The 72089-nt window shown below is 33.8% G+C and overlaps 1 protein-coding gene across 1 annotated transcript; it reads right to left on the bottom strand.

The window, feature by feature from the left end:
- Nucleotides 1–5476: 5476 nt before the first annotated feature.
- Nucleotides 5477–41411, bottom strand: LOC134857188 (uncharacterized). Its single transcript, XM_063873564.1, has 3 exons — nt 41150–41411; nt 31380–31546; nt 5477–6084 (listed from the first exon to the last, which is right to left on the bottom strand). The coding sequence occupies exons 1-3, from the start codon at nt 41355–41357 to the stop codon at nt 5530–5532; spliced, it is 930 nt and encodes a 309-aa protein (XP_063729634.1). The 5' UTR covers nt 41358–41411; the 3' UTR covers nt 5477–5529.
- Nucleotides 41412–72089: the final 30678 nt, after the last annotated feature.

The raw sequence follows: 72089 nt of genomic DNA on the forward strand, positions 1-72089 counted from the left end.
AACATAGGCTATAGATTTCCCAATGTATTAAGATAGGGAATAGGTTTCCCAATGTATTATGATACCAGGTTTCAGATGGTAAGTTTCAGATGGTAAGTTTTTTTCGGCGCCCGAATTTCCCATGTATAGTGTATAGATTTCCCTATGTATAAGAAATTCATTGTAGGGAATTAAGAACCCAATAGGGAATAGGATTCCTAATGTATTACGATGGTAAGGTTTCAGATGGTAAGTTTTTTTTCGGCGCCCGAATTTCCCATGTATAGTGTATAGATTTCCCTATGTATAAGAAACTCATTGAAGGGAAGTAAGAACTCAATAGGGAATAGGATTCCTAATGTATTACGATGGTAAGGTTTCAGATGGTAAGATGGTAAAGTTTCAGATGGGAAGATGGTAAGTTTCAAAAAACTTTTGGCACCCGAGTTTTTTGGAGCTCGATTTTTCCAATTTTCCAGATTGTAAATGTTTTCTTAATCAAAAAACAATATACAGTTACCTCAAATGTAGTCTTTAAAAATAGTTTTTTCAAAAAAAAGGTTAATTACAGAGAAAATACAATAATTCACAGCATCGTATACAATTTTACTACATAATCTCTTACAAATTTAGAGGTTTAGTATGTATTCCATCACATTCAACTTCCCGTTTAGGGTAAAAATAGCTCAGTCCTTTTTTAGTTTGTCCATAAGTTGCGACTGCATGGTTAATCGTTTTAAATCCTCTATTCGTTGACTTAAATTCACTGCCTCATCCAGTACTTGTCGATACTTCGCCATCGGTCCATCTCCAGAGTCTTCTAATGCACGTTTTTTCAGACCTTTACTGCTAAACTTATATTTTTGACTTTTACTATCGTAACAACAGTAGGTTTTACTACTCAGGCATAACATTTAGGTGCTTCTGAACTCCTCTTTGAACAATCCTGGTTCTCTCTTGTCATGTTTCTTATGTTTAGAACAGCAAGTACGGGGAAAAATTTGTTTTTTGCATCTGCTCTGAAGTCGTCTCGACAGTCCTTGCTTCGCCTTTCGGTCCATTCTGCTCGCCTGCTGGGAAGGATACAATCATCTTAATCTTCTTCTGCCAAAGCCAAATAGATGGAATCTGTATCCATTTCGAGTTCTTCGATTTTGTTGACATCGCAAAATTTATCGAAAAAGTTATAATACAGCTCCAACATTCTCAACTTGGCATACTGTAGTATAAAGAATCCTAGTATAATTGGTTCACAATGCTCTATTTTAGATTTAACAAGTTCCACTTCATACAAATCTTTAGCTACGATATTGAGTCTCTTGAAGAATTGGTTATTGATAGCCTTGTAGGTTTTTTCGTCTACAAGATATTTTGTCATTGTATGTTTTGATCTGTTTTATTATTTGATAGCCATAGGAACTGTTTCCTAGAAGTTTCATTGTTTCGGCTACTACGCCAGATAATGGATTCTAATCGCTGGCTCGCCTAGCATCAACAACAGACTGAACAAAACTGTTGAATACTTTACGCGGTGTGTATTGTACAAATCGATGAATTTTTGTACACTGTAGTCCAAGATCCAAGTAAAAGTTGCAAAATGGTGTGATAAGTTTTCCGTTGGTTAACTTGAAGCTCGTTATCAACATTCGTTGCGGTTGTTTTAACAAATGGTTTTCTTCCGCATATGTCTTCATATATTCACCAATATCGTTTCTGGAAACATCAATACTTTTGAAAATAGGTGGGAAATTGAAAAGTTTTTAAAGCTCATCTGGAACAATCAGATCGCATTGCACATAGCCGAAAATTGTTTCATTTCTAATGTTTGGCACTAGTGAATTGGCAGAAAGAGGTCTTTTGAAGGGAAAGTGAATTCTAACGTGATTTTTTACGTCTACATCGTTTTTAAATTAATCCCACCAACTACACTCCCACATTTCTTCTATAGAGTATCTTTTTTCTCGAATGTAATATTTTCGAAGCTCATCCATTTCTCTTTTCTTGGTTCCTCGTTTGATATCATCATCAGTTAGGCTCGGTCTAGTTTCTTGACAAGGACAAAAATGGAAATAACAACCCATTGCTTCAAAGACAGTCTTACAATGGTCGCAATAACCATCAACACTAAAGCAATCAATTTTTTTCTGTTTTCCTGTAGTGTAGTAACTCTCAATTTTACATTCAGGTCTGGTTGCTTGAAAAAATGACATGAACATATTTTCAAATGTTCAAACTCGATTTTGCCTTGCCTTGAATTTTTGTGTTTCTTCATCGTAGTCCCATCTCGTATACAAACCTGTGGGCATATCCTGACGCATAGAATAAGGATAGAGTTGACTAGCATCAAACCCAACGATTGATTTACACAAATTTTTTGATTTTCGAATAAAGGTTTCATTTGCTTCTGCTTTCCTTGTGAAAACAATTGAGGGACCACCGGTCATATCACCGGGCAAGTCACTATCACTCGAAAAGAATGGGTAAAACTTATAGTCGGTTGATTAGTGTAGACAGATATTGGCTAGATTCGGTAGTGTGCAGCCGAGCTTTAACATGTCTATCCCTTTGTCATGATAAAATTCAATCATTTTCTGCATAGTATCAAGCGTAGGAACAACATCCTTGTTGTTATACCACCGTAGAAAATCGCGAAATGTTGTCATCTTTTCCTGTTCCCAGATAGATTTAAGGTAGTTGTAGTTTTCCAATCCCGTAGGTGGTTTGGTTTTGAGGCCGAGTTTTTTCAAGGCTTGCTCTTCAGTTATCCCAGTATTGAGAAGCTTCTGAAAATCGTCATACTCTTTATCGAGAGGGTTACTATTCTTCAGTTTGCCGTAGAAGTCATCATACGAGGGTATTTGTTGTTCATCAAGCTTGTTGGGAGAATCAAACCACTCGTATGGAAAGTATCCTTTCATCTCACTGGCTTTGTGAGCTTTTAGAAACGAGTCTGAAGTAGTAGCTCCACCCAAATTTTCATAATGTCCTGAAGCTGAACATAACCAAATTTGAAGAAAACAAAGTCGTTTGCTTTCTTGATAACTGAAAATTCAATTCCGTTTTCGTTGATAAGATAGGGAATGAGGTATGATTTAATGAGGTTTATATCATGCCGACCACTGTTGAATCCAAATACTGGCAGAGTATTGGTCTATCTCTCTAGATGTTGCATCCAATCAATCAATTTTTTGAATCCAAAGAAAGTGAGTGGATGCGTCTGTTTTTTCCTCATTACGAAATATGCTGAAAGTTGTGTGTAGTCGCTTCTCGATGTTATTTTCAATTTCCAGAAACTTTGTTCTCATTTCGATTTTATTTTTTTTCCGCTAACAACAATGAGGGATTGTGGATCTTTGTCACACAAAAATATGGGTTTTTCAAGCAAATGGGATGAAATTGACACTGATATGGATTCATGCTTCCCGATCCAAGTTATTGTTTTGGTTGGTTTTAGTTCTTCGGATGGCACGCAAATTGATTCAAAGTCAAAAATAGCGATATTTTTGAATAAAGTTTGTTCTATTGTGTACTCAATATTGAACCCATCCAGTTTTTCAAACAACGTCTCTCGTAGAGTTTAAACATTTTTGGGGTAAATGTTTTTGATTCGGTCCTTGCAACAGAGAAGATGGCGGTTGAAGTGGTCTGCTTTGTGGAAAAATGTATCGCAAGATGGGCATCGGAAGTATTTGAAGAAGTTGTCGATGTTATTGACGTAAATAATGTGGTTGTTGTATCGTAGAAGTTTCACTGTATTCTCGTATTTACCGAATCTTCTCCGAGCTAGTTCTCCCACGAAGTCGCCGTCTTCAATGTCGATATCGTGGATAAAGATGTTTTTCACTACATCTTCAACTATTGGTAGATTATCCATCGAAACTCCACGAAATTGTTTCGGTTCACAACCCGATTTTTCCAGAAAATCATTAAAGATCTTGGAAGTGGATGTTTCAAGACTAGATGTTCCATGTAAATGAACTGCAAGCGCTGAAACAAACACAAATTGTCGTTGTATGGTTGTTTTGTGTCTTGATCCGAAACCAAACAATTAACATGGTTATTCCTCAGAAGTGGTTCGGGAATCACTGAATCTGGACATCCCATGGGTACGTTTTTCTGCACGTTTGCAATAAATGTTTCGTACTAGGGGCAAAATCTGTCTCTATTTACATTATATGGCGTGTGGGGAGATGATTTTTGTCAAAAAACTCAAATTTAATTTTTTTTTTTCATTTTTTTTACATTTAATTTTTTTTCAGGTTATTACTGCTCCATGCACCTTAAAAAGCAGTCGGAATTTCTGAGGCTTCGCCCTGATACGAGCAGTCTTGTTATCATGTGTAGAATCAAAAGTCAAATTTTCTACCGCCAAATTGAACCAAATGACTTTTTGATAGAACACAACCAAGAAAAGCACAAAGTTTATTATAGCGACCTTTGTGTTTCATATGAAAAGAAATGTTATAAGGCCACTGTGTTTTTTTACACTTTGTATGTAAAGATACTCCTGCTATTTGCGGAAATAATTAAGTCTAAAAGCTAGGCTTGCATTTTTTGAAAAAGAAAAAAAATTACAAAATTTTAAGTTTTTTTAAATCATCCACCTCACCCCATATAAAGCAACAAAGTGATAGATTTCGCTCCTAGTAAAGTAAAAATTATGACAAATAGCTTGTTTCAATCAATTTGGGAACGATTTATACGAGTCATTAAATTTCCGCTTACGCGTTAATAGCACGAAATACATCGCGCGTTAATTGTTCCAAATTGGCCAAAATGGCAATCTTTAAACCCCCAGAACTTTATAAAAAATGATCACAAGTAAAACATTGATTCAAATTTGAGCTCAATACATCAATTCTTTTCGGATTATGAAAAAAAATCTGTCAAAATTTGCTAGTTAAAAGTCGAAATTTGTCTGCAGTTACTTCGTTACTTTCGTTACGAACGTCGAATCAAAAACTTGAAAGGCGGCAGAGAGTGCAAAAGAGTCCTAATTTCAGACAAGACTGCTCGTATATCAGGGCAAAGCCTTGAATGTTCCGATTATGTCCCTTCATCTCTATCGAATAGTTTTTGGGAAAAAATACTGAAAATCTATAAATTTTGGACAGCATATCAAAGATCAAGTGTAAAAATTTGAGTCACACGAAACTAATACGATCGATTAGCTATAGCCTCAATTCAAATTGGAACGGTTTTGTGTTGCGAGATAATTCTCCACGCATAAATAATTTGCGTTACGCTTTTAACATTATGAATAAAATGTTCCAATCGCTCATAAGTCCAGAGCATGGCCAAATTGGCAATTTTCAAACTCCCAGAACTTTGCAAAAAATGATCGGAGGTAAAAATATCTTTTTACATTTGATTTAAGGGAGTCGATATCTTTAACGGGATATAAAAGTTTCTTGTCAAGAACTGTTATTTCGATCGACCAAAATTGACTGAATAAAAAATACCACACCGAGCCTAAATATTCCGTTTTCTTCGAAAGTCGGAACAACAATAAATTTTATCCAAGATTGTATCTCGTAATACAAATTATTTTTACACAAACTTTTTTAGTTCACTTTTTAATGGTAATCTTCTGCGTCTAGCAGTATTCATTGAACTAGAACCTCCTTGCTGCTGTGACATGCATATCCAAGGCTGACCTCGGCAAATAACATTCCTTCGGAACCATCTGAAGGTCAAAAAGTCAGCCGGGTTTCCATAGGGAATCGAGTGGGTCAAGTTGCGTTTATTGTGACCCAAAACATAAGGAACTCCAGGCATGTATGGCGAGTAAATATAAGGATGGTCTTCTCGTAATAACTCGCCAGACCCGAAACCTACTTTGGTCACGACATTGGCTCGGCATCTCGGAAGATAAAATGCTCGGATGTAATTGAGTCGTTTGTTATTCTCGTCGAGCGTGTAGTTCACCATTTTAGACAAGTATTCGACGGGCGGCATTATCATTTTGGTGAACCCGTATCTGCGGTATAAATCACACTGAGCTTTGCAACAGCCTCCATCGCGGTAGAATATGTTGTGACGCCGGTGCATCTCAAGCATGGTTTGCTCGCAACTATCGATTACCGAAAACACCAATGTCTGTACCTAAGCATATCAAACGGTAATTTCAGAAAGACCCACCTCAAAGTATCTAGATTGTATTATCTTCAATTAAAAAAGCAGCAGCAACTAAAAAAATGATTTTCAATCGATGAACTGTCATTTTTTAAACAATTCAAAGAAAAATTTGTGCAATTCAAAGATATTAAATACAGCACTGATATGAAAAGACCGGATAAATTGGAAAAAATAAAGTAAAAAGGCCTTTCTTAATTTTGGCTGACACTGGACAAGAGGTGATAGCAAAAAAGTTTCTAATACCGCCAGAATTAATATGGCTCAATTCTGCTTTTTTTTTGGATAACTTCAGCCCAAAATTACCCCAAAAAGGTTCAGATTTGGCTTTTTTCAGTGAATCATCAATTACGCATTAACCACAAAATATCGGGCCAACTACTGAGCTCACTAGTTCTAAGGGAGCCTCTTATACAATCCAAAATTTTTTAAAAAGGGTGTAATTATACCTGAATTCACAAAACATGCTTTGTTTTTGAATTTTAAATTGTTTGTGAAGTTCAAATTTTGCAAATTCGTTATTCTTTTAGTAATAAGTTTTTTCTAATGTGTTATAGATCTAATACTATTTGAATTTTGATTTTTCTGCTTATTTGGTAATCGGTTAGTTTCAGTTTTGGTGACCTGAAATTATGTGTTATAATTGAAACTTTGGTAATTTAATCTGAGAATTTTGAGTTCTCAATTTTGATTGGCTACAAATAACTGAAATTAAATGTAAAACAGTCAGTCCCTCCATCAAGAGAGAGGTCACTGCCAGTTTTGAGCTACTCTCAATTGAGAACTGTCTTGTTTACTTTGATACTGTCTTGTTTACCTTGGTACTGTCTTGTTTACCTTGGTACTGTCTTGTTTACCTTGGGTACCTCAAATCTTTTACTATTCTTTTATTTCAATTTAAATGGTCCGGAGTGGCAGTTTCTATGGTAAATGGTGTTCACGAACAAAGAAGACTTTTTAAAATCACTGTATTTGAGTTCTACCTTACTGGGGGGGGATTGATCTATGCATCCGATAAAATTTTTAAAAAGTCTTTTTTGTTTATTGAAAACATTTCAAAATTCGGCTAATGTAATTTACGGATTTCAAGAAGAATTGATTATGATTGATTAAAAATGGATTATAATGCTACTATTTTTCGAAACAAAAAAAACATTATAATTGATTATAATCGATTATAATCGATTATTTAAAGAAAAAAATTTCAAGTTTCGTTGAATTATAATCCATTTTAATTGATTATAATACATTTTAATCGATTATAATCCAATATTTTTCAACAAACGTCAACGTTTCATTTTGTTTTGAATTGATGTGGGCTAAATGATTTTCATTGGTATCTATTTATTTTTTCATTTTTTTTTTTCAATTCGATTTTTTTAAACAATTTTTCGAAAATAAGACCTTCAATTAGTGCGACCTCTGAAAAAAGTTTAAATTTGCAGAAACATGATAATAAACGTCTTCTCATTAGTATTAACTACGTTGAGTTAACGTCTGTCCAGGGTAGCGGCAATTTAGCCGATAGAATTTAGGCCAAAAATAAATATAATAAGTGATGCCGAAAATAATAATAATAATAAATTCTTTCTTTACAGTACCTTTACTGTCTTTTTTACCTTGGTACTGTCTTGATTACCATGGTACTGTCTTGTTTACCTTGGTTACCTCGGGTCTTTTACTATGATTTTTATTTCAATTTAAATGGTCCGGAGTGGCAGTTTCTATAGTAAATGGTGTTCACGAACAAAGAAGACTTTTAAAATCATTGTATTTGAGTTTGACTTTACTGGGGGGATTGAACTAAGCATCCGATAAAATTTTCAAAAAGACTTTTTTGTTTATTGAAACCATTTACCCTTTTTACTGCCACTCCCGACCATAGTGTTTTTTGATTTATTATAAGAGATTTTCGGATTTTCGGAAAAATTATAATCAATTATAATTGATTATAATTTATTATATGTCACAAAAAATGTTATCAACATAATGGATTATAAATATCGTTTAAACACCTAAATTTGGCTCGTATAATTATTTTTAATGTTGATAAAAGTACAATTATAATTGTAATATAATCGATTATTTTCTCTTTTTACTGAGTGCGGGTGGGACCTCGTGATTGATTGGCGCAAATAACGCCCCATTGAGTTTATAAACAGGTCCAGCAAGATGGTATTTTATTTCGTGGATGTGTTGCTTCAAAGCAGTAGTGGGTAATTTAGATCTAAATTCCGTTGGACTAAATAAGCGGCGTCTTTTGAGGTAAGTTGCTCAGTAATTGATCAGATATTTTGTTGTGATTTCTGATCTAAATAAAGGAGCAAAAATCAGCCCAAATTATGCAAACTAAATCTTCTTAAATTAGTTTTGGCGATTTTTGGCAATTTTTTTGGTGTCCTACAATTTAATGACATACAATTTAACACCGTACATTTTAAAACTTAGTCATTTCACTACTAAACAATTTAAATCGACAACAATATAACTCCTATTTTCCAGTTTAACACAGTACATTTTAACACCTAGTCATTTCACTATTAAAATTAATGCTTTATGAATTCCTTATCTTAACTCTTATCACACCAAAGTTAATCCTGCAATTAACTTACGCACCATAATGAAAAACTTGGTTTATCTTAGTTATACATGCTAAAAGGAGGCTTCCCAATTTATATAAGACTCTTATCTACAGGTTTGTAATTTATTTTCAATTAGACTTTTCGCTAAACTTTTATGATTACTAAAAAAGCTGCTTGTGCTAATTCAAAACAATTTGCCGTAAAAATTCTGACAAAAATTAAATTCTGACAGTCACTTTATACTTTACTCAAGTGATAAGCAAACGCAAACAAAATAAACACATTATGATTGAGTCTTCTTTCGAGTTCACAGTTTCATCTAAAAACAAGCCAATTCTTATAGCGTCCGGCCATGAATTTTATTTCAAGCGAAAAAATAAGTTTACAGAAAACTGGATTTGCTCAAAATATCAAACACATAAATGTCGAGCAACTGCCATTACTGAAAATAACGAATTAATCGAGACGCGTGGAGAGCATAACCACGACATTTCAGCGGGAAAATCGGAGGCCCGAAATGTCATAAAGCATATAAAAGATCTCAGCGAGAGATTTACCCCGACTGTTGCAGTTGCCAGTGCGGTTTTGCCAATTACCAACGATTTGGCTACTCAGTTTGCTCTCCCAAGTAAAGACAAACTGATCCGAACTCTCCCAAGTAAAGACAAACATTTTTGTTTATTCTTTCGTATTATTGAAATTCAAATTTTAATCCTACTGAAATTTATGTCAGCTTTTTTTGAAAAGACGTTTCCTTGCAGACTCCCGGAAACGTAACTAAACGCAAGAACATGATTCGTGCCTTAGCAATTTATTCCCAGGACAATCGCCCTTATTTTCGGGATGCTAGGTTGGGACTAGGGGCTGGCAAACCCTTTAGCTTTGCGTTTATGTGCCAACAGTTCAAAAAAAGCTGACAAAGCGATCAGGTCATAAGTTTAAGTTCGAGAATGATTCTAAAAATAATGACTTTAAGGCTTTTGGCATTGGTTAAACCTTTTTTTAATTTCTATACCGGCTGAAAATGTCTAGAAAATCAGGCCATATTAGTCAAAGGACGTCTAATTATTTGCGGGCTTTTGAAGTTCATTGAACTATTGCTTGTTTTTGGTTCATTTTGGAATGATTCATTGAAAATATTGGCAAGGCCATTTCATTTTGGTTTGAAACGTTTCATTGAAATCATTTGCAAGGTCATTTCTATTCAAAACTTACGCGAATTAAGTAGCGCAAATTTGTCTGGCTTTAAATGGCAAAAATTTCTCTCGTTTAATTCTTTGATGGTTACCGAAATCCCCTTTGAAGTAAGTTTTCTTTTCATTTGGATTAAAACGGTGTTAAGTCATAGAAATTGTTTTAAAATGTAGCGATGTTATATTGCTAAGGCAACAAAAAGTAGGGAGTGAAATTGTAGGGTGTTAAGTTGTTTAGAGTTAAAAAGGGGGGAACAATTTTTTTGACATGCTTTTTGCTTCAAGTCGACTCAGTTTGAAGTGAACTCAGTTAGCAACCATTCTTTGTGAATATGGGTATAAAAAACAAAACTGCGCGAATCCTGAATGTTCCAACTGCGCTTTAAGACCATTTACAAAAATTTTGGTCGAATAATTGACGAAATAATTAACAAAAAGGGTTTTTCCCTTTTCCCCAACGCTATGTACATTACAGAGAGTGTACTTAGCGTCTCCCAAGACTTACTTGGAAGACTAAATTGATTTTGGAACGCCCTAATCCGCCGCTTACGCGTGTTATAAAAACGCAATATTTCGCACAATAATCTCGCACATCGGTCAAATTAGCTCTTTTCAAGCCCACGCAACTTTACTAAAAAACACAGGTAAACAATTGAAAAAAGTCTTTTCGATGGTTTAAAAAATTCCATAAAAGTTGTTTTGTTAAAAAGCCAAAAGTTGACGGAATAAAATAAACCACCTCAAACATAAACATTCCACTCCGTTTGTTCGAAAGTCTGAACAACTATGGGATAATTGGTTTTCCAATTTCGACCAATTTTCTGCAAAAGGGGGAAAGATTTGAAAATACAAATTCAATTAGTTCTACGTTTTTTTTGCATTTCAGTTTGATAATATGTGTAGAATAATGCGCGTGCGTCTCTAGTGACTATTTTTGTTGAATTTCATTTTCTGTTACGAACCTATAACCAATTCTGCTGGTTTTTTCACGCGCACTGAAAATGAGACAAGACTTCTCGTATCAAGGCGAAGGTTCCGACTGTCTTTTAAGTTCTATGGAATAGTTTTCTCTTTCAAAAAAAAAGAAAAAAATTTCCAAAAAAACTTCAAAAATGTTTAAAACAAAGTGATTGATTTTGTATAAAGCAGAGCATTTAATAGACTAATTTTGATGCCTCAATTCAATTTAGAATAACTTCTAAGACGGATCAAATCTCCGCTGACGCGTTAATAAGACGAAATATACTGTACTGATTTAAAGGGGACCGACCTATTACCAGACCGACCTTTTAGCAGAAAAGTTAGGCTCTTTTTCCTTCCCCCCCACCTCATTCAAACATGAACTTTATGGTCTAACGAGTAGTTTTACAAGTTTGATTATGAAGACCAAATATGTTTGTCATGGCCTAATCAGTCTGCATGTCAATTTTCATGACAATCGGACAAAGTGAACAGTAACTTCAAATATAAAATTTTGCAGGTGGGGGGAAAAGGAAAAAGAGCCAAAAGTTATAACATGGACCTTTTACCAGACTCGATAAACAAATTTGATTGACAGATGTAATGGCGCCATTTGGTCTGGTTAAAGACAATGTTTTCACGGTTTCTCAGCGAAATTTTGTTTGTTCGAACCGCTTCCTTTTCGAATCGTCCAAAAATTTTAGTTTATCCTAATTGAATGATTGCATTGTGGTCTGGTAAAAGGTCGGTCTGGTAAAAGGTCGGTCGGGTAAAAGATCTAACCCCGATTTAAAATATCCGGACAAATTGAATAAGATTTGAAGCATTTTTAAATGCGTTTTTCTCAATTTGGGTTGATTTTAAACAAAAACTGATGAAACTAAATTTTGCCTAGAATTGGCTTTTTTCCGTTTTCCCTCCACTTTTCAAATTTTTTGTTTTCATAGTTGTTGCACGTGTAATTACGGCTAAACTGCTTTTTCCTTTATCATGGCAAATGGCAATGTTAAAGTAGTTTTTCCAAACAGAAGATCAGAGCCTTAGAATCAGAGCCTTAGAAGATCAGAAGTGGAAAAAAGTTAATATGGTGCAACTTGTTTTGCAAAAATTTAGCCAACAGTTACCTAAAAACGAAGAATCAAATCTTTCTTACTCAATAAAAAGACATTTTTTGGCAATCAAACGAAAATAAACTCTTTTTTACAATATAAAAAATCATTTTGTAGAACTTTTTAAAACGTTTTGCGCCATAGTCGGAGTGAGTTATGTCTGGAGTGTATAACTCATAGAGTAATTTCGGATAGGGTACACCGTCTGCTCGTCACGCTATCTTATTTTCGGCCGGATAGATTCGTGCAACTTCTTAGTCTAATACCGATCCTAATCTTACTCTTATACTATCTAGTCTCAGGTTGTTTAACTAGTCTCTGCTAGGCTCAATAGATCTAGGGTATACTGGTTTATTGCGGCTGCTGAAGTGCTCGGGAGAGTCCAACTAATTTCTAAGTTAAATTCAAATCTCTCTGGTGCTGAAATTACAAGTAACTTCAGCACTTACAAATAAGTGGGTTGTTAGTTAGATGGATCATGATTGGTTAATATTAAATACTTTACATTGGTAAAACATTTAATTTATCCAATCATAAAATGTAGTTTAGATCAGGTTCCACCCATCCGGGTTTTACAGAGTTTTTTAGAACAGTTCTTCTGTAATTCAAGGATGGATGATGGACGTTGGTATTTGGCGAATCATCATATTTCTTTGTTTCCTTTTTGTTTAGGAAGTTCCAGGAAACTGGAGTTAGAGACATAAGACGTTGTGTTCTTCTTGTGACAACGACTGAGTCTCTGCAACAAAACCAATTCTGATTTCAGAATGGTTGGCTATGTCAGGTTTTTCTGTTCTTCGGGGAGAACTTCTTTTGTGTCTGATCTAGCTTGGGAATGGCGTGGAGATTGTGCGTGGAGGGGATGCCTGGTTACTCGGATCTGTACGTACACTTGGGTCATCGAGGTGGTCATTGGTCTAGTTCAATGAAGTCCTTTTCTGCGAGGTCAAGTCGTACTCTAAATCCTTTGAGTTGTGATTGTGAGCGGCATATCGATTGTAGTTGGTCATTCTCTCTCGAGTGTAGTGAGGTCGTCTTATCTTTTGATGTTCGTCCTTGGTGTTGTATTCTGATCTATATATTGCATCATGTGATTTTACATTTTATAAAACTTTTATTAGTTTAATATTTTTTAATAATGATTTTAGTTAGTTGTTTTCACAAAAGCTTTTTGTTTTAGTTCGGTTATTTTGAAGAGTTACTCACCCTTGAGTAGCTCTTATTAAAAATAAAGGTGTGGTCACAAAGCGTGGATGTAGCGCGGTGGGTTAGGCCGGCTATAGAGCATGCTCAGGACGTCCTTCCTGGTGGGTTAGGCCAGGTGTGGGAGTATGATTTCATGCGGTTTTTGTGAGGGGTCCTGTTATGTGACAACGTTTTATGTTGGGTTTGTTGTGGTTTTTCTTATGTTTCGTTGGTTGTGTCCTTTTTTCAAAAATCAAATTGTTTGTGGTATGGGTTTGTCTTTCGACTTTTTTGTGTTTTATTATTTCTTTCTAAGACTTTGTAATAGTCTTCAAAAGAATAATTTATCCAGTTTTAAACTGGGTTAATCCGGTTTGGGTACCGTTGGTTTCCTTTTCTTAGTCATGCTGTTATTCTATGATTTGTGGTATTTAGTAAGCTGCGTTGGTTAGTTTTGTTTAGTATATGATTCCTTTCCAACCGGGTTAAAGGAAAGTTTGAAACATGTTATTATATGTTAGAGTTGTTGAGTGTGAAAACTTGAAACTGAAATTCATTATTTTAAACAATTCTTCGTGGGCGAGCTGTGCGAGTTTGGATAGAATTTCTGTGCGAATGAATGAAAATATCAAAAGGTTAGTACTGCAATTGCATTTTATTAATTTACTGCATAGAATTTGGAAATTTACTGCTAGTTATGGGGGAATTTTAAGATACAAATTTTCATCATAATTAGATTTACTGCTTTTGGGGGAAAATTTTATAAATTAATTTATTGCATTGGTATTATATTTATTTAATTGTTGGTGCACAAGTTTAATAGGGTTTTAAATAGTTTTGAAGAAGTTTGCTATTTTTTATTTTTCTTTTGTGAATTTTTCAGATGATCTAGGATGAAGGCTAAAAATCTAAAGAAAACATGAATAAAGAATGGTGAGTTTTTTAATATTTTAATTAGTTAGTAATATTCATTGAATTCATACTTACCTGTTAGTCGTCGGGGAAAAAACCGTGGGGGAAGATATCGTGAATTAGTTCTGAAGTTGTTATTAATTTAGCTAAGATGCGGATGATATTTTTAGTTTGAAGCAGTGGCCAAAGCAATTGAAGTGCCTTAATAGTGGTTAGTTCTTCAGTGCCTACTGCAAACTCATAAGGTGTGTTTTGGATTAAGTTATATAATTTGTGGTTAAATTTAGTGTTGTGGATGAATTCTAAAATTGGGATTTCTATAGGTTGTACAAACTCGTGCGGGATAAGGAAGGGTCGGGATTCTTCGGCGTTGAAGGTCTTGGTGATGGGGCAGAAAATGTACATTTGGGTTATGGGGTCATAATTACGAAGAATACCATGGAGGTTAGTGTCTTTAATACAATATGTGAAATTTAGGAAATACGGTGAAGTGTATTTTGAATTGATGAATTGAAAACGATGGTGTGGTTGTCTAGAGGGTGTGTGGAGGTCAAAGTGATTTTGGATGAAACGATAGTAACTGTATGTATGTGTTTGTTTAGTGCGCAACATAATATCGTGTGAGCAGTGTAAATCTCTTTCGTGTGGTGCAAGGAAATGAAAGGTTAGTGAAAAGATTTGGAAGCGTTCTTTAAAACTTTCGTATGCCTGTGTGTTTGTTAGTGCTTCTGAAATAATGTGATCAAACTTTCGGTCGAAGATGTTTAGTGTAAATACATATGGTGTCTTGATGAAAAATTTCTCGGTGATTTGTGGATTAGTGAAGCGATCGTCATCTAAGAATTGATCTTGGTTAGCTCTGATGATGTTGTGATCGTAGTATTCTAGCGTATATTCATTAGCTCTAGGTGCAGTGTGTATTTTTAGTGATTTTTTATATCCAACGTAAGTAAACTGTCTAGCGGTTAGTGGTGTAGTTAGTCGACATAGCATGTCTTTGTTTCGGTCTATATCGATGGAAGTGCTGGATAAAGGTAAGCAAAGAGGGTTAGTGAAATGATAGTATGAGGTCCAAGAGAGAGTGGGCATTAAAACGTATTCATCTACAAAGTTGCGTGTTTCGTTAGCGTCGTGAGGGGTGTTTAAGGTGTATTGTGGAAATGAGGGTAAAGTGATAGCTAAAAATTCTTTAGTGTTAGTATGCTGGGGGTGGTTGATGTATTCACGGGCTGTTCCTGGTTTTGCTGGGAAAGGATGGTTGGGGAATTTTCTTTTAAAAGTGCGGTAAGCTCTATTAGTGTTTAGTGAAGATATAGTGGATGTGGATGATGGTGTTAATGATTCAGTATAATTTGAAGAGGGTGTAGGGGGATTGGATGAATTTGTAGTGGAGGAGATTTGGTTTATGGTCGGGGTGTTAAGGTGGTAGGGTTGTTGTTGGAGGGTAATAAAATTATCTAGTTCTGGGGAGATTCGGGGGGTGTCTGGAGAATGAGATGATTGGTCAGAATGGTATGAGGAGTAGGTTGGGGTAACTTGGGAAGCATAAGAGGGTGTCGGAGTGATTGGGTCAGGGTTATTTGACAATATGGGTTGAAAAGGAGGTTGAGAAAAATTAGAAGGGTTATGAAAATTATTGGATGGAGATGGTTCTGAGTCGGCAAATTCATCGGGGGTTTCAATATTCGGGTTATTTAGCTGTGAGATGGAGTATAAAACTGAAATATGTGAGTTAGTGTCGGAATTCATGCCTGATGTTACATTGCTAGATGGAAAATCGGGTGGCGGAAAAGCAAAAAGTGGTATGATTGGGATTGAAGAGGTAAGATTGGTTTGATGGGAATTTGATCGGTGTAGTGATCCAAGTTGGCGGCTCATCGTGGGCTAAAAAAATTATTATTTTGAGATTGAAAAGCGGTGGTATGGGGCTGTTCAATAATTTGTTCATAAGTATTATCATCTTGTGATTGATGTGTCATTATATGTTGGACGGGACTTTGCGATGTATTGAGTCGAAAATTTGGATTATGTGTGATTGCTAAATTTCGAAAATTTCGTGGGACTAGGGATAGTGGATGATTATTTGGTAGGGGTGGTAGTTGTGGTGCCGTTGGCTGTGTGTCGACATTGTTATGTTCTTCGTCGTATGTATTTTGTCGTGTTGTTATTTTTGTGTTATATTCTTTTATTTGTGCGTCTAAAAGAATTTTGTTTATAGATGTGGAAAAAATTCCAAAAAATCCTGCAAAGAGTATGCGTGCTACGCTTGCTTGTCTGTTTACTTGTGTGTGTATAGCACATGTATTGTAGATTCCTTTTAAGAGTGAGAAAAGAAATCCAATAAAGTTAAACATTGCGTATAAAATAGTCAATTTTTCTAAGATGTAGTAGGGCCATCCTAGAAAATCGAGGATCTCATTTTTGAGTGTAACAAAGCTAAAAATGTTAATTGGTGATATATCTTGGGGACGGTATTTTTCACCGTTGAGATATATATAATCTTTAATGTCTTTAAAATATCCGCTATAGTCTTGTGTGTAGATATCGGCAAAACCTGCGGTTTCTGCAAGTTTGCGTAAGTTTTGGTCAATTGATTGTCTTTGTATTGTGTCCATTTGTGTTAATAATTCCTGGAATTGTTGTGTTCTAATGTGATGTTGAATATCTGATTTTGAGTATATTCCTATTGATTGTAAGTCTATATTTGGGTTTCGAGCGATAGCGCGAATGCTTTCTGGTGAAAATTTTTTGAGTGATTGCATTAATGTGGGATATGGAGTGAGAAGGTAATATTTATTTTCATCAGGGTTTAGTTGTACTACATTGTGGCTATTTTCTGATCCACATGGGACTGCGGTATCCCAGAAATAGGTTCTTCGTGAAAGTGTATCCACGAAATGTACTTTATTCTTATAAAAGATAGGGATTCTTTTATAACATCGTTTATCTTCAAAAACGTAGAGTGGTGATACTTTTTTGGTACAAGTATAAAACCATAAGATGTTTCCTTCGTAGTCTAAAAAATTTGATCTATTTCCTGATAATAAGTATCCTGCATAGGGTATTTTTAATACTGCTAGTGAAAGTGATTGTAATATTTGTGTCCGTTCTAATTCGCATAGTTGGTGTAGTGTTTCTAATTCGGAGAGTGACATTTCTTGAAAAATGCGGCTAATTGTATAGTCTAGTTTCATATCTAAATGAATATCATAATGGATATTACCGAAATATGTAGTATTCATTAGTGACAATTCTTGTAAGCGTGTGCTTCTGGTGTCATAAGGTTTTAGATGTCCACCAGGTTGTCCGTTGCTTTTTTCAAAATTAACTGGTATATAGGATGTTCCTTCGTTTAGAGGATGACCTGTGGCATATGGGTCGATTTTTACTTTTCCAGTGGTCATGTCGAATCCTTTTTCGTATTCAACTAATATTTCAGAGTATTGTGTTCTATGAAGTGGATTCCTGTATTTACATGCAAGTTCTGTTTCTTGATATATTTGAAAACGTGTCAATTTATTTTCTATATTGTCTATGTTTCTAAAATCGGAACTTAGTTTGCGTGATGGATGGACTTGTTCATAAGGAATTGATTGTATGAAATATTTTTCGTGAAATTTTATCATACGAGCGTGTATTTTTGCTACTTGAAATGTTGTACATGTATCTTCGGGGAACCAAACAATTGTTGCTTGTGTTCTCGTTGTAGGGTCGCAATATCCTTGATCATTTTTACAAGGTAGTCGGATTCCTTGATAGATCATTGTATTATCAGATAAATCTCGTGTTAGTTGTATTTTTTCGAGTTGTATTTTCCAATCGAAAAACATTATTTCTTGGTATCCTTTATTTTTCGTGTCTGCTTTGCAGTTTGATGGGTTATTTATACCAATGTGTGGTATCCAATGTTTATCGTGTAGGTCATAGGTTAATCGTCCGTGTGCGCCGTTATACGGGTATTTTTCGTCTAGTTTTATATGTCCTTGGTGTCTTTCAAGTTGTGATTGGTGTACAGAGTCTGAAAAAACTTGAAAATTAACTAATTTTCTTTGGGAGTTTTTATTTTGTGTGATGTTTAGTCTAAGTAATTCATTTTTACAATCGTCGGGATTGAGATGTAAAAGGCGTTCTATATTACTTTGATAGAATGATTCATGGTCAAGTCGGTTTTTGTTTCCGTTGGAGACTTGTGAACAATGTACTTTCTTTTCGGAAAATGTCGCTGTGAATTTATAACCTGTAACTGTTGTTGCTCGGGCTTTTGAATAGAGTGTTGCTATGATATCTGTGGTTTCTATAGCTTGTGGTTCTGTTTCACATTGTGATACTTGATTTATTGCATATTTATGTAGTGTTTTTTGTTCATTTTCTTCGCAATCGTAATGTGTTACTAATAAATCTTGTGGTCCTGTACGAGGGGAAGGGTTTATGTTTTGATTTGAGGTTACTAGAAAAAAGAGTTGGAGAAAAATTAATAATTTTAGAATATACATGTGTATGATAATCCTGAGTATGGGTTATAAAATGTAATGTAACCAATTGTGTTTTTGGTGTATCTGTCGTATTTATATATTACTTCAGTAGTTATAAACGGTGGTGGTAATGATTGAGCTGTTATGTTAGGTGGTTTTAATGGGTAGGGATGTTGTGTAATATTGTTTAATTTAACTGTGATTTCAAACTTTAATTGTAAACTGTTTTGTTGGAGTATTTGAATATTGTGATCACGGATATCGTTGTGAATATCTTGGCGATATTGTAATCTATTAAGTGCCCAGTTATGAAGGCGGTTACTTTCTTGATGTTGTCCAAATAATGGTGGAGGTGCTGTGAATGTATTCCAGTCTAATCTTAAAGGAATATTTATTGATGATTGTTCTCGATATCTGGCGTCGAGATTATTTGGAAAATTTAAGTTAAAGGGTAGTGGTGAAAATTGGCTTATTGATGGTGTTGATGGTAGTGATAATGTTTCTGGTAGTGATGAGGATGTTGTTGTATCCGTAGAAATATCTATGGGGTCATTGACTAAATTTGGTTCACCTTGTGTAAATGAATGTGTAGTCCAATATGGAAATCGTGATGTTTGGTTTGGGGGGTTAAAAGGATTTTCACGTATTTGTTCAGATGTTGGTGTTGAACCTAAGTAATCTGATGGTAAGCTTGAGGTGCTACGTTGTGAAAGAAGTGTAGGGGTTTCTGGTAATATACCAGTGGTGTTTTCTGGAGTGGTTTGTGATGGGGATTGAGGTATATCAAAATGAACTCGGGGAGTTTGAAAATTTCTATTTCGTCGAGGATGTATAATTTGTCTATTTATTTCTGTTGTGTTTTGGTTTTGACTAAGGTTTCGTATTCTGCTTAGTTCTTGTGGTAGTGTTGGGTAAAGATTATATGTTGGTTCACTTAGAGATGCTTGTCGTTCAACTGGTTCTAGTGGTTCAGATAAACGAGCGTGCCGTTCTTCAAAAGTGTATGGATTGTCTTGAAAAGAAATTCGTGTGGATGTTTGAGGATTTTGAGTAGTTGAAGGTGGTGTTGGATTATCTTGGGATGATGTCGGTGAAGACTGATTCTGTGACTGTTGGGTAGCAATTTTTGATGGATTTTTGAATTGTTACTTTAGTGGGAAGGTTTATGTTTATTATAATATTCTTCCAAAAAAATAATTAAAAAAATTGTTGCTAGGGCAAATGTGATGATTGCTTTCTTTATACATTTACATATGGTCAAAATGAGGGATGATAAAAATGTTATGAAAATTACAAACAATAAAAAAATATCAGTTCTACTGAAAATTGTTCGTATCATTTAGACAAGTTGTGAAAATCGTACCTGTGGATATATTCAAGGGTTTTGGAAAGTTGGAGGAATAGTTCGAGTATAGTGTAGAAAATTAAAAAAATGTTACAAAAAATGATTAAGATTATTAGAAAAGATTCAAGTATATCAAAAAGAAATATTATAAAGGCTTCAAGTATTGAAAAAAAATGTTTAAAATTTATAAGTATTTGAGCAACTGTTTGAGAGAAAAGCATTTAAGAAATGATCTCTTGGTCGAATATTTTTTGCTGTTTGAGGCGATTTTCTAGTGTGGTCGAATTATTTATTAGTTTTTTGACAAGTGGGTTGAGTTTTGTAAAAAATTGTTGGGGGCAATTTTCATGGTGACTGGGAGGTCGTCTTTTTCTTTATTTTTGTTTGTCAAATGATCCGGGGTATGGTGAGATTTTTATACTTTAGGCTAATTAAAATCTTCATTTTGTTACTTTAGGCTAAGTTATCAAATTTGTTTTGGGGGTATTCGTGGTCTGAGTTGGGGAAATATTGTTGATCTTTGGGTTATTAGATAAGGGAGGGGTACGGTATTATGGTGATATTTATTTTAGCTGTCAAGTTGGAGTGGTTTGCTTATTTTTGACCTGGAGGTTGTAAAGTTATAGTTAGAGATGTGCCTGGAGTTCTAGATTATTCGTCTAATTGATCTTAGTTTGAGTTAGAGAAAGTGGCGGATTGGATGAATCCTATTGGTCTATTTTGAACTAGAATTATTGCGTACTTGTGAGCATGTTATTTTGAAAAATTAAAATGAAAAATGTTACGGAGGTTTCAAGATTGTGAAGTATAAAATCTTAAAATTACTTTTTAAATTCTACTTTCTTTAATATTTTAGATTGGGGGATGAACATTTTGTAGTTTTTACGTGGTTGATTTCGGAGTCTTGTTGTTTTTCTATGTTCTGATTTGTCTATTTCTTCTTGGGGTATTATTTGTTCTGTCATTTTTCTATTTTTTCTTGGTTTTGGAGATTCTTTATGGTTTTGTGTATTGTTTTTGGTAGCGGTTGGTTTTGTGTTTTGATTTTCGGTGGGGTTATCATTTTGTTCTGTGTTTTTCAGATGTGGTTCATTTTGAATGATTTTTAATCCTGTGAAAGAATATAATTGAGTTAATTCGCGGAGTGCGTATTCTTTTGGGTAATAAGGTAATAGGTTGTTTCGGTGCTGAACGATTTCTTTTTTGTTTGAGTCGGTAATTTTATATGTGACATCAGTGGGTTTTGCAATTATTTGGTAGGGTCCTTTTCGGAGGGGTTGTAATTTTTTAGAAATTCCTTTTTGAGTATTAAAATTAGGTATTAAAACAAATGTTCCAATTTTTAAATCGGAAGCTGGTGTAAAACGTGAATTGATTTGTTCATTTATGTTTTGTCTTTGTAATAACTTTTTCGTTATTTTTTGGTAAATTTCATTGTGTTTCTTATCTCTATTTAAAATCCATTCGGTGTGTGTACCGGAGGCTAGTTTAAGAATTTGTGGGTGATGAAAATGATCTTCATCGTGCGTATGTAATGGGAGGTTATAACAAATTGAGTCTTTATTTGGTTGACAATAACCTTGTGCGTTTTTATGGGAATTTGCTGTAAACATTATTGGTTTGCGTGGCTTTTGGTTAAAAACCATTTCGTATGGTGACATTCCTAAAGTTGTCGTGATTTGTGAATTATATGCTAAGGGAAATAATTTTACATCTGCTGACCATTCGGTATATTTTGTATCATTTCCGTTGATGATACATCTAAGATATTCTTGTAGTGAACGGTTCATACCTTCGACTAAGCCGTTTGTCCAAGGTGCATGAGATGTACGTGGTTTGTGTTTAATGTTGTATAAATGACATAGTGTTATTATTTCATTATTTATGAATTCTGTACCATTGTCTGTGACTAAAATTTCTGGTAGTCCAAATTTTGCTATCCAGTGTTCATAAAGTGTTGTATATGCGTAATAAGCATTAGAATGTGGTACTGGGTTAAGTGCTACATAGTGTGTGAATGCGTCAACAATTACCATAATGTAGGAGTTTCCTTCTGATGAGGGTGAAATTGGTCCTTTAGTATCAAATGAGATACGGTGATTAAAGTACAAACTTTGTCCTTTAAAATCTTGTTTTTGTGCTATTTGTTTTTGATTTGGGTAAGGTTTATTCAGTTGACATACTATACAATCATTGCATAGTACTTTTATCCAAATTGGTGCATTTGGAAAGTAAAAATTTTGCATAAAATTTGAATATGTTTTTTCTGATCCAGAGTGTCCTTTAATATTTTGTGTATGTGAAATATTAAAAGCGATGAGAATCATACTTATAGGGAGACATGGAACTGTAGATTCATTCAGGTTATACTCTAAAAGGTCTGTATTTTCGTTAATTGTTGTGTTGTTAAATTTGCGAAAGTATCGGAGGAGTGTTTTGTTTCCTAGAATGGTTGAATCTGCTTTGATAGGTTTAGTTTTATATTTGTGCCATGATTTCAGTTGTCGAATTACTGGGTCAAGGTTTTGATATTGTTTCAGTGTTGAAATTGTAATTGTTTCTGTTGGGGGGAGAAAAATGTTTTCGATTTCTAATTTAGATAAGGGTATTGTATCAAGTGGGTCGTGAAGGTCAAAAACTTGATTTATTGTGTATTTTGAATCATTTGTTTGTGGTCCTGATAAATTTATTTTATCAGTTAAATCTTCTTTTTCAATTAGTGGAAAATGGTCTTTCTTAGGCGGGTGTTGTTTTGTTCGTTTTTGTTGGGTGTTATTTTTTATCCATTGAGAATATGGGATTGGTTTGAAAGTTGATGTTCCAAGTAGGTCAACTTCATAATGATTATTTTGACAATCTAAATAAAGTGGGAAATGTTGTAAATTATTTATTTGTGATTGTTCAATATCAGTTTTTACTGCATATTTGCATTCCAATCGGGGTGATGTTTCGTTTTCTGCAAGGTAGAATTTTATGTTTTTGGGTATTTCAACTGTTGTTTTTCGTGTAAGTAATTCAGGTGGTGTATTTCGACTTAAGGTGTCTGGTAATGCAAGATTTTTTCCTGCAGTCCAAACTATATGTAAGTTTGGAAATTTCATTAGAATTAGTTGAAATCTGTAAACTCGGTGGTTTGGGTTAGATTTCTGTGTGAAAAGAAAAATGATGGGTTTGTGGTCTGTGAATAAAACTGTTGGATGCTTTGATCCAAGTATCAGAAATTCATATTCTGTCAATGTATATATTATGGCTGTACATTCTCTCATTAGAGTTGAGAGTCGTAGCTCTGCTTGAGTGAATAATCGAGAATTTGCTGATATGAGGTTCATTTTATTTGTACCATTATGTGATTGTAATAGTGCTGCGCCGATGCCAAAGTTCGAAGCATCGCACATTGCATAAAATGGTTGATCAGGGTCTGGAATTGTGTTTGAAATTTGTTCAGTTAAAAGTTTCTTTATTTCTTCGAATCGTGCTTGATGTTCTGTATTCCATTCAAAATTATTTTGTTGTCTAAGGATGTTGTAAAATGGTCGTAGATATAATTGCATTTTATAAACATATTTACTTAAAAAGTTTAACATTCCAAGGAATTCTTGGATTTTCTTTTTATTTGTTGGTGGTTGAAGTTTTTGAATAGCGTCAATGCGTGATTTCAATGGAGTGATTGTTTTTCTTTCTATGTTATGTCCTAAGAATTTAACTCTTGTCAAAAAGAAGTGTGATTTATCGGGGGCGGCCTTCAGATTTTCGTTCTGAAGTATTTGGTGATATTTTTCTAAAACATTGAACATTTCGTCTTTTGTTTGTGATTGCATAAAAACATCGTCTAGATAGGTGATTGCGTTTTTCTTGAGTATTAGTGGTCTAAAAATTTTGCTCATAAAAGCTGAAAATGCTGCTGGTCCTATGGATATTCCATAGAATAAGCGGTTAAATTCATATTGTTGGTTTCCGATAACAAATTGTGTTAAACGTCGTGATTGTTCATCTAGTGGCATTTGATTGTATGCACTATTCATATCGGCGGTTGTAAAGTATTTGCCGTTTATTTTTGTTAAAATAACTTGTATTGGTTCAATGGGCCAATTACATTTTGATTCATCTATGAGTGAATTGAGGTATCTAGCGTCGAGAACGATTTTTAATGATTCTCCTTTAGCTAGAATGATAACGGGGTTGATGAATGTGTTGCCTTTTGGTTGTTCTTCTTTATTAACTGGTGATATAATATTGTACTGTTCTAAAATATCGAGTAATCTGTTTACTTTATCATGTAAGTGAATTGGTACTTTACTTGCTCTCTGTTTTTTGAAAACTGCGTCTGGTTTTAATGGGAGATGTAGTGATGAACTGATTTTGCCAACATCGAATTTTGATGTTGCATAGACTGATGAATATTTAATTAGCTGTTTGGCTAATTTTTCGAATTCGTCTTGTGTTATTTGTGAATGTTGGAAATTAAACATTGTTAAAAATTTTTGTTGGTCCTCTGTGTAGTTACTTATGTTGAATGTAGGTTTGAAATATGGAGTTTTTGTGAAATAATCCGTATTTCTGTTTTCGTTACTTATTATATTATTTATAGATAATTCTTCATTAAGAATTGTAGATTGGCAAATATCTAATAATTGGAGTATATTATTTACGCGATAGGCTTTTTCGTGTATTGGTGATATTGTAGCGTTAGTTTCACAATATCCTAAAAGTCCTAAAGGTAATGTTACTTGGTAAGGTGTGTTGTTATAGACATGTAAGGAGATGATATCTGAATTCGAATTTTTCAAATATTTTATTGAAGAGATTGTGATTTTGAAAAATTTATGAATGGGTTTGAATTCAAAATTTGACATATAAAATTTTTGTTTGTTTTGTTCTTTATCATATTGGTGAACTTGTTTGATTGAAAAATTATAGATGTTTCCTGATAGTGGTTTCAGGTGTTTTCTTTGTTGGTTATATATTGGATAAAATTTTGAAAAGAATGGTGGTTGTTTGTTTAATCTTTGAAAAAATGTTAGGGATGTTTCTTTTGTTTTTGTATATTTATCTTTGATTAATATTTTACTGTTTAGGATGTTAATTGTTGGTATATACTTCGAAATAAATGGTATTCCAATGATATTATATTTAATATCAGTGATATGGAATATTTGTTTAAATGGCTTGTTTAGAATTTTACTTTGCTCCATTGTTCTGGTAGGGAGGAGAAATAATTGGATTTTTCCGTAGTTTATCAATGTTGATCCTTGTGCTGTTGCTAACTTACTGGAGGTTTCAAGAGGTGTTAGCTTTGGATGTAAAGTTTTTATTTCATTCCATGTGGGAATGTTTATTATGTTTGATTCTGCTCCTGAATCAATTAAAAAATCTATTTCAAGGTCTGGTGGTTGAAATTCTTTATTTCTTGGGCTTTCTAAGAGAAATGGTATTGTCCAAATTTTTTCTTTGGGTTGTTCTTTTTGTATATTTTGATAAATATGGTTTGTATTCAAGCATTTTGTTTTGGTATTTTTATTGGTTTGATCTGTAGTGTTAATCTCGTTTGTTTCTTGCGTCGTTGGTGTGGAATTTATGGGTGTAGTGTAATAATTTTGAAGAAATTCTGATTGATTTTCATATATATGTGATGGAAAGGGTTGTTCATATATGACAGATTCATAGTCATTTTCGACTTTTATCATATTGATAGAAAGAGTGTTTTCAGTATCACTTTCTGAATCTGATGATGTACAGTTTATTTGATTGAGTTGTAACGTATCAGTAACTGTGTCATCAATACCTGGGGGGTCTGATGTTGTTTCTGGGTTAGCTTGTACTTGATTGATTTGTCTTTGATGTTTAGGTGTACTGCTTCTATGACGATTATTAGAGTTATTATAGTGATTATTATTCCGGTGTGGTGATTGGGAATAATTTCTATAACGATTATTATAACTTGGGTGTCGATTTTGTGAATTATTTCGCGATCTGTTTTGATAATTGCTGTTTGGTCTGTTATAGTTTGATCTATTATATGAGTTATTCCTTGATCGACTGTTCGGGTAATTCTGATTTCGATTGTTTGAATAACTTCTATTTCGATTATAGGAGTAGTTTCTATTCCTATTGTATGATGAATTTCGTGATTGGTTGTTTGGATAGTAGTTATTTCTTGATTGGGAATTAGATCTAGAAACAAATCGTTGTGTATTTGAATTTGATCTGGAGTAGTTATTTCTACTATTTGGTCTATTGTAGTGATTTTGCGATGAATTTTGTGTATTTCTTCGTTCTGGTGATCTTCCTCTATGACTTGAGTTATATGGGGATTGGTTTCTTGTATAACTTGTATTGTTCGGAAGTGGCTTTCCTGAACTGTTGTTGCTGTATACATTTTTGTTTGGTAGATTTTGATCTTTTTTCATGTATTGATAGAATGATTTATTTGGTTCTTTGTATTTTTGAGGTTTATTTTGATTGTCTTGCTGTTTTTGTCTACATTCGGAAATACTATGTCCGTATCGTCGGCAATAATTACACCATTTTTTGAAAGATGGTTTGCCTTTAAAGTTCGGGTTCTTTTCGTAAATATTGAGTATTTCAGTGATTTTTTCAACGAGGTCTGTTTCTGATTCCTGTATATTATTAATATTAGTGGGAGTCGTTTCAATTCTGTTAACGTATTGTAATTTTAGATTTTCCGTTTCTTCTAGTTTCATCGTGATTTCTGCTTGTTCTAATTTGTCTACTAGTTTTCGAAAATCTAAATCGGGTTCTCGAATTGAAGAAGGATGGGATGCTCTCTTTTTTATTGCTATTTTCCTTAATTGTGGTGTTAAGGTCATCATTAAGATTTCTGTCATCTTTGTGTTTTTATAGTCATGTGTATTTAGTGAATTTGCTTTTCGAACTAGTGTTTCGATTCGTACTGCTATTTGCTTGATGGTTTCGTTTGGTAATCTGCGAATTTCATTACATAAAACTCTTTGTTGTTGTTTGTTTCTTTCGGAGTCAAACATTTTTGAAAATTCTTGTGTAAATCTTTTCCAGTTTGATTTTATTTCTAGAGGTAGTACTGAAAACCATTTTTGGGCTGCGCCATCTAAGGTTGTTTGTATCAACGCTGTGCGTCGATGTATCCAGTTTTGATGTAGTGGCGTATTAATTGGTTCAGGTCCTATGTTTAAAATCAAATTTGCTGTTACTGCATTTAAGTAATCTTCTACAGAGTATTCAGGGTCTGTTCCTGTGAAAACCATTAAAGGTTTGTTTGATGTTATTGATGATCCACCCATTAGGTATGGATTCATTGTCATTTGTAATGATTCTGCTGCATTTGGCATTTGGGAAAAATTTGAAAGTTGGTTTCTTGTTATTTCATGTTGTTGAAGATAATATGGGAGTGGTATTTCATTTTGCATTTGTGATGGTTGATACGAGTGTGCAGTCATTGGATTTTGTTGTTGAATTGGTTGAAAAGATTGTGTATTAAGTGGATTTTGTTGTTGAATTGGTTGCTGATGTTGTGCATCTATTGATTGTGGAGAAAAATTCCTATGATTTGTACGTGTTTTCTGTATTCCTTGTCTACGATATTCTTGAGTATTTGGTGCAAATATATCTGGTTGTAAGAAATCGTCATATGAGGATAAATAATCCATTTGATAAGATGTTTGTTTTTTATTTTTATTTTGTTGAAAAAATGGGTAATTTTCACTGCGATCCTGTGGAGGATTTGGTTGAAAATTTTTGTAATTATATTGGGCCGTTGGGTTATCCCAGTTTCGAGGTTTTGTATATTGATTAAAATTCCTTTGTGGTTGATAATTTGTTTTTGATGGATGTGTATAATTATAATTATGGTCTGCAAAGTTGTTTCTGGTGAATGTTTTGCGTGTTTTTGATGGTATTGTCATGGGTCTGTATGTTTGGTAATCCATATGTGAATATTTAGGGGCAACCGAAGGTTTAACGGTTGATTGTAAGGTTACCTGTGTTTGTGAAGGATTTGTGTTTCTTGGTGTTGTTAAATTTGGGCGTATTGGTGAAATACTTTGTTGTGTAGTTGTTGTGTGTACAATTTCTTCATTTATGAAGTGTGATGGTGTCTGGATATCTTGTTGAGTAAGATTCCTAGTTCCATTGAGGTTTTCATTGTGTATAACTGTAGAGTTTAAACTATTATTTTGTGTATCGGGTAAAAATGTATTATAGTTTAATGGTGTTGCATCAATGGTTAATGGTATTACTTTTACATAATCTCTTATGTAAGATATCGTACTTATTGCTTGACTTGAGATTGATTGTGGGAAGCTTATAAATGCGGGATGAGACCATTCGGGGTCCCAAACATAATCTGACTGTTCTGTGATAGCGGTATCATCGTTCGAGTTTTGGGGTCTAAAATTTTTTCTTGCTTGTGCAATTAAATCAATATTGTGTGTAAAATAATCTATTATGAACCATGCCAAAATTTTTGTAGATCGTGTTTTGTATGTTGTGAAACGTCGTCTTTCGTGAAATTTTCTTTAATGATGTTTAAATAACTAGAGAGTAGTGTGATTTCATGTCGTACTTTCAAATGTTTAGATGTTTCTGTCGGTGAGACATTTGTTATTGGGATTTCGTTTTCTAATATCGAAATATAACTATATATTATTGCGAAAACTTCATTGGTGAATATGGAGTTTGCTCTTTGTGAGTTATGATATTGGATGCTTTTTATATATTCTGAAAAAACTTTTGAAAATTCTAAATCAAGATCGTCTGTTTGAATTGTATATCTTCTATTATTATGGTTTGGTGAGGTGAATTCTATGGAGTAGATTCCATACTGTTGTGTTATGTTGCATATATCTTTTAAGTAGTGATCTATGATTTGTCTTTTGATTTTTACATCTGGGAACTCTGTTTTACATGGACTAATTCCGGGTTCAAATAAATTTACGAGTAAATTTTGACAAAATATGTGTTGTCCTCTATCAGTATCTGCATCTACTATAAAAGGAAAGATTTCATCGTCATCTGGAGTTTCGTCACCTGGGGTGTGTGTTGAACTCATTTTTCCGTTCGATGACTGTTAATATGTAATTATTAATGTGTCGAATTGGTTGATTCCAATTGTATAAATGTACTGGTTTGTGTTTATACTGCTTTTTTATTCTTCTTTTTCCTCTTTGTGATGAATTTGAAGTTGTTTCTGAGTCAGAAAAATATAATTGATCGTGTTGTGGGTAATTTTTATCTATTGATTCTTTTAATTTGTAAAGTTCGTCTAAACTGTTGGTTTCTGATTCTGAAAATGCGTTTCGATTTTTTGAAAATCTTTTTCGTGTTATTTGTCTTTGTTTAGTTATTATTTTCCTCTTTAGTGTTTGTCGTTTTGTGCGAATGTATCCAACTGTTTGTGTATGAGGTGTGATTACAAGGTCGTATTTTTTGTTATCTATTTCACAATTGTGTAAAATGATTGTTTGTTTATTTCCTAGGTTTTTAAATGACATAAGGTTTAGAATGACGGATGCAAAAGTTGTTAAATGATTTCTATTTTCTTAAACTGTTAGTTCTTACGATTTTTTGGTTAGCTTAACCTGGGTCTATTTGTTCAGGGTTGGAGAGAAAAGTATATCGATTCCGAAGAATGATTTTTACTTTCTCGTGACTAGTATAAGCTAAGGTGTTAACTTACTTAATCTTACTTAGGGGTAGTGATTGTGTTCAAGGGTTGGAGAATAGTAAATCGATCCACAAGGTTCAGGTATAATTAGAACGCGAGTAGTTCGTTAGATACTATTTTAAACTTACTAAGTCTAAGATTTATCCTGGGTCTGGTAAGAGGGGGGATCAAGTGAAGGATGAATAACCGAAGTTCTTCACTGTTTATCCTAATTTGAATGATTAGTTTTGTTTTAAAAATTTCTATTAGTCTTGGGTCTTTAGAAAGGGTTGGGTAGTGAATCGACGTTTGAGGTCGTTAGACACTAATTAAGTGGGTGGGGGAGAACAAAATTGTTCTGTTTGATCCAAGGATAAGCCTTGATGATCAAATTTGAGATTTTAATTAAGTAGAAAATGATTTAAGATCCAAGGATAAGCCTTGATGATCTGATTTTAAATTAAGTGATTTTAAGTTTTAATAAAGTTTTAAATTTGTGTAAAGGAAAGATTTAGTGTTTTATGATATTAGTGAGTTGATGATTGCTGTTATGTTTTAGGTGATGAAGCTGGAACAACAAGATGATTTATGATTACTAACCATTTATTGTCATGCTACTAATTTTTATTTTTATTTTCCAATAAATATTTTTCAAACATGTTTTGTATAATACTGCAGAGTTTTAGGAAAACGATCTTAGATCTTTTTATCAATCGTTATTGTATAATATTAATTTTGTTTAGCGCCTGAAATGATTTTGAAGACTAACTTCAAGGTTTTATGTTTGCAAATGGAAATCTAAATTCATTGCAAGTAGTATTCGAAATATAAAAGTTTGTTCTGGCTTTTGCCGAACTATCATATAACTATACGGCAAGTTTCTACTTTGTCGTATGTCGTCTTTGGTTCGAGGTCTTCTTCCAATTCCGGGTAGTTCTATTATGGTTCGGAATATTGGCTCTGATCTATTGAGTCGGAGAGACATTTCAATTAAATTATTGTCGTATAACATTTTGTAAATGTTTTTGTCTAATTTCTAATCTAATTTTGGTTAATTCTAATCTAGTAAGGTCTTGTTCGAGACTTATGGTCGCACCAGATGAGTTATGTCTGGAGTGTATAACTCATAGAGTAATTTCGGATAGGGTACACCGTCTGCTCGTCACGCTATCTTATTTTCGGCCGGATAGATTCGTGCAACTTCTTAGTCTAATACCGATCCTAATCTTACTCTTATACTATCTAGTCTCAGGTTGTTTAACTAGTCTCTGCTAGGCTCAATAGATCTAGGGTATACTGGTTTATTGCGGCTGCTGAAGTGCTCGGGAGAGTCCAACTAATTTCTAAGTTAAATTCAAATCTCTCTGGTGCTGAAATTACAAGTAACTTCAGCACTTACAAATAAGTGGGTTGTTAGTTAGATGGATCATGATTGGTTAATATTAAATACTTTACATTGGTAAAACATTTAATTTATCCAATCATAAAATGTAGTTTAGATCAGGTTCCAGGAGGGAGGGTACACTTTACTTAAATTTACTTAAAAGCGCAACACAATTTAAAAGGACACTGATATAGTTCTGTAAGAATTGAACGAATAGTTCTTGCGTAAATTTTGATTGACTGAAAAAAGCCAAAATGATCGTTTTTGTTTAAAAATGTTGGCTAGATTTTTTCAAAACAAATTAAGCCACATTAGTTCGAGATTTGCCTTCATCATTAAGCAAGATTAAGATTAGTCTTCATCGTTTTTTGACTAGAATCAACCCAATTTGAAAACAAAACGCTTTTCAAATTTCAAGTTTTTTTTTTCATTTTGTCCGGATAATTTAAATCAGCACTGTATCGCAGGTTAATTATTCGTTCATACCTTGTTGTTGAACTCGATATCGAAAAAGGGCAGTCTTTCATTCCATCGTACTGTATATCCATCCAGGTTGTTATCCAAATCTGTCTCGAATGCCAGCAGACAGTAGTAATTACTAAACCGTCGACAGGAATCCCCGTAATAATTGTCATTCAAATCAATCGCGTTTCCTAAAATTGATGATAAGTAAAAACTGTAATAAAAAGTACTGGTCGTTTCAGGGCAAAGCCCTGATTGTTCCGATTGCCCTTTAGCTGCTTGAAGGCTGATAATATCAATTTATAAGAGTTAACGAGACTGCTCCTAACAGGGCAAAATCCTGATTGTTCCGACTGCCTTTTAAAGTCTTTGGAGCAGTAATATCATGAAAAAAAAATAAATTGAAAGGATTTTTTCATAAAATTTGAGACTTTTGTGAAAATCATACCCCCACACGCCAAATAAAATACAAAGCGAAAAAATTCGCTCCTAGTAACAAATCAATTCTGGCAAAAAAGGTTCCTTCAACCAATTTGGAACAATTTCTAAGACGGATTAAATCTCCGCTTACGCGTTATTAGCACGAAATGTATCGCGCGTTAATTGTCCCAAATTAGCCAAAATGGCAACTTTGAAATCCTCATAACGTAACAAAAAATACGAGCACTGGTAAACTATCTTTTCAAATTTAAAATCAGGACAACAATAATTTTTGAATGATAAAAACAATTCCGTCAAAAAATGCTAGTTAAAACGTCAAAACTTGTCTGAAGAAGAAAAAACCACCCGAGCACAAATATTCTGTTACTTTCGTTAGGAAAATCGGAACAACAAGACTGCTCGTATCAGGCAGTCTTGATTTTTCCAAACGCTTTTTAGGTCTTCGAAGAAGCCTTCGCATAAAAAACTGATAATTATTACAAATTTTCACGCCATATACAACTCAAAATGACAAATTTCGCTCTTGTTAAGGTATCAATTATGGCAAAAAGCCTGCTTCAATTAATTTGGAACGATATCTAAGACGGATTAAATCTCCGCTTAAGCGTTAATAACGCGAAATATATCACGCATTAATTGTCCCAAATTGACCAAACTGGCAACATTTAAACCCCCATAGCGTTACAAAAACTAATCAAAAGTGGTTTATCTTTCAAAATTTGAGCTCAGAACAGCAACACTTTTCGGTTGATTTTTAAAAATTTCGTCAAGAAAGGCGAGCTAAAAAGTCGAAGGTTGCTTGGAGAAAAAAAACACCCTGAGCAAGCACAAATGTTCCGCTACTTTCGTATGGGTTATTACTTTTCTGTCAATAATAAACCTCTAAAAAAAAGAGACGTCTTGTCACATTTTAGTTCATCTGAATACAAATTTTTCACACTAAATAAAGGTTTCAATTATATATTTTCATTGTAGCTGAAATGTTCCCGCGGTAGGTGAAAATAACTCTTCTAAACAAAACAATTTGCTGATTTTTTCGGGTCAAAAAACTAAATGCGCATCATAAAACAAATCTATTCGAGAAGAAATGGAAAAATAAAGAACCAAAATTTAAATTGATTTGACGACTCCTAAAACCAATTTTCCATTTTCGCATTAAAAAGCGTCCAGGAAACACATAAAATCTGAGCAATTTAGATGGAAGGTCGTGGACAAAAACGGCAAACAAAGGGATTCTAATCGATTAAAATCGAAAAAAGTTGGATACAGGATTCGCGTTCAACTTTCAGCATCAATTAAAAAGCTATCAGTTTTAATAGACTTGCTTCAAATCGAACACAGGCAGTCACGCTAATATAGTGATGTGTGAGCAGGCATGGCCCATGAAGTTTCAAGGATTGAGCACCCAAATAAAAATAAATGGCGTGAATAAAAAACCACTCTAAGCCTTTGTACTCCTGACTTTCACCGAAAGTCGGCACAAAAACAGACTTTTATTGTGCATGCTCGTTTATGATCATAAAATTTGTGTTTTTTGTTGATTCTAAAAATTATCAACACAAATTTTGTTTCCATTTTTGTAAATGGGGAAACGAAAATGGGTAAAAAGTTTGTATTTGGGTGTGTTTCAGTTTTTTTTGGTTTTCCACACAAAATCAGGATTCAAAATTAGGGGTGAAGTGATTATTATTTGAATGGGTGCATTGAAAATCAGGAACCAGAATGAGTCCACTGATTATTATTTGAATGGGCCTAGTGATATATAATATAAAAGCCCGTTCAGTCGTGATTTGAACAACAATAAATGTTTGGAAAAAATGTCCCACTGTCGAGAAACATTAGTTAGAATTTTTCAATTTTAGTCTAATTTCGCAAAAATAAAGCAATTTTCCATTAAAGCAAGAAAAAGCAAGAAAAAGGATAAGCCTTGAAACCCTTGTTTTTTTTCATTAAGTTTTTTGAAGTTTCAAGCGGCATTTTCTGAATTTTTACTTTATGATTTTTTTTGTCATTTTTGTCGAAACCTGATGCCTAATTGTTCTACTTTGCTGTGATTGTCAAATATACCGAAATTTTAAGTTGTTTTTATTAACGGAACGGGTCGAATGATACATCATACAAAAACCTTTTCAGTTGTGATTCGAACGACATTGAAAAAATCTAAAAAATTTGTCTCATAGTCGAGAAAAACCTGTTTTTTTTTTGAGTTTAAGCCTTATTTCGTTGTTTATATTACACTTGCGGGAGCAATTGTTTTTTAATAGGAGAAATAGAAACATTTTAATAAAATCCGTTTGTCATAGGTTTCAAATCTGTCATGCTGAGTGGACTTTCCTTTTTCAATGCCGTATACTAGGCGGTTCATTAGGCAAAAATTTTTTGCTCGTCCGTGAGTATAGGGAGGAGGCATAAAACGTTCAATGTTTTTTCGGCTCACATTTTTGCAATGATTGCGAAATGTGCCGGCATCCAAAATGTGTCGGCATCGTAAATTCTGTTCCAAATGTGAGTGTGATTTTTGCTGTTGCCTTTTTATGGTGTTTGTGCAAAGTCGAATAACCTACGAAGCAAAATCATCAAAAAATGAATTTTTTTTTAAATATTATTTTTACAATTCGTAAAAGATTTGATCGCCCCTCCTTGTGTTAACGCCGAGTAATTAGGGTGAAATGATCTCGTGATTGTCGATTCGACTCTTTCAAAATAAAATGAAACTTTTTTTTTCTATATGCGAAGGTCTGCTAAGCCAGCCTCTGTGTAGAGTTTTGGTTAATTTAGAAAAAAAAGTGATAAAACCTTTCTTAGAATTTCATCGGAACAAATATTTTTCATTTTTGTTCTCAAAATTTTAATTTTAACTCAATAAAATTTTAAATACACCAAAATTTAAAAAACAAACAAAACAATTTGATAGCTAGAGAAAAGAGAAAATAAAGCTCAAGTTTAAAATTTGGAAAACTTGATTTACCTTAAAAAAGGACGAAAACCTTTTAAGATTTGTAGACATGTGTTTTTCTCAGCCCCTACCATATTTGGAAATTGGTATTTTGAGTTTGAACACCAAAAGTGAGTTCTCTGCTCTGCAAAAAAATTATAATTGCTTTTTGAGATACCAACTACGTCTACATCTGACACAACACTCAACTTTTTACAAGTTTTCCCTGAGTTACGCATCGTTACCCAAAAAGAGTACCTTCGAGAGTGACTGAACTATTTAACAGAACCTGAAAAAAATCAATGTCAAAATGGGGAAAAAACGATACTTGAAACTCTTTTCTTGGGACAAATGACCAAAAAAGTTGGTTACTCAAAGTATACCATGACATTGCTTTAATGAAACAAGGATAACAGTTACAGTGCAAATAGCACATAAAGTTCCAACCATAATCTTAAAAATACAAAAAAAAATTTTTTTTTTTCAAATTTTTGTTTTTTTTCTGGGTTGTGAAAAAAACTCAACAAAAAACTAGCACTTCGGCAATTTCAAAATACATAGTGAATGAATTAAGCAAATTGAGTAGCAGTTTTTGAAAAAAAATTTTAGAAAAAAAATATTTCAAAAAATTCAATTTTTTGTCAGAATTTTTTTTCGAGTTGTTGAACTTTCCAATTTCTAAAATGCCACGGGTAACACTCAAAAAAAAATTCAGTCGACTAATTTTAAGTTTTACGGCTTAAATTATGCATAAATAAGCTATTGTAAGCCTGCTCGCTCAATTTAAATGATCGAATTATGACTAAAATTAAAAAACTTCAAACCGGTTATTCTCGACACTGGGAAAAATTTTTTAGAGTAGTTTTAATCTCGTCCGAACCACTACAAAGTAAGTAAAATCTCGTCCAAACCACGACGAAGCTGTAAAATGATATATCACTCAACTCACTCTGATAATTGTTTGTGGTAGCTGATTTTGCAAAACAAAAAATAAATAAACCACACCCGAATACAAAGTATCTCCCTTTTTTCAATAGTCGGAACAAAAATGCAGATTTTGAAAAGATAAAATACTACCACATAAATTTGCCAAAAAAAATAAAACAAAATTTGGATTGATTCTAATCTGGTATCAAGACTGCTTATATATCAGTGCAAAGCCCTGAATGTTCTGATTACCCGGTGATTGGCATCAAAAAGTTGTTGCTAAAGAGTATTTTTTGAAACCATATAGTCAATATCTTCATTGGACTATAAATTTTTGTTAGTAAAAAGTATTATTTTGATGGCTGAAAGTTGAATGAATAAATTGAAGGTTGCATTTCTTCAAAAGTCGGAACAACAAGGTATTTAGAATAGCTAATTGGCTCGATTCAGTTTGAAATGTTTTAATTTGACGCACAGGCTACACTTTAATTGATCACTGGTAAGAAACGCGAAAGAAAAAAAGAAAGAAAGAATTTATTTCTTCAGATATGATGCATACAAAAACATTTAACAATCAAACATGCGAACAAAATCTACAAAGCATCAATTAATCATCTGAAGAGGATAGACAAAGGTCAAAGATATGACCACTGGGTGTCTACCCTGAGTATAATAACAAACAAGAACTGAAGACAAGTATAAGTGAACTGAAGACAAGTATATGTAAATAAAATTAGAAGAGCCTAAATTTAAGTGTTACCTTTTGTGTTATGGTGTTGCAATTGTGCCTTTGTTATGTTCTTCAAAAACCCTGGTATCTCGAAATTTCCAAAGTCTTAGAAGCTCATCATCTTTTCAGCCAGTATTCAGAGCCTCATACGAGGTTCTGACAGCATCCAGTGACAGACGTATTGAGAAAAAAAAATTTTTCTCTCTCAAATCCGTCTAAGTTTATGAGAAAATCAAAATTTTCATAAAAATGTCGATATCTCGAAAACTAGCAAGTTTTAGATGCTCATATTTTCGCATTAGAATCCGAAGCTAAAAAGGGTTTCTGATAGCACCCAACTCAAGGGTTAAATATTTAGCATTAAACAGAAACGGGAAATTATTTAAACACATTTTGTACTAATTCATAATTACCAAGAATGTAGTTATCTCTAAACTTATGAACAAATACAATTTCATCATTTCTTTCCACAAGGCCAAAGCTCTTCGGCAACAAGCTATTCTCACCCAAAATATTTAAGAGTCTTGAACCTCTGTATGTTAATGACTGTAATTTAGTTCTATTCTTGCAAAAAGGAGGACAAAAGGTAATAGAACTCGATTTTCTAGTATTGTATGCAAAGTTTTTCAGTGTAAACAACGAATTAAGATATGGATTTGGATTTCTATTATGAGCAGATCTCAAACAGAACTTGAGTAGATCATAAATATACAGTTCATGTACTGTTAAAATTTTATTATCATAAAAAGTACTGATAATGCTGTCATATTTTCTTTTGAAAAAAATCATTCTTATGATTTTTCTTTGAAACAAATGAATTTGATTGAGCGCTGCAAAGCTAGTTCCGCCATATACGAGCAAGCCATTTTGTATAATTGGTTTAATGTTAGCATTATAATATTTCAACAAAACACATTTTGGAACCAAATACCTCATTTTTGAAACAACACCACAATGTCTACCTAGTTTAATTTTCAATTTTTCAATGTGCTGAGTGAATGTTAACTTACAATCAACTATTACTCCTAAATACTTACATGCTGACTGAGGATTATACGCAATATTATCAATTTCAATTTTAAGGTTAGAAGCACTTCCATTATCAAAACTAATTAAGGTGGTTTTATCTGAATTAATTGTTAGTTTATTTAAATTCATCCATTCTGATATCTTTGTGACATCATCTTGGAAACATTCAAACCGTGCGCTATTACAGGCTATGTTGGTATCATCCGCAAACAGAAAAATTTTTGAGCTAGATGCAGCAAAGTGCAAATCATTTATATACACCAAAAAGAGAAGGGGACCTAAAACAGATCCCTGGGGAACACCGGTGGTCACTGGCAACCAATCCGATGAATAGTCATTTATTTGAACCCATTGAAATCTGTTGTTTAAGTAACTGTTAAACCAAGCGAGACAATTACCCCGGATACCATAATTTTCCAATTTACTCAAAAGATTTTTCATATCCAGAGTGTCAAATGCTTTCTTCAAGTCAACAAATAGGCTGCATTTAATTTTCTTGTCTCTACACATTCTGAATCTTTCAGTTAATTCAGCTAACGCATCAATGGTTGCAAAATTTTGCCGGAAACCAAATTGTCCTTCGTAAATAATATTAAATTAAAGGTAATATATAATAATAATATAATATATTAAAGGTAATTATACAACCTAGAGTGCATGATTTTCTCGAAAATTTTGCCACAGCTATTTAAGAGTGCTATTGGACGGTAACTGCTAATATCCAATTTGCTTTCAGATTTATGCAGAGGCATAACTTTGGCATATTTCAGCGCCTGAGGAAAGGTGCCACTTCTAAATGATAAGTTAATTAGATAAGTTAAGTAGGGAGCTAGAACAAAACAGGTTTTAATGAGGAACATGTTACTTATTTCATCCATGCCACAAGAATTTGTCGGTTTCAAGCTATTAATAGTGTCTAAAATTTCAACAAAAGAGCATTCAAAAAGGTATATAGAATGAGTCACACTTTCAGTTTGGGCGACTTTATTGCCACAGGCAATTTTTTTTTGGCAAGCTTTAATCCAATTGTAGCAAAGTAGTCGTTGAAAGCATTGGATATGGTGTGCGGATCACAAACATTAGTCCCTTCTAACTGTATGGTGGGTACCTTTGAACTTCCTTTTGGTTTACCGTTTATTTCATTTAACAACTTAAATACCTGTCTCGAGTCTCCGATACAATTGTTAAATCTTTTAAAGTAATACTCTTTTTTTAGTTTTCAAATCATTATTTCAACGTTTTTCCTTTTATTGTGGAAATTATTTTTATTTTCAATATTGCTAACATCAAGTTTCCAAATTTTGTGTAGTTTGTTCCTTTTTAAAATTGCCTTTTTCAATTCTTTACAAAACCACGGCGCGTTAACATTTGTACGTTTGACTTTTGAATTTTTTATCGGTGCAAATATATTAATGCTTGAAAGCAAACATTCACTAAATGCATCATAAGCAACATTTATGTTGGGTTCATTGACTACATGAGATTGTTCTAGCATTTCTTTTATAAGAATTATAAAGTCATTCAGGGATTTCTCCTTTTTTAAAAAGGACATGTCACGATACGTTGAAGATAATAATTCATTTTCTGTCAAACTAAATTGAAGGATGATTGGGCAATGATCCGAAAAGCATTCATTTTTTAGGGTTCTTATAGATGGATTGCGAATATTGCATGCTATCATATGATCAATACATGTTTTATTTTTTCCAGTGATGCGAGTTTCATTTTTATATAAAAGTTCAAACCCATTTGCAGTAATAGTATTCAGATACGATCTCGTGAGGTTGTTTTCTATAAGAACATTTATGTTAAAATCTCCTGTTAGAATAACGGGTATTTTGTAATGACTAAACAATTCCAATTCCTTGTCTAATTTACCGACAAAAAGTTTTTTTCATATCTAGGCGGCACATAGACTACTAATATTATCATTTTATTCCCAAACACTTCAACTAGAGCTGCTAATGATTCGGGAAGAGAAGTTGATAATGGTTCTATTAAATTTACATTTTCGCCAAGTTGTATCATAGTTCCTCCACCTCTTGTTTTGCGGTTGTTGCTAAGAATTGTATTAAATCCTTTGAAACTAAACATTTTTTCATTGTCTGTTTCAGTTAGCCATGTTTCGGTAAAACAGTACATTAATTGTTGGATACTCGAGACTTAGAAGTGCTTCTATATCCTCATGGTGCTTTTTAGGAGACCTAACATTGGACAGTAGTAATTCAAATTTATTAGCACCGCAGGGTTTAGATGGAGTAATTGCTTTAGATTTATGAGCCTGATTGAGCCGAGCCAAACGGGAAAACACCAGTAAAACAACTCATCACACTATTGAAACTGTACTTTAGAGTGCCACCTCCTTCATACAATCCATGAATTTTGTGTACATTTCGATCATCCTTCCACAAGAAATAGATAGAGCCTTCTCTCGTCCAAGCTGATTGAATGCGCGTATCTGACTTCATCATTCTCAAAAAGTTCATTCGAGCTTTAGTTAAATCTTCGAATATCTTAACGTTGTTATAGAGATCAGTTGAGGCTAGTTCTTTTTTCCTTTGCAGCAAGTGGATTTTTTTCACCCTTCTTGTAAATCTAACTATTACTGGCTTGACTCCGGGACCTCTTGAGGGCAGCCGATGCGAACTGATATATCTTGTTCTGTAATATTGGCATTGATACTATTTGATACAGTTAGGACGTTTTTAATGGTAGCGTCTATTGTTTCTCTTCTTCCATTGTTCGTTTCTTCAGTGATCCCTAATATTTTAACGTTCTCTCTCCTGTTGTAGCTTTCAAGAAGTTCTGCTTCGGATAGCGCTTTAAGATTCGACCTACATTCGACATTGACGATTTCGCCTTTTACCATATTGAGCACTTCTGCCTTCAGTTTGGTGGTTGCTTCGGCAATAGTTGACTTTATGATCGACTCGATTTGACTTTTGACCTCATTCAATACATTTGTCATCAGTTTTTGCATGGATTTGGATATTGCGTCCTCGATCTTTTTTGCAATCGTTGAATTCAAGTGGTCAGAATCATCAAGTTCCCCACATGGGCTTAGCACGGCACCCTGCCTTTTGCTCCCGGGTGCACAAACGGGAGTCTGGTCATGGAATTTAAGTATTGGCAGCACTTGATCTTGTTGAGCAGGGGATTCGTTGTTGCCATCATTCAGGTTATCATCATTCATGTTATCAGCATTCATGTTCGTTCTCTGAAACTATTTAATAAGTTTATCACAACAATTAGGCTAAGTAGTTTCCCCAATTTAGCCAAATTACAATTTTCAAACGCCCTCAGTATCATGAAAAAAATCAATGTAACTTTAATTTTGAGCTCAAGACATTCATTCATTCCAGATTTTTCTCATATTGTCGGTTTTTTATCCGCGCATGAACAAAATTAGAAAAACTTTTCATTACAAACTTCAGTTTATGGATTTTTTTTTGCTCTTTTATGGCAAGTTAGGGTTAAGTTGTAAAATTTTTAAATATTTTTAAACTTATTTAAGAGCAAAAAAAGTAGATGAAATTTTTTTAAAAAGTATTTACTTTTTTCCGCTCCCTGCTGAAAATTTTTCCCTCTCATAAAAAGTTCAAAATTTTGGTTCGTTCGAAAAGAGTTTTGTAAAGTGATCAAAAAAGGAGCAATATCGAAAAGTTATAGCTTGCTAAAGTCGAGTTTCAAATGAGCCAAAAGGTACTGCACTTAGTTGTTATGCTGACAAACCTCTTCGTCGATGAAAACTTCGCGCGAGGGAAAAAACAGAGTGGGAATTTTGCTTGGCAGAAATATACAGCGAAGGATCCAGAGGTAGAAGAAATGTCACCGATGTCCAGTTAGGGTTGCCTGAATTGTTATAAACGAAATCAGCTAATATAACCCAAAAAGTATTGCAGATGAAAATGACAACAACAACACTAGAAAATGTTCTCATATTGGGATTAGTAAATAAAATGACAAACCATTATTCAACTTGTCAAACTTTAAAGCTCATAAATAGCATTTTGATTAAACCGATAATTTATTAAGCAAATCGTAGAAGCTTACAAATTACATTTTCATCAAAATAACATTTTATCTGGCATGGAATAGCCAAAGACTTCAAAGCGCTTTTTAAATGTGCTTGAGGCAAATAAAAAGTCAACAGTTTTCTTGACCGAATAATTGATGGTACAGTGCCAAAAAGTTTGCTCTTAATGCGTCAGTAAAAAGAAGTATGTCAATTCATCGAACTGCGAAAAGTTGTTAAGATTGTTAATTTGAGATGAAAAATTAACTAAATCAGTTAATGCATTTAAGATGATTTTTGGATACAAGACACTCTAAAAATGAACATTTAGTTTGTCATATCTGTATTTAGAAACATGTAAATTTCCATGTTAAAATTGTGAAAATACATGTTTTTTATGACACTGAGGCAACTGGATGATTACTCCCAATAAATGCAACTGACAGAAGTGAGTTTAGGCCCGGGTTGGCCTTCTCATAGAGTAATTTGGGATAAGGGTACACCGTCTGTCCGTTACGCTATCCTCGGCTGGATAAGTTCGTACAATTCTTTGGTCTAGTACCAATCCTAATCTTGCCCTTATATCTTATATTTCAAAGTCTCAATAGATCTAGAGATATATTGGTTTATTGCGAGGTTCGAGGAGAGAAAAAAGCAACTGATTTCAATCTGTATTATTAATTCTCTGACTGAAACTACGAATAGTTTCAGCTTTCAATTTCTATCGTAGATTTAAGTCATGGATCATGATTGGTTACTTACTAATATTTTACAGTGAGATCAAAGTATAAAATAAAAACTTGTTTTGAACTGGTTCCACAAGAAAAAAAACAGAATACTGAAGCCTATAGGCGCGGCCAGTGAATCATACAGTCTTCCAGACACAGTTATTTCAATTAGAGGAGGATCTAGGAGTTTCTCGAGGGTCGGGGATGCGGATTTTCAAAAAATGAAAGAAAAAATTTGAACTTTGTTTAGGCCGACCAAATTCATTTTGGAACCTGATCTAAACTACATTTTATTATTGGATAAATTGGATATTTTATCACTATAAATATTTAACATTAAACAATCATATTCCATCTAACTAACAACCCACTTATTTGTAAGTGCTGAAATTACTTGTAATTTCAGCACCAGAGAGATTTGAATTTAACTTAGAAATTAGTTGCCTCTCCAAGAGAACTTCAGCCGCCGCAATAATCCAGTATACTCTAGATCTATTGAGCCTAGCAGAGACTAGTTAAACACCCTGAGACTATTAGATATAAGAGTAAGATTAGGATCGGTATTAGACTAAGAAGTTGCACGAATCTATCGGCCGAAAATAAGATAGCGCGACGAGCAGACGGTGTACCCTATCCGAAATTACTCTATGAGTTATACCTCGAACCTAACTCATCTGGTGCGACCATAAGTCTCGAATAAGACCTTAAAAAACAAAATAGCTTAGTATTAACCAAAAATAGATTAGAAATTAGACAAAACATTTTCAAAATGTTACACGACAATAACTTAATTGAAATGTCTCTACGACTCAAAAGATCAGAGCCACTATTCCGCACAATACGAGAACTACCCGGTATTGGAAAAAGACCTCGCACAAGAGACGACATACGAGTACATCGAAACTTACCATTTAGTTTCATGGTCGTACGGCACAAGCCAACACAAACTTTTATATTTATAATCTTACTAGCAATGAATTTAGATTTTCATTTGCAAACATAAGATCCTTGAAGGAAATCTTCAATGATTATTTCAGGCGCTAGATAAAATTAGTATTGTACAATAACGATTGATAAAAAGATCTCAAATCGTTCACTCCAATTCTGCAGTAATATATAAAACATATTTAAAAAAATATTTATTGAAACAAAAATAAAAAAATTAGTAGCATGACAAAAAATTGTAGGTATATAAATCATCCTGTTGTTCCAGCTTCATCACCTAAACATAATAGCAATCATAAATCATCTAATATCACCAAAAATTAAACCCTTTTACCAAATAAATTTAGATAATTTTAACTTCATTTTTTTAAATCTTAAACCAGATCATCAAGGCTTTGCTTGGATCTAAATCAATTGTCTATCTTTTAAATTTTAAATTCTGATCATCAAGGCTTATCCTTGGATCAAAAAGAACAATTTTGTTCTCCCCCCCACCCACTTATCAAGTGTCTAACGACCTCAAACGTCGATTCACTACCCAACCTTTTCAAAAGACCCAGGACTAATAGAAATTTTTAATCACGCTAACCATTCAAATTAGGCTAAACAGTGAAGAACTTCGGTTATTCATCCTTCAATTGACCCCCCTCTTGCCTGATCCAGGATAAATTTTAAACTTAGTAAGTTTAAAATAGTATCTAACGAACTACTTGCGTTCTAATTATACCTGAACCTTGTGGATCGATTTACTATTCTCCAACCCTTGAACACAATCACTACCCCTAAGTAAGATTAAGTAAGTTAACACCTTAACTTAGACTAGCCACGAGAAAGTAAAAATCATTCTCCGGAATTGATACACTTTTCTCTCCAACCCTGAACAAAAAGACCCAGGTTAAGCTAACCAAAAAATCGTAAGGTCTAACAGTCTAGGAAAGTTAAAATCACTAATAACTTCTTGCATCCCTCATCCTAAACCTTATGTCATTGAAAGATTTAGGAAATAAACAAACAATCGTATTACACAACTGTGAAATAGACAACCAAAAATACGATATTGTAATAACCCCACATACACAAACAGTTGGATACACTCGAACAAAACGAAAAACAGTAAAATGAAAAATTATAAGTAAACAAAGACAGATAACACGGAAAAGATTTTCAAAAAAAAAATGCATTCTCCGAATCAGAAGTCAGTAGTCTAGACGCACTATAGAAATTAAAAGAATCAGTAAACAAAAACTGCCCAATCCATGATCAGTTATATTTTTCCGATTCAGAAACAACTTCAAACTCATCAAAAAGAGGAAAAAATAGAAGAAAAAAGAAATATAAAAACAAACCAGTACATATATACAATTGGAATCAACCAATTAGACATATTGATATTTATATATTGACAGTCATCTAACGAAAAAATGAGCAACACTCAAAATGACGAAAGTCCAGACGAAGAAGCAGTTTTTCCCTTTTTATAAATTCACTCAATGATAGAGGACAAGCACAATTTTGCAAAAATTTACTCGTAAATTTGTTTGAACCAGGAATCAGCCCATGCAAATCAGAATTTCCAGATATAAAAATCAAAAGACAAATTATAGAACATTGTTTGAAAGATATATGTAACCTAACACAACAATACGGAATCTACACCATAGAATTCAGCACACCAAGAACACTTCGTGGTAAATACGTTATCCAAACAGACGATATTGATTTAGAATTTTCAAAAGTATTCACAGAATATATCAAAAGCATACAATATCAAAACTCACAGAGAGCAAACTCAATATTCACCAACGAAGTTTTTGCAATAATCTATAGTTATTTATCTATATTAGAAAGAACAGAAGCTCAAAGTACATCACCAGTCCAAACATCAAAACATACAAAAGTGAGAAACAAAATTGCCGCATTTTCATCATTTTTAAACGCAATCCTTGAAAATTTTACCAATAATAATGTCTCACAAAACACAAAACATAATTTACAAAAAATACTAGCATGGCTTACAATTGATTATTTTACACATAATATCGATTTAATTGAACAAGCAAGAAAAAATTTTAGACCCCAAAGTACCAATGACGACACTGTCATTGCAGAATAATCAGATTACGTTTGGGACCCCGAATGGTCTCAAACAGCATTTTTAAATTTCCCAGCAGATATCTCAAGTCAAGCAAAAAGTACAATATCTTTCCACAAAGATTATGTAAAAGTAATACCACTAACAATTGATGCAAAACCTTTAAATTATAATACATTTTTACCTGATATACAAAATAACAGCTTAAATTCAACAGTTATACATCATGAAAATCTCAATGGAACTAGAAATCTTACACAACAAGATATTCAAACACCATCACACTTCATAAATGAAGAATTAGTTCAAACAACAGTAACAACTACACAACAAAGTATCTCACCAATACGTCCAAACCTCACAACACCGAAAAATAAAAAAACAACACTACCACAAGTAACCTTACAATCAACCGTTTAACCTTCGGTTGCTCCAAAATACTCGCATATGGACTATCAGACATATAGACCAATGACAAAACCGTCAAAAACACGAAAAACGTTCACAAGAAACATTTATGCAGAACACAACTATAATTATGTAAATCAGTCAAAAACAATCAACCCCCCCCCCCCCCGAAAAAATATGCTAAATCTAAACCACGTATGTTCTCATTATTGGAATCTTCCAAATACATCGACCAATTCAGTAAATTTCCAAGAAAATCCACACGCTCCACAGGATAATAGTGAAAATTACCCATTTTTTCAACAAAATAGGAATAAACAGCAAACACCTTATCACACAAATTACTTATCATCTGATGATGATGATTATCATCAACCACACAATTTTGCACCATATACAACACAAAGACCGCAATATCGAACACAAAGACCGCGACAATTTCAACCATCACATAATTTAAAGATTTACCCACAAAATCCAGCAGATATGCAAAATCAACAACCAATGCACATACAAAACTTAAGGACTATGCATTCTTACCAACCAACTCAAATGCAAAACGATGTACCACAAATGCCAAATGCCGCAGAATCATTACAGATGACTATGAATCCATACCTCATGGGTGGATCATCAATAACATCAAATAAACCACTGATGGTATTCAAAGGCACATACCCTGAATATTTTGTAGAAGAATATTTAAACGCAGTCACAGCAAATTTAATTTTAAAAATAATACGCCACTCCATCAAAATTGGATACCTAGACGCACAGCGTTAATACAAACGACACTAGATGGCGCAGCCCAAAAATGGTTTTCAGTACTACCTATAGACATAAAATCAGATTGGAAAAGATTCACACAAGAATTTTCAAAAATGTTTGATTCTGAAAGAAACAAACAACATCAAAGAGTTTTATGCAACGAAATTCGCAGATTACCAAATGAAACAATCAAACAATTAGCAGTTCGAATCGAAACACTAGTTCAAAAAGCATATTCACTCAATACACATGATTACAAAAACACAAAAATGACAGAAATTTTAATGATGACCTTAACACCTCAATTAAGGAAAATAGCTATAGAAAAGAGAGCAACTCATCCTTCCTCAATTCGAGAACCAGATTTAGATTTTAGAAAATTAGTAAATAAACTAGAACAAGCAGAAATCACAATGAAACTAGAAGAAACAGAAAATCTAAAATTACAGTATGTTAATCGGATTGAAACAAATACTACACATATAAGTAACATACAAGGATCAGATACAGACCTGATTGAAAAAATCACTGAAATATTAAACATCTATGAAAAGATCCCAAACTTTAAAGGCAAACATTTTTCAAGAAATGGTGTAATTATTGCCGACGATACGGACACAGTATTGCCGAATGTAGACAAAAACAACAAGACAATCAGAATAAACCTCAAAAGCACAAAGAACCAAATAGGTCATTCTATCAATATATGAAAAAAGATCAAAACCTACCAAACAAGAATATCTACAGTAATAATAGCTCTGGAAAACCACTTCCAGGCAACTCGAATTATTCAAGAAATCAATCACCATATAACTCCAGTTATAGAGGTAGATCGCCCGAACAAAGAAATTCTCGAAACTTCTCACAAAATAGATATAGTCGATCGAATAGCCAAAATAACCAAAATAGAAATAACTATTCACGATCGAATTCAAACACAACAGAATTTATTTCTGCATCCAGTTCCCATTCAAACATAAGGAATAGACACTATTCCAACAATAGATCACAAAATTCATCATACAACAGAAACAGAAACTTTTCAAACAATAGGAATAGAAGTTATTCCAACAACCGAAATCAGAACTATCCAAACAACAGATCAAGGAATAAATCATATAATAGATCAAACTATCAAAGATCAAATGATAACTATCATAACAGATCACGAAAGCATTCACAAAACCGAAACTTAAGCTATAACAATAGATACAGAAACTATTCCCAGTCACCCCATAGGAATAATAACCGTTACCCCGATTCTAAACATCGATACAGAAGTAACACACCAAAGCATCGGCGACAAACTAATCAGGTACAAACAACTGAAGAAACAACTTCAGATCCCCCCGGTATTGATAACATAGAAAGTACCGAACTACAATTAAACCCCATTAATTGTGAATCAACAGATACTGAAAGTGATATAGATAATACCATCTCAGTAAACATGATAACAGTCGAAAACGACTATGAACCTATCATATATGAACAACCCTTTAGTTCACACATATATGAAAACCAACTGGAACTTCTTCATAATTATTATACTAGACCCACTAATAATAATACCAGAACTACACAAGAAGTAAAGAAATTAACACTGTAATTAAACCTGATAAAAAAGAAGAAGTACAATGCTCAAACACAAAACATATTTATCACAACATACAAAAAGAACAACCGAGAGAAAAAATTTGGACCATCCCATTTCTCTTAGAGAGTCCAAGAAGTAAAGAATTTCAACCACCAGATCTTGAAATTGATTTTTTAGTCGACTCAGGAGCAGAATCAAATATCATTGACATTCCTACATGGAATGAAATCAAAACATTACATCCGAATTTAACACCTCTTGAAACATCTAGTAAACTAGCAACAGCACAAGGATCAACATTAGTAAATTATGGAAAAATCCAACTATTCCTTGTTCCCACAAGAACAATGGAACAAAATAAGATTTTGAACAAGCCATTCAAACAAACATTTCATATTACTGATATTAAGCACAATATCATTGGCATACCGTTTATAACTAAATATATACCAACAATAAACATCTTAAATAGCAAAATCCATATCAAAGATAAATATACAAAAACGAAAAACACAGCCTTAACATTCTTTCAAAGATTAAACAAACAACCACCATTTGTCTCAAAGTTTTACCCCATTTATAATCAAGAACGGAAACACCTGAAACCACTATCAGGAAACATATATAAATTTTCAATAAAAAAAGTTCATCAGTATGACAAAAGTCAAAACAAACAACAACTTTTCATGTCAGATTTCGAATTTAAACCCATTTACAAATTTTTCAAAATTACAATCTCATCCATAAAAAACTTGAAAAACAGAAATTCCGATATTATTTCACTACACGTCTATAATAAGACTCCATATCAAATAACACTACCCTTGGGACTCTTAGGATACTGTGAAACAATTGCTACAACTTCACCTATAAACAAAGTAGCATATCGAGTAAATATTATATTACAACTATTAGATATTTATCAATCAACAATTCTTGACGAAGAATTATCCATAAATAATATAATAAGTAATGAAAAAAGAAATACAGATTACTTCACAAAAACACCATATTTTAAACCAACATTTAATATAACAAATTTTACAAAAGAACAACAAAAATTTTTGACAATGTTTAGTTTTCAACATTCACAAATAACGCAAAATGATTTTGACAAATTAGCTAAACAACTGATAAAACATTCAACAGTCTACGCAACATCAAAATTTGACGTTGGAAAAATTAATTCATCACTAAACCTTCCATTAAAACCTGACGCAGTTTTCAAAAAACAAAGAGCAAACAAAGCACCGATTCACTTACACGACAAGGTAAATAGATTTCTTGATATTTTAGAACAATACAAAATTATATCACCAGTAAATAAAGAAGAACAACCAAAAGGTAATAGCTTCATCAACCCTGTTATCACTCTAGCAAAAGGTGAATCACTAAAAATAGTTTTAGACGTTAGATATCTCAATTCACTAATTGACGAATCAAAATGTAATTGGCCCATTGAACCAATACAAGTTATTTTCACAACCGCAGATATGAATAGTGCTTACAATCAAAAGCCACTAGATGAACAATCACAACGATTAACACACTTTGTTATTGAAAATCAACAATACGAATTTAATCGATTATTCTATGGAATATCCATAGGACCAGCAGCTTTTTCAGCTTCATGAGTAAAATTTTTAGACCACTAATACTCAAGAAAAATGCAATTACATATTTAGATGATGTTTTTATGCAATCACAAACTAAAGACGAAATGTTTACAGTTTTGGAACAATATCATAAAATATTTCAGAACAAAAATCTGAAAGCAACCCCCGATAAATCACATTTCTTCTTAACACACGTTAAAATTTTAGGACATAGTATTGAACAAAACACTATCACCCCATTAAAATCACGCATTGATGCAATTCAAAAACTTCAACCACCTACAAATAAAAAGAAAATCCAAGAATTCCTTGGAATGTTGAATTTCTTAAGTAAATATGTTTACAAAATGCAATTATAATTAAGACCTTTCTATAACATCCTCAGACAACAAAATAATTTTGAATGGACAGAAGAACATCAAACACGATTTGAAGAAACTAAAAAACTTTTGACAGAACAAATTTCAAACACAATTCCAGATCCAAACCAACCATTCTATGCAATGTGCGATGCATCAAATTTTGGCATCGGCGCAGCATTATTACAATCACATAGTGGAACAATTAAAATGAATCTTATATCAGCAAATTCAATATTATTCACACAAGCCGAGCTACGACTCTCTACTCTAATGAGAGAATGTACAGCTATAATATACACACTTACAGAATGCGAATTTCTGATACTTGGATCAAAACACCCAACAGTTTTATTTACAGATCATAAACCAATTATATTTCTTTTCACACAAAAATCAAATCCTAATCATAGAGTTTATAGATTTCAACTAATTTTATTGAAATTCGCAAACTTAAATATAGTTTGGATAGCAGGAAAACAACCTTGCATTACCAGATACATTAAGTAGAACTACGCCACCTGAACTACTTACATGAAAAACTACAGTTGAAAAACCAAAAAATATCAAATTCTATCTCGCAAAAAATGAAACATCGCCCCGATTAGAATGCAAATACGCAGTAAAAACTGACATTGATCAATCAGAAATAAATAATCTACAACATTTCCCACTCTACCTAGATTGCCAAAATAATCACTATGAAGTTGATTTATTACGTACATCTACCCTTAAACCAATTCCATACTCACAATGGATAAAAAATAATACTCAATAAAAGAAAATAAAACAACAACCGCATAAAAAAATCATTTTCCATTAATTGAAAAAAAAATTTGACCGATAAAATAAATTTATCAGGACCACAAACAAATGATTCAAAATACACAATAAATCAAGTTTTTAACCTCCATGACCCACTTGACACAATTCCCTTATCAAAACTAGAAATTGATAATACTTTTCTCCCCCCAACAGAAAAAATTACACTTGAAATTTTAAAACAATACCAAAATTTTGACCCAGTAATTAGACAACTCAAATCATGGCACAAATATAAAACAAAACCAGCAAAAGCTGATACCACAATTTTAGGAAACAAAACACTCCTCCGATATTTCCGAAAAAATAATAACACAACAATCAATGAAAAAACAGATCTTTTAGAATATCATTTAGATGAAACTAAAGTTCCCTGTCTCCCCTTGAGTATGATAATGATAGCATTTAACGTCTCCCATACACAAAATACAAAAAAACACTCAGGATCAGAAAAAAACATACTCGAATTTCACGCAAAATTTTTATTTTCCAAATGCCCCAATTTGGATAAAAGTATTATGCAATGATTGTATAATATGTCAATTGAACAAACCTTATCCAAATCAAAAACAAATAGCACAGAAACAAGATTTTAAAGGACAAAGTTTATATTTCAACCATAGAATTTCATTCGACGCTAAAGGACCAATTTCACCATCCTCTGAAGGAAATTCTTACCTTATGGTCATTGTTGGTGCATTCACGCACTATGTAGCACTCAACCCAGTACCACATTGTAATGCTTATTATGCTTACACAACACTTTACGAACACTGGATAGCTAAATTCAGATTACCCGAAATCCTTAGTTATAGACAACGGTACAGAATTTATTAACAATGAAATTATCACACTATGCCACTTATACAACATTAAACATAAACCACGTACATCTCATGCACCTTGGACAAACGGTTTAGTCGAAGGTATGAACCGTTCATTACAAGAATATCTTAGATGTATCATTAATGGAAATGATACACGATACACAGAATGGTCAGCAGATGTAAAATTATTTCCTTTATCATACAATTCACAAATAACAACAACCTTAGGAATGTCACCGTATGAAATGGTTTTTAACCAAAAACAAAGAAAACCCATTATGTTCACAGCAAATGCTCACAAAAACGCACAAGGTCACTGCAAACCAAATAAAGATTCAATATGCTATAATCTACTATTACACACACATGATGAAGATCGTTTTCATCACCCTCAAATTCTCAACTTAGCCTCCGGCACACATACCGAATGGATTTTAAATAGAGATAAAAAGCACAATGAAATCTACCAAAAAGTAACAAAGAAATTGTTACAAAGGCAAACATAAACAACCAAATTAATTCACGTTTTATGCCAGCTACAGTTTAAAAATTGGAACATTTGTCTTAATACCTAATTTTCATACAGAGAAAGGAATCTCCAAAAAATTACAACCACTTCGCAAAGGACCATACCAACTAATTGCCAAACCCACTGAAGTAACATACAAACTCACAGATTCAACTAAAAAAGAAATTGTTCAACATCGTAACAATTTATTACCTTACTACCCGAAAGAATACGCGTTACGCGACTTAACTCAATTATATTCTTTTACAGGTTTGAAAATTATTCAAAACAATACATATAGAGAACAAAAAACAAATGTACATGACGACATTCATCACAAACAAAATCAAAAACAAAACACAACTCATCAAAATATAAACACACCAGACCCAAAAATATCTCAAAAAGAAAGAAAAAACAGAAAAAGGATAGAAAGAATCTTACCATAAGAACAAATAGAAAAATCAAAACACAGAGAATCATCACGACTTAGAAATCAACCACGTAAAAATTACAAAACATTCATCCCACAATCTAAAATATTAAAGAAAGTTGAATTTCAACAACAACTATAATTTTAAAATCAATCATTCGTACACCTCTAAATCTTTTTGAACTTTCATATTTTCAAGATAACATGCTGAAACATACGCAACAATTCTAGTTCAAATTCAGCCAATAGGATTCACTCAAATCCGTCACCTTCAATATCTCTAACACAAACCTACTAGCCGATAGATATTAATCTCCAGGCTTATCTATAACTATAACTTTACAACCTCCAGGTCAAAAATCAGCAACTTGCTGAAACTTGACAACTAAAATAAACACCACGATAATATTACAACCCTCCCCTATCAAACAATGCAAAGATCAACAATATTTTCCCAACTTAGACCTCAAAAACCCTCCAACCAAAAAAGGCAAATTAGCTTAAAATAAAAAAGGACCATAATCATTTGGCCTAAAGTACAAATATTTCAAAAACACCCCAGATTACCCAACAAACAAAAACAAAGCAAAGAAGACCTCCCGAGCACCATAAAATTCGCCTCCAACAATTTTTAACAAAACTCAACCCACTTGTCAAAAAATCAATAAATAATCCAACCACACTTGAATTTCGCCCCAGAAGTTCAAAAAATATTCGACAAACGAATCCTTTCTTAAATGCTTCTCTCTTTAACATTCGACACTTTAAAAAATATAATCATAAACCTTTTCATTAAATTTTTCATTCTATTCAAACTTTCGCTAATATTTTTTATTGATACTTTTGAAGCTTTAATAATCCTTTTAATAATTTTTTGCAATATTTTTTAAAATTCTCTACTCCCTATTTGAATTATATCTCCAACTTTCCCAAATCATTAACCACATTCACAGGTACGATAATTCAAAGTCTATTTAAATGATACGATCAATTTTTAGTAGAACAGATGTTTTTTTACTATTCGTAATTTTTATCGCATTTTTATCATCCCTAATCATGACAATGTGCAAATGTGTAAAAAAAGCAATAATCAAATTCGCCTTAGAAACAATACTTTTAATGCTTTTCATCGAAGAATATTACAACAAACATAAATCTTCCCACTAGAAAAAAATTAATTGGACACATTTCTAAAATTGCTAACCAACCACCACCAAAACAGTCTTCACCGACATCTCCCCAAGAAAACACAGTCAGACTTACAACTACCCAAAACCCCCAAACATCTACACGAATGTCTTTTCAAGATAACCCTAACACTTTCGAAGAACGACACGCCTGTTTATCCGAACCACTGGAACCGGTTCAGCGACAAGCATCCCTAAGTGAACCAACATAAAATTTGTACCTCACATTACCACAAGATTTAAATAGAATAAGGCATATTAGTCAAAATCAAAAAACAGTTGAAGTAAATAGACAAATTATACATCCGCGAAGAAATAGAAATTTTCAAACCCCCAGAGTTCCTTTTGATATGCCCCAATCACCAACACCAACCACTTCAGAAAATTCAAGCAGTACACTACCAGAAACTCCTACACTCCTTTCACAACACTGCACCTCAAATATACCCTCAGACTATCTAGGTTCAACTCCCACATCACAACAAATCCGAGAAAACCCTTTTAATCTCCCAGATAACACAGAAAGACCACCATATTGGACAACACACTCATATACACCAGGTGAACCGAACATAGTAAAAGAACCAATAGATATTTCTTCTGATACAACGCTATCATCATTACCAGAAACACTATCACTTCCGTCAACAACATCATTAAGTCAAATCTCACCGACACTTTTCCCTTTAAAATTCCCTAAAAACCTCGACGCTAGATATCGAGAAAAATCATCGTCAAATATCCCTTTACGATTAGATTGGAACACTTTCGTAGCACCTCCCCCACTATTTGGACAACATCAAAAAAAGTAACCGACTCCATAGTTGGGCACTTAAAAGACTACAATATAGACAAGATATCCACGACGATATCCGAGAACATAACATTCAAATACTTCAACAAAACAGTCTCCAACTAAAATTTGAAATCACAATCAGACTTAATAATATTGTTCAACACCCTTTTCCCCTAAGTCCACCAAACATAACAGCTCAATCACTACCTCCTCTAGTTATAACAACTGAAGTAATATATAAATACGATAGATATACCAAAAACACAATTGGATATGTCACATTTTATAACCCATAAACGGGATTATCATACACATGTATGTTTTGAAGATATTTACGTTTCAACACATTTTTTTCTAATTTTGTCCGAAAAACATACAAATCCATCCCCTCGTACAGGACCTCAGGATTTGTTAGTAACACACTATGATTGTGAAGAAAACGAACAAAAAACACTACACAAGTACGCTATAAATCAAGTCACACAATGCGAATCTGAACCACAAGCCATAGAAACAACAAATATAAAAGCCACACTATACTCAAAAGCCCGATCAACAACATTAATAGGATACAAATTTACAGCAACATTTTCCGAAAAGAAAGTACATTGCTCGCAAGTCTCAAATGGAAATAAAAACCGACTAGACCACGAATCTTTCTATCAAAGTAATATAGAAAGATTACTCCATCTTAGCCCTTGAGACTGTAAGAATGAACTTAAACGACTAAACTTAACACAAAACGACGGAATGAATAGAAAACTTGTAAATTTTTAAATTTTCCCAGACTTAGCACATCAAGCAGAACTTGAAAAACACCAAGGTCACATTAGACTAGACAAAAATTTCCCCTTTCATGGAAAACACGGAAGATTGACATACGATCTAAAAGATAAACATTGGATACCCTATATAGGCATCAATGATCCTTCAAATTGCAAAGCAGATACAAAAAATAAAGGATATCAAGAAATAATGTTTTTTGATTGGAAAATACACATTGAAAAAATACAACTAACACGAGATTTAAAAGACGACACAATTTTTTATCAAGGAATTCGACTCCCTTGCAAAAATGACCAAGGATATTGCGATCCTACAACACGCACACAAGCAACCATTGTATGGTTTCCTGAAGAAACATGCACAGTTTTTCAAGTCGCAAAAATACACGCCCGAACGATTAAATTTCACCAAAAACATTTTATTGAATCAATCCCATTTGAAGAAGTCAATCCTGAACAAATCAGAAGCAATAACGCCAAATTTAGAAACTTCCACAATATAGAGAATAAATTAACACGATTTCAAATATACCCTGAAACAGAGCTAGCATGTAAATATAAAAAACCAATTTACAAAACACAGTACTCAGAAATCCTTGTTGAATACGAACACGGTTTCGACATAAATACAGGACATCTAATTGTAGACCTCATGGCCACATGTCATTCACCTACAGACGGAAACCCTTATGTTTCAGTAAAATTTCAGAAAAACATAGGAAGAATAGGTGGAAAATTAAAACCACAAGACGCCGATAGTACACGATTACAAGAACTATCACTCATGAATCGCACATATTTTGGCGCAATTCACTATGATATACATTTATACATGAAACTTGATTACACAATAAGCAGAATTTTTTAAGAAATGTCACTCTCAGAATTAGAAACACTACACCAATTATGTGAACTTGAAAGAACACAAATTCTACAGTCACTAGCACTAGCAGTTCTCAAAATACCGTATGCAGGATATTTGTTATCCGGAAATAGATCAAATTTTATTGATTATGAAGGAAATATTTTATGGTATTACACTTGTACCAAAAAGCTATCACCCTTATACGTTTTTGAAGATAAAAGATGTTACAAAAGAATCCCCATATTCTACAAAAATAAAGTATATTTCGTCGATACACTCTCAAGACGAACATAATTTTGGGACACAGCAGTACCATGTGGATCAAAAAATAGCCACAACGTAGTACAACTAAATCCCGACGAAGATAAATACTATCTATTAACACCACACCCAACATTAATGCCACCATTAAAAAAGTTTTCACCAGAAAGTATCCCAGCTATCACTCGTAAACCAAATATTGATTTACAATCAATTGGAATATATTCTAAATCTGATATACAACATCACAATAGAACACAACAGTTTCAAGAACTACTCACACAGACGGACACTAGTCAACGACAATCAATAGACCAAAATTTAAGAAAACTTGCCGAAACCGCAGGATTTTCAGACATTTATACACAAGACTACAGCGGATATTTTAAAGACATCAAAAATTACATATATTTAAACGGTGAAAAATACCGACCGCAAGATATTTCACCCAAAAAAATATTTTCAGTTTTGTAACCTTAAAAAACGAAACTCGCCTTTCTAGGATGGCCCTATTACATCTTAGAAAGATTAACTATCTTATACGCTACGTTTAATTTATAGGATTTCTTTTCTCACTGTTAAAAGGAAACTATAACACATGCAAGTAAACCGCCTATACACACACAAGTAAACCGCCAAGCAAGTGTAGCACGTAAACTATTTGCAGGATTTTTTGGAATTTTCTCATCATCAATCAATAAAATACTTCTAGATGCACAAATAAAAGAATATAATACAAAATTATCCACAAGACCAAACACATATGACGAAGAACATAATAATGTCGATACAACACCTACAGCACCACAGATACCAACCCTACCACAAAACCATCTACTATCATTAGTTCCCCGAACTTTTCGAAACCTAGCAATCACAAATAATCCAAATTTTAGACCAAATACAACACAAAGCCCCATTCAACACATAATGACACATCATTCACAAAATGATAATACATATGAAAAAATTATCGAACAACCTCATACCACCACTTTTCAATCTCAAAATAATCATTTTTTTTAGCCCACGATGAGCCGACAAATTGGATCCCTCCATCGCTCAAATTCCCACCCAGCCAACCTCCAAACTCAAATCCCAATTATACCACTTTTTGCTTTCCCGCCACCCGATTCTCCAGTTATTAATATACCATCAAGCATGAATTCTGATACTAACTCAGATATTTCAGTTTTTCATACCATCTCACAATTTAACAACTCCGATGTAGAAACTCCCGATGAATTCGCAAACTCCGAACCATCTCCCTCTACCCAAACCCAGACCAACTCTTCAGCTTTTTCAAAACCCCCTTTCGACCCATCCAAACCAGTCATCCACTCCCATCTCTTTCCATTCCTTCTTACCCTTCCCAAGTAACCCCAACTTATTCTCCATTTAATTCCCACAGATCGCATAATAACTCCCTTGATAATATTCAAATTTCCGAAGAAATTGACAATTTTATTACACTACAACAACAATTCACACACCCCCACACTCTTACGATACATCCATTGTCATCAACGGTAACATCATCAAATCCACAAACACCTACACCACTTTCCGATTACACTCTATCATTAGCTCAATCATCCACATCTACCGAAACACCCACCAGCACTAACCGAGCTTACCGCACTTTTAAACGAAAATTCCCTAATCACCCGTTTACAACCAAACCCGGAACAGCCAAAGAATATATCAACCACCCAGAACACACAAACACAAAAAATTTCCTTCAAATAACCCTACCCTCATTTCCACAATATACCTTAAATACCCCTACCACTACTAATGAAACACGTTTTAATGATGAGCACGTTTTAATGCCAACACTTCATTGGACAGCTTACTACAATTATACTAACCCCCTTTATCTACTACTCACTGATACTAATGAAAATGTCGAGAGAAACAAAAATATACTATATAGACTCACCACATCATTAACACCTCGACAATTTACATACGTTGGATATAAAAAATTATTAACAACATTCACCGCACCCCGAGCAAACGATTACTCAATTGAATAATACGATCACAAAATCATCCGTCCTAACCATGATCAATTTTTAGACGAAGACCGCTTGGCAAACCCGCAACTAACCGAAATTTTTTTTATTAAAACACCATACCTATTTCACTTAATATTTTTGATAAAAAGCACGATCATATAATTTCAGAAACACTAGTTGACATACAAGCATATGAAAGCTTCTATGATAAATTTCAGTTATTTTCACTAACCTTTTACTTTCTTTCACCACAGGAACGCGATTTGCACTGTTCCCAAGATATAATGTTACGCACTAAACAAACGCACACTTACACATATTATCGTTTTATACAAAACCATTTTGATTCACACACACCATCACGACAACCCTGCCATCTTTTTCAGTTTATTAATTCAAAGTACACGTCACCATTCTTTCTTAATTTTACATATTGCATTAAAAATACTAACCTCACGGCATCCTCCGCAATTACGATCCAATTACCCAAATGTATCTATTTTGCCCCATCACGAAGACCTTCAATGATGAAGAATCAAGACCCTTCATTATCCCGCATGAGTTCATACAACCTATCGAAACACCCATACTAGAATTTATTCATAATACTAAATATAATCATAAAATTTACAACTTAATTCAAAACACACCTCATGAATTCGCAGTAGGCACAGAAGAACTAAACACCATCAACGCACTTCACTTGCTTTGGCCACTGCTACAAACTAAACATGTTATACGCATACTAGGCAAGTTACTAACAACATCAGACTTGATTCACGACATCTTCCCACAAGGCTTTTTCCCAGATGATTAAGCTAAATATGAATTGAAATAATTTTAACTAATAAATTCAAAAATATACTAACCATTTTCTATCAATGTTTAATTTATTCGTTTAGTCTTCATAGCACAATCATCTACAAAACAGAAAAAGACAAATAAAAATACAAACTTGTTAAATCGTGATAAAACTCCTAAATCTTTAGCACTAAATAATGTTAAAAAATTCATACTCAATGTAGTAATTTCATTTATAAATTATTCCCCCAAGAAGCAGTAAAATTAAATACGATGAAAATTTATAATTTCAAACTTCCCCAAAAAAAGCAGTAAAATTCAATTTTTAAGTAATAAATTCATAAAATAAGAAAGCAGTACTAATCTTTTCAATATTTTCATTCATTCGCACAAGAATTATATCCAAACTCACACAGCTCGTCCACGAAGAATTGTTTAAATAATGATTTTTTGTTTCAAGTTTTCACTAATAACAACTCAAACTAGCAACAACAATTTTCAAACTTTCCTTTAACCCAGTTGGAATGTAATTATATAATAACCAAACTAACCAATGCAGCTTCCTAAACACCACAAATCATAAAATAACAGCATGACTAAGAAAAGAAAACCAACGGTACCCAAATCGGATTAACCCAGCTTAAAATTGGATAATTTATTCTTGTAAAGTCTAAGAAAGAAATCATAAAACACAAAAAAGTCGTAAGACAAACCCAAACCAAAAACAATTTGATTTTTGAAAAAAGGACACAACAAAAGTAACATAAGAAAGACCAGAAAAAACCAACATAAAATGTTATCACATAACAGGACCCTTCAAAGAAACAGCATGAAATCATACTCCCACTCCTGGCCTAACCCACCAGAGAAGGACGTGCTGAGCATGCTTATAGCCGGCCTAACCCACCACGCTACACCCACACTTCAATTTTTAATAAGAGGTACTAAAGGGTGAGTAACTCTTCAAAAGAACTGAACTAAAATAAAACGCTTTTGTGAAAACAACTATCTAAGATCACGACTAAAAACTAAATTAACAAAAATTTATAAAATGTAAATCATAATATGCAGTATATAGATCATACACAACAACAAAGACGAACATCCAAAGACTAGACGATCCCATCACACTCAAACAAAAGAATGGCTAAACACAACCGACATGCCGTCCACAATCACGACTCAAAGGATTTAGAGTACGACTTGTCTTCGCAGAAAAGGACTTCATTGAACTAGACCAATGACCACCCCGATGTTCAAGTATACGTACAGATCCGAGATTACAAGGCATCCCTTCCAAACACGATCTTCACGCCATTCCCAGACCAGGCTGCACACAAAACAGTTCTCTAACAATACAGAAAAACCTGACATAGCAAACCATTTTGAAATCGGATTGATTTCATTGGGGATCACAGTCGTTGTCGAATGACAAGATAATAACTTCATATCCATCATTCCAGCGTCCTGGAACGTTCTTCGTCAAGAGGAACTGGATAAGAAAATGATGTTCGCCAAATACCAACGTTCATCATCCATCCTTCAATTACAGAAAGAAAGATAAATCTAAAAACTCTGTAAACCCCGGATAAATTATTGGATAAATTGGATATTTTATCACTATAAAATATTTAATATTAACCAATCATATTCCATCTAACTAACAATCCACTTATTTGTAAGTGCTGAAATTACTTGTAATTTCAGCACCAGAGAGATTTGAATTTAACTTAGAAATTACTTGCCTCTCCAAGAGAACTTCAGCCGCCGCAAAAAGCCGGTATACTCTAGATCTATTGAGCCTAGCAGAGACTAGTTAAACACCCTGAGACTAGTAGATATAAGAGTAAGATTAGGATCGGTATTAGACTAAGAAGTTGCACGAATCTATCCGGCCGAAAATGAGATAGCGTGACGAGCAGACGGTGTACCCTATCCGAAATTACTCTATGAGTTATACCTCGAACCTAACTCAATTTTCCGAGCGCTCCGCGAACACTATGAAAATGCTATCATGGCAAAAAAAATGCGCCGTAGGCACAGTTTTGAAAAAAAAACATGCTGGTGGAAATCTTTACAAGAAGAATGCATAGACATTGGCAAGACTTTGTAAGTGTTCTATACGACATTTTTTAAGAAAACGAAAACTACCGCAGATCTGATTCCTGAAATAGGACGTCAAATGATTAGCAGTGCCTAGCGAAACCTAATTTTTATTTCAGTTTCTTAAAGTCAATTACTGGGCAATTACGTGATAAATAGGTCAAAGTTATCATAGAAAACAAAGATTAACAGCTGAAGAAAAATATACCTAAGATTTCTCTCTCATTTAATCAGCTTTCCAAGAATGTATCAGCAGCTCATTCAAAAACTTACAGGTTTTGATTCTGTTTTTGTTAACATGATATGAGCGCGCAGATGTGAATCAAATCGTCAGTGGTTTTATTAAAAATTCAATAGTGTAAGTTCAGTTTTTGTTTTGTTTTGTTCATTTTACTAATTTTCCGCAAATCTTGTTTCGCTTTTTGCCTCTTAGACTGAATGTATATCTTGTAAGATCGTCCTCCAGAAAATAAAGCTTTGACACGACCGAGGATTACATCTTGGACGGTGTCTGCACATTTGGCCATAACCCTCATAGGAACGGAATTGCTAGTGAAATTGATAGGGTGCCTGGTGGGGATAATGAAAACAAAATATGAAGCTGTTGATGGGTCCAAATCAAAAGAACAAAAGTTGGAGTTAAAAGAAGCCCTATGTATCAGGTTTCGAAAGACGGTTCCGCATTTGCCTGGGCAAAATTGAAAGATGATATTGCCTGTAAGATTTGTGATAGAAAGAGTTTCGACTGCCGTAAGGGAGAACAGTGTATGAAAGCCATCAGTCAAGGAGAGTTGAAATGTGGACAAATCTTGAAGAGAGTCTTGTTGGACTCTATCAGGGTATATCGTTGAAATTAACCACCAAAAAGATGAATAACATTAGAAGCTACCGGAAGTTAGAAGAATCACGAAAATGTTCAAATCTATTTTTACAATCCATTCGTTGACGAGAAGGCCAGGAATGCTTGTTTGGATTTCGAACTAGCTTTGATCCTCACTTCTTGAGAGACTGCAAGAACTGAAAATATTGACCTCTGATCAATTGCGGCCGGGCCTTATTCTAGAGGAGCGAGTGCTTGAACCCTCGGTTTTACGATTGAATGGAATCGTGAGCTTCGAATTTGGTTCATGGCCCACTGACACCAGCTTGGTGCCCATTTGGGAACTCATGGAATCAACCTGTTGCCCAAATTCGAAAGCTTAACCTCTGAAATTGCGCATCAGCTGTGCAGCGATTGGGCTGCGATTTCACAATTTGGCTGTGATATATCACTTATTGATCTTGACAGTTTCAGAGCAGAAAGAAAATGAACCTAGGGAACTCTCCGAGGGTTATTACCCTTCTGATGGGATAAAGAAAGGCTTTTGCCTAGCCGCCAGTTGTGGACTGAAAAGGTACAGGCGTGAAACAGGCCATTCTTTCTACTACGTCTACTAGCGAAATTGCAGGAAAAAATGGCATGGCAAACAAAGCTGAAATGGAACTTGTATGACCTAAGTAAACTTGATGACCACAACGGAATTTTTTTCATTATGGTTAGCTCAGTTGAGTCATTGGAATGCTTGGAGGAATCGCCTGAGCTTTTGACATCCCCAAGCGTGAGTAAATCCTGGAGCGTCACAGATGGAACTGAGGTTTGCAGGTTGGCCCATGAAATTGACCTTTGCTTAAAGTATAATGAAAAGCCTCATAGGCCTTCTGGTTCAAAATACATGGTGGGATCCATTTCGGCACCAAATTGCAACATCAAATACCCCACAGACATGGTGGTACTAGATTTGAGTACCCAGCAAAAGTTGATCGGTCAACTCTTCGTGGTACCTTAATGTAAGCAATTGACCAAAAGTTCAGAAAGGTGGTATCAATTGTTGGAATGAGTTTTTGGATCGTCTCTGAGAGATCTAAGGCTGAACTGAAAGACGTAGTGGGAGAGAACTTCATACATTTTTTGAGGGGATTATAAGCAATCTTGAGAGACAGAAAGCAAGTAAAAATTTACCTGCTGATTTTCACACTACTGATGAAAAAGATAATGGCATCAGATGATAATGGGATTTGAACCTTTGCTGGAAGCTTCCGGGTACAGAACATGAAAAAACCTACAACTACTCACGGGTATTATCTTTGTCACTCCCTGGCACAGATCTTATGGTGCACAAAACGAGAAAACTTGATCCTTGTGTGTGACACAGGAGAATTGTTCTCCATGAAGTTTCCAAATCAGTCCCAGTCTCTATCCATAGTGGTAGTCAGTGCCATGTTGGCAGTGAGATGAATGGAAGCTCACGACTGTACAAGCAACCAGGAAGTGACAAAACCCAGTCCAAAACAGTTGAGCAGCCTGGATCCTACGAGTAACCTGGATTTGTTCGAAACGAATTATTAGGTATTGAGAAGCCCGGCAGCAAATGAAAAGATGGGGCGAGACAAAGAGTGATGCTTTAGTTTTGTACGGCAAGGACTATAAGGATGTATGAACGCGTGAAGCGTCATATGTCCAGAAATTCCGAAATCTATAAATCTTTCCGGCGTGATATACGACCGGGTCCCTTCAAGAGAGTCTTCTAGACTCAAAGAAGTGCTGTGACATCCGCTTTAATTTGAGGAGCTGAAACGCCACGTATTACTGAAGATGAGAAAAATAGGGCCTTACGAGAAGGCCTGGAGCGAAGCGTAAGCCTGTGCTTACATAACAGTTTCTGGTCGAACCGGAAGTAGAAAATAAATTTGAACATTATTCCGTGCTGCAAAGAAATAGTGGCGGAACAAAGAAAGATGAAAGGAGTACTTGAAGACAGTCAAGGGTTGTAAAAGAGAGACGATGTAGCTGAAGAACCCATGGTAAAATGAAGGAAGAAAGTAGAAGAACACAGAACTTGTAGGGGAAACAAAAATTTGATGTGTATTTTTATCTTTAAACTAGTGAAACAAGCTAATTAGTCCTAGATAATAATTTTTTTTCTGGAAGTAAATAAAACTTGTTATTGTATATATTGTTATTGGAATACTGTATGTTGCATCGTCCCACCAGCTGCTTTTACGCTTTTTAAAAGCCACGTCACGAAATATGATGCTAAATTTATGCAATACTTTTATCTTACTTGTGCTGCTACGAGATTACACATGTGATACCTTTGTAACACTTTTTACAGAGTTAGCTGCTTTTGATTCTGATTTTGTTTTCGCTTCTTCTTTTCTCGGTAATTTGGACGCTGCTTAAATTCCTAAACCTCTCTTTGTTTTGTTGCTGGGTGTACTAGTTTGATCCTCTGCAGATGTCGATGTAGCAAGTTTTTCTACAATATCTAATTCCTCCGATGGGATACTGAATTGATCGGAAATGACTAGTCTTTCTACGGCCGAGAGAGACGCAGCAACATCGAGGACGATCATTTCCGATCAGTTCAGTACCCCATCGGAGGAATTGGATTTTGTAGAAAAACTTGCTACACCGACATCTGCAGAGAATCACACTAGTACACCCAGCAACAAAACAAAGAGAAGTTTAGGAAGTTAAGCAGCGTCCAAATTACCGAAAAAAGAAGAAGCGAAAACAAAATCAGAATCAAAAGCAGCTAACTCTGTAAAAAATGTTACTACGGCGTCACATAACGGAACTGAAAGTAATCAATGGTTATTTTTTAGAAAACCAAGTGAACGGTCAGCGCTTACATGTCCTCTTCATTGGCAGCAAGGAAGCGTTCTCTGGTGAGTTAATGATAATACTAATATGTCTAAGAAAACTTCCCTGCGAAATTTTAAAAGTATATGTTTTTTTAAAACATAATTAGGAGTGAAATAGTTCCAATTAGAACAGATGGCAATTGCACTCAAACAAAAACAAATTCTGAAGCACTAAAAGGCGGGAAACTACTGTGTAATCCCGTAGCAGCACAAGTAGGATTAAAGTATTGCATGAATTTGACATCATATTTCGTGACGTGGCTTTTAAAAAGCGTAAAAAGCAGCTGTTGGGACGATGCAACATACCTGTTTGATTACTCTAAACTGATTCGTATTTTCTACCCTGTCTTTGAATCAGATTGAAAGAAACAGTGGGATACAAAAAAGGTTAAAAAAAACAGGTTTTAGAAAGGAGGGTATAATTATACCTCGGGAGAAATTAGAAATTATCTTAGCATCAACGACTTCGAATACTTGAAGTTTATCGAAAGTTTCATGAGAAAAAGGTACAAAAGAGTGGTAAAACTTGTATATCCGGCGGAGTGGATTTCACCTAGTAACCGAAAGATTACGGGTCAGTTCTAATCAATGGTGAAGTAACCATTGGCACTTTGTATGCAAAAATAAGAATTGCAAATACAGCTAGTTTTTTGGTTTTTCAGGACCCAACAGGAATGCCACAAGTGAAAAATGGGGGGAACAGTAATTTCAAACTTGACTTGGTAACGTATATGCAGGATATTGAAACAACTGATAACCAGTATTTTCTTTATACAAAGTTTTCAAACACAAGTAGTGCTTTGCTGTTGTCGTCAAAAAATAGGAATTAATTAATTATCAGGACAAAATTTCTGGGAAAAAAGATTTTTTGGCTGTTGACAATTTAAGGATTGAACCATATTGCAGGGATTAGTTTTAAAAAAATTAATCGTCGCTAGGTTTTTTCACTTTAAAAAAAATCAGCTTACTTTTTCAGAAAAATGTAATAGATTAACAGCTAAACATGTGATAGAAAAGGAATGAGATACGTTTTCACCTGGGAGTTTCACGTGTAATAAACGAAAATATACTAGGTGTTCTGGATAAGCAGAATTATGATAAACATGATTTTATTTGGCATTTAGCAAAATAAACCAGGAGTAGAGAAAGTCTTAATAGAGAAAAGAATTCCCTCAGGTTTGTCACTTTAAAAAAGGGAGTTTTATTGTATAATACATCATTGTGCAAAATTTTGCAAACAAATCTTTTTGAACAGAAGAGTTACTGGTTGAGGTCACAATAGTTAGAGAACCGCGCCTAAGAATTATGGACCTAATTAGTAGAGTAATTTATCGTAACTATACTCTCACGAGCTGCAATCGAGTCTATGGTTTGAATTAGGTAATGGATCATGAGTATCTTATGCAGCACAACTGAAGGTGAGTCCCATGCCCGATAGAAGTAGAGCAATCAGCAAAAAATATGCAATTTATAGCTCATATGATTCAGCCTTTGAAGGTATTTTTATGGATAAAGGTTTTAGAGACATCCAGTTATCACAACTAATGAAACACAGTAAGAAGACAATAATATGAAGAGGAGATTTTCTGGGACAAAACGGGAAAAAATCTCACGATCAATTGAATAATTTTGAATTAAAATTTTCACCATACATAGGGTACTATTTTCCTTGGTTTGCAGAAATGGAAACACAAACACTCCGCTTCTGTGGAATAGCTAATAGTTTATCTTATTTATTAATTTTAAGGATTGTTTTTGGGTGTGTTTCTCTCTGCAGCTTTGATGAAGGACGTGACAATTAAAAAAATGTTATTTCAGACGTTAAAACCATAAAGGGAGTACAATTATTATAGCCATTTAAGGAAAATTACCAAAAGTAGAAATGTGCAGATGAAAGCGAAAAATTGTATGGCAAGGGAAACAAACGTGCAATGCATGGGGACATCAGGAATATGCAATTAAAAATAAAAGGTACGCCACGTAAGCTTGGAAGATGTGGACGAATCAACATAAGATCCGTATGAATGTTATTAAGGCACAAGAAAAGGAATGACAAGACAGTGTTATCTGTGGTATTAGAAAAAAAAATCTTACAAAGACAGTGTAGTCTGTTGCATGAGGAACTCGAGGAACTCGGGGACTTCGTGTAATTTTTGTCTGAACCACTAACTCATTATGCCTCATTGGAATAAATGCAACCATCGAATGTGATGAGTCAAACACCTATCTCTTTCGATGAATTGCAAAATCTTAATGAACAAATAAAGGATGCCGAAAAAGACCTCGATAACAGCAAGAAGCCAGCAGTAACGAGTGTCTTATTCCGGGAACAATTGAAAAGGTCTACAGATGAGATCGGTAAGTTGCGTGATAAATTCCATGGACGAGGAAATGCTTGAATGTTTCTAAAATTCAAATAAAACCTCTCGAAAGAGGGAGCAACTTTTTTCTGATGGAGTTATTCTCCATCAGAAAGGAGTTGCTCCTTCTTTCGAGAGGTTTTATTTGAATTTTAGAAACATTCAAGCATTTCCTTGTCCAAGAGAAAAAAATGAGAACCAGTGAGAAAAAAAGTTTGAAGGTGAGAGCTTAGCAAAGGGCTTGCTTTAGAAGTGGTTGCGCTTGAATAATGCTCAGAGCTTATTTCGATGCCTCCAATTTTATTCAACAGCTTGTTGTTACCTTATTTAGCCCCAGCCGAAACGGTAGCAAGGCATTTTAGAAGCCGTTACTTACTTTGCCGTCCAGATAAGAGAGGAAAAGAAGTGTACTCCAAGCTGCTTGTGGAAGCGAAAAACATACTTGGAGCTGGAAAAGCGAGAAACATTAACAACAAAATAGCTTTCTTTCTGCAAAAGCGGGCAATTCGTTAATTTTTGAAAAAAAATTTATGTCCTGGTAATTTTCAAACATATTAGTGTTGAGAAACAACAAGTTTCGAGCAAAGACAGTTTTGAAATTGAGTCATCCGGCATCATCATAGCAATTTCAAAAACTACAAAAGAGAAAAACAAGAAGTTTTGTTCGCATAGTTTAAACGTGTTTTCTCATTTACTGTTTTTTAAGGGTCGCTGAGCAAAGTTCAGACTATTATGTAGGCCGAGATTATTTTTTTTCATCTTCAGCAAAATTTGTAAGCTTGTTTAGGTTCAAATTAAATTTTTAGCGGCTTGTTTTTGATTCCTTTTGAATTCATTTCTTTTTCTTCGTTAAAAGGAAGGGAAACTGCGTTATCGATTAGTAAAAGTGAAAAGGTCACGAAAACGTAATCGAGTTCTAGTTTCGAAAGTGAAGTTTAATTTTCAGATTTGAGATCGTTTTTTTTTGAAATTCGAAAAGTGAGCATTTGGTACATTATTGCATAGATCTTAAATCATTAATTCACGATAGTAATGCAAAGACAATCGACATATCATTTTGTAAGGAATCGTTGTATAAAATTGTAAATATTATTTGACAAGCATTTGGTAACGAAGCTGAGTAGATCCGTAACCTTGCTGAGCTAAAATAAGCCATACTAAAGAGGAAAACGAGGAAACCCGCGACAATCGAAACACTTTGAATCTCCTGAGACCAGCTAAACATTTTCAATAAAATCCGAGGCTAACCTTGAAAACTTTATAAATCAAATATGTTTTATGTAAATTACTGTGACTAATTCAAGGTTTATGAAATGGAGAAGTGATTGAAATATCGAAATTTCAATTTGTTTACTTCCAATTTAGCAGTTGTACTGGCACACGCATTATTACACCTGCGTCTTACTCTGTTGGCATTTTGATTGGCATTTTCGTTCAGAAGTCCATTTGGAATACAAATTTTTCAACAGTAGCAATCCACGACTCTTTGTGCTTGAGATAAACTACTCTGATTCTGGGAGGCCTACAGACGTCAAAGCTTGAATTTGTCTCTCCCCTGCTAGTTGTAGAGAATTTGGAAACTGCAGTATATCCTCTCATAATGATTGGATATTGCTGTTTTTCAAGAACACTTTTTTTTTCAGGAGTTTATCAGAAACTCAAGTTCTGTATGTCTTTTCTATATTATCACCTGCACCTGTTCCTAGATCTTTTTGTGTGAATGAAAACAAATTGAAATCGCTGAAAAGGTCTGTTGATTATTTGGTTTTATAGGTTCAATTCAGATTTGTAAAAGTTTAGACAATTTTTTTTTGTAAAAATTAATACAAAAGAAGTCAACGTTATTTCATATGACCAATCAGTTATTTTGAATAGTGATTTCGCGGTCCGCATATTCTTTCGAAAATCTGAATTGATCGAGCGATTTCTTTCAAATATCAAGCAAAATTTTTCTCTGTTGAAATATGTTCCAATCTGACTTTGTAATTGATATTAAGCTTACATTGTTACTATGCATTGACTATTCTGTATATTAATTAGAGTGTTTATTCTCCTTCTTGCTCAAAACTGTAAATTAAGGATATTTTAGTGGTTCATAAACATTATGTACATCAAATATATCATATTTATCAATCAAAAAATAAAAACAAGGAAGACACAAAGAGAATTAACAAAAAGTATAATTGAGTTTAATTTCATTAATTTTCGGATTATGAAGATATTCGAAATTGTGTTTCTTTTCTTAAGATTTCAAAGTCAACAAAAGTTTTTGGTTTATTGGATACCATAGTTTTTTTTAACTGTTGCTGATTTTGAGACTGATTTTCTTATCAGCTGATGTCAAACAATTAAATGGAAGCATACATTAATCACTGGGTTATTCACAGAGAAAAAAAGCCCCTCAGGTTTGTCACTTTAAAAAGGGGAGTTATGTTGTATAATACATCATTGTGCAAAATTTCGCAAACAAATCTTTTTGAACAGAAGAGTTACTGGTTGAGGTCACAATAGTTAGAGAACCGCGCCTAAGAATTATGGACCTAATTAGTAGAGTAATTTATCGTAACTATACTCTCATGAGCTGCAATCGAGTCTATGGTTTGAATTAGGTAATGGATCATGAGTATCCTATGCAGCACAACTGAAGTTGAGTCCCATGCCCAATAGAAGTAGAGCAATCAGCAAAAAATACGCAATTTATAGCTCATATGATTCAGCCTTTGAAGGTATTTTTGTGGATAAAGGTTTTAGAGAAATCCAGTTATCACAACTAATGAAACACAGTAAGAAGACAATAATATGAAGAGGAGATTTTCTGGGACAAAACGGGAAAAAATCTCACGATCAATTGAATAATTTTGAATTAAAATTTTCACCATACATAGGGTACTATTTTCCTTGGTTTGCAGAAATGGAAACACAAACACTCCGCTTCTGTGGAATAGCTAATAGTTTATCTTATTTATAAATTTTAAGGATTGTTTTTGGGTGTGTTTCTCTCTGCAGCTTTGATGAAGGACGTGACAATTATAAAAATGTTATTTCAGACGTTAAACCCATAAAGGGAGTACAATTATTATAGCCATTTAAGGAAAATTACCAAAAGTAGAAATGTGCAGATGAAAGCGAAAAATTGTATGGCAAGGGAAACAAACGTGCAATGCATGGGGACATCAGGAATATGCAATTAAAAATAAAAGGTACGCCACGTAAGCTTGGAAGATGTGGACGAATCAACATAAGATCCGTATGAATGTTATTAAGGCACAAGAAAAGGAATGACAAGACAGTGTTATCTGTGGTATTAGAAAAAAAAATCTTACAAAGACAGTGTAGTCTGTTGCATGAGGAACTCGAGGAACTCGGGGACTTCGTGTAATTTTTGTCTGAACCACTAACTCATTATGCCTCATTGGAATAAATGCAACCATCGAATGTGATGAGTCAAACACCTATCTCTTTCGATGAATTGCAAAATCTTAATGACCAAATAAAGGATGCCGAAAAAGACCTCGATAACACGATAACAGCAAGAAGCCAGCAGTAACGAGTGTCTTATTCCGGGAACAATTGAAAAGGTCTACAGATGAGATCGGTAAGTTGCGTGATAAATTCCATGGACGAGGAAATGCTTGAATGTTTCTAAAATTCAAATAAAACCTCTCGAAAGAGGGAGCAACTCCTTTCTGATGGAGAATAAAAAAGAAAAAAATGAGAACCAGTGAGAAAAAAAATTTGAAGGTGAGAGCTTAGCAAAGGACTTGCTTTGGAAGTGGTTGTGCTTGAATAATGCTCAGAGCTTATTTCGATGCCTCCAATTTTATTCAACAGCTTGTTGTTACCTTATTTAGCCCCAGCCGAAACGGTAGCAAGGCATTTTAGAAGCCGTTACTTACTTTGCCGTCCAGATAAGAGAGGAAAAGAAGTGTACTCCAAGATGCTTGTGGAAGCGAAAAACATACTTGGAGCTGGAAAAGCGAGAAACATTAACAACAAAATAGCTTTCTTTCTGCAAAAGCGGGTAATTCGTTAATTTTTGAAAAAAAAATTATGTCCTGGTAATTTTCAAACATATTAGTGTTGAGAAACAACAAGTTTCGAGCAAAGACAGTTTTGAAATTGAGTCATCCGGCATCATCATAGCAATTTCAAAAACTACAAAAGAGAAAAACAAGAAGTTTTGTTCACATAGTTTAAACGTGTTTTCTCATTTACGGTTTTTTAAGGGTCGCTGAACGAAGTTCAGACTATTATATAGGTCGAGATTATTTTTTTTCATCTTCAGCAAAATTCGTAAGTTTGTTTAGGTTCAAATAAAATTTTTAGCGGCTTGTTTCTGATTCCTTTTGAATTCATTTCTTTTTCTTCGTTAAAAGGAAGGGAAACTGCGTTATCGATTAGTAAAAGTGAAAAGGTCACGAAAACGTAATCGAGTTCTAGTTTCGAAAGTGAAGTTTAATTTTCAGATTTGAGATCGTTTTTTTTGAAATTCGAAAAGTGAGCATTTGGTACATTATTGCATAGATCTTACATCATTAATTCACGATAATAATGCAAAGACAATCGACATGTCAGTTTGTAAGGAATCGTTGTATAAAATTGTAAATATTATTTGACAAGCATTTAGTAACGAAGCTGAGTAGATCCGTAATCTTGCTGAGCTAAAATAAGCCATACTAAAGAGGAAAACA

This window comes from Symsagittifera roscoffensis, chromosome 1, assembly GCF_963678635.1.
Source record: "Symsagittifera roscoffensis chromosome 1, txSymRosc1.1, whole genome shotgun sequence".
In the NCBI taxonomy this organism is placed as follows: Eukaryota; Metazoa; Xenacoelomorpha; order Acoela; family Convolutidae; genus Symsagittifera; species Symsagittifera roscoffensis.

Coding starts and splice junctions, on each gene's coding strand:
- LOC134857188 (XM_063873564.1), bottom strand. CDS start 41,357: ATGAGAACATTTTCTAGTGTTGTTGTTGTCATTTTCATCTGCAATACT. Junction 31,547..41,149: donor AAGTTTTCATCGACGAAGAG/GTTTGTCAGCAT, acceptor CATCAATTTTAG/GAAACGCGATTGATTTGAAT. Junction 6,085..31,379: donor ATATCGAGTTCAACAACAAG/GTATGAACGAAT, acceptor TGATATGCTTAG/GTACAGACATTGGTGTTTTC.